We start from the raw sequence: 69358 nt of genomic DNA, 5'->3' as shown, positions 1-69358 counted from the left end.
CAGATTCTTTGAGCATTTGTTCAATGAGTTCGTCGCATTCCATAATGTAATACCTAAGGAGATATTTAAGTCTAACATAATATAATATGACATATCCAATACATCCCGTAATAATAAACTGTTGTGAAAGAATGAGGATTTCAAACCACATTATGTCATATTAACCGCTAATGTTCAATTTATCGTATTTTTGCTATATTTGCTATAATTTTGCTACATTTGCTATAATTTTGCCACATTTTGCCACATTTTTGCCACATTTTGCTATCTTTTTGCTATAATTTTGCTACATTTTGCCACATTTTTTGCCACATTTCGCTATAATTTTGCCATATTTTACTAAGCAATTGCATAAGCAGCTGGTTAATCGGTTTTTTAATATGCGTTTACAATGCTTCGTTGCTGCTAACAGTTTTCTGACTTTATCTCGTTCAAGCTTGGTATAAATATTATCATTTTTGCATAGACATTCCTCAAATGAATCTCGGTCTTTGCAATGAAACAGGGCTACCCATTTGGTTTACTCTCTGAGATCTTTCAGGACAGAGTTGTATTTTTGAGTAAGTACCCAAACGCTATGCTGAGTATGCCGACCAGAGAATGCTAAATACGAAAGCTTATCTTTCTTTTTGGTGAGTTCTTTACTCGCACTGCAATCATCTATTACGAAAACGGTTGATTCTCCTTTGTATTTTTCGTGACATATTCGTAAACAGTCTTGTAAATGATCGCCCGGATCGACTCAGTGTACCCCATCATCATTCATTACCCAATCTCTCGATAGGTATGTTTTATTAACTATATTAATATATAGTCGGGAACAGAATAATAATATGATCAAAAACGTCCCTATAATGACTTTCTAAAATATCTAGAATAAAAGCTGTTTTTCCACAACCCGTTTGCCTGTATATGATAGCGCAGTGCGGTTCTTTAGGTAAAAGATTATCAAAAGATTGCTTCCATTCTGTATATTAAGTTGCGCATCCATAATCACATACAAATATATGTTTAATTTACCAGCCGTTTCCTGGAGCTTCGTTATCTGTATAGTGACACCCTCGCTAGCATTTTCTATACTCCTCCCACTGCCGTGTAGTTGGTCATTGTCCGTTGTTCGCATGTCGAGCCATAGCGCATACTTCGTAGTGAGGTATTCACCCATCGATACACCCCCAAGAGACAGATCTTTCACGACCGCGTTATCTTCTGGGCTTCGTTTTATAGAAGGAAGTTTTTTAATCTCATCCCACTGTTGATACGCTAGCATTCCTTAACTATATAGTTGATTAGGAACGCCCTCGATAGTCAATTCTACTTTTGTAATCTTGGGATTGTAGAAATTCTCGGTATTTCTTTTAAATGCATCGGAGGGGTCCTCAAACAACATCAAAATACCCTTCAACGACCTCGTGGGGACGTTTATATTGATATTCCACGTCGTATCTTTTTTGTCTCCGTGATCTATCGATGTGGAAGCACGCGATCGTACAAAATGGCTAAACTTCCTGTATACTGGTTACGAATTAATCTGGCTAATTCAGGATCTGTTATCATATCATACTCCAGCGAGATATTGTCAATGGAATAGCTAGCCGTTTCATTCCCAGTGACTTTCATTACTCTGCTGAAGTCATTAAAAGTGAGTTCATATTCTTTCCTATCGCCTAGGAATGCTTGATAAAAGGGCATGTGGGAATCTAGTAATTCAAAGTCTAGCGGAATATAGAATCGGTTACCTAATGCGTCGGCAACGGCCTGATCTTTTACAATGGTACTATCACCATTAGAAGCATCTACACACAGTCTCAATGTGTTCCAATTACAAATAATTTTCTTAACGATAGCACGACCTATGCTCTGAACGGGCTCCCTGTTAACATCGGCAGGAGTCAAAATAATCGTAAATGCTAGTCGGACAGTTCCCGGAACTAACACATCATGTGCGCCGAGATTAGGAAAGCGAACCAGAAGCGTTCGATTCTGATAGATGGTACTCGGGTTATTAGTTATAGTTACAGACTGACGAATTGCTTTGACCCCTAATGGATCTCAAAGTCTACGTTGTGGGTTTAACTTGCGTCCGTATTGCGAAGACATTGTTATATTGAAATTATGTCACCTTATGTTTAATATAAAAATGGATGATTTTAATCTAGATAACATAACTGATACTAGTACAATCGGAGAGGGTACTGATGAAACCAGCTTTGGCGGCATGAATCTTAACGATGAACTTTTACAATCAACCGTTAATGATTATTACGATACCTTTAAAGATGTTACCCCAATTGGTCGTGACTTTTCAAAGTTTGAATTAGATAGTAAAGGAATATTGCGACGGCGTGGCAAACCTGATATTGATCTTATGAATTCTCGTACTCGTAAGTCCCTAGCCTTGCCTACGATAGCTGCTAAACACGGCATCATCACTGTTCGTGATGAATTAGGTTTTGTAGACTACTCACGAGGAGCAAAACTTTCCATGAAGACTACTAAGGTTCTTAGGACTGTGTGTACTTAACTCGGTAACATAGATAATTTGGAAGAAAGCTCGAAGGTGGCCTCGGACGGACTCGGAGAAATCTTGGATACCTACTACGATAATTCCACGTCCTCAGAGCTCAGTGTTAGGGAATTACGAGGTCTTGACAAGGCAATGCAAACAATGCGGGGAGAACTAATCAATAATATAGCCAAGATATCCGAAATCGACAAGCATATAGCTTATGAGAAAACAACACTTGAACAGGCAGGCGATAAATTCAGTAGACGTCGCTTGCAGAAAGATTGTGTAACTTAAAAGACGAAAGATCAGCCCGCCTCGAAGCTGCTTCGAGTAATAGAAATGCACTTTGTTCACAAATCAGTCGAATTTGAGAAACTATCGATCAAGTACTCAACGATGACACTACACTGGCCAACCAAATACGGTCATCAATTACCAAGAAGAGTATATAGTCTGGTCTACTTGTAAAATGAACGAAGAACTTAGTAAAAATGTTGAGTATATCATCATCGTTTTTGTACTAATGGTATCATTTATTGACTACAGGTGGTGGTGAGCTAGAGCCAATTTAACTTAATCTCAAGATGATCATTGAATCGCATAGTCATTTACATAAAACAAATGCCACCTGTAGTGGTGGTATAGGTATATAAATCTGGCTCCAGTGGAAGTGAGCCAGAATCACCATTACCTATACTACTCATAGAGTAACATATTGTATAAAAATTGCATAAAACACATTTTGCAATTCATATAGGGATAAGCAATTCCCACTGATGTAAGTAAATATTTAGTTGTTAATTTCATATCAAATCTCCCATGTCGCCACGGCAGAAGACTACATTCGTTTGCCTTCAGTGCGGACTTCTCGGGTTCGAATCCCGACAAACATTTTTCATTAAATTGTTCTATCATCAAGACAAAAGATAGAGAAAAAAGAAGTTCCGTCATTGCCAAGTGGTGTTCAGTTAGTTGGACCACGGTCAAAGACAAAGCAGCCATGGTTATACCCTCCGTGGACTTTAAAACTCCCAAACTTGACATTAACATCAGAGGTCAATAAAAAAGAAAACCCAACCCTACTACGACCAGTAGCTATCACTTAAATTCAAACTACCTGGGACAGCTGGACTCACAAATGGATCCAGGAATCCTATCAACAACACTGCTAGTTACCGTATCCAGACCTATAGCTCCAAACCCTAAGCACATACGATCAGCCTGCCTGGCAGCCAGTCAGTTTTCACGGTTTTATATTTTCAAATATAATTCTTCTTAATTTGAACATTATCTAGAGACCGTTCATTCACTATTGGGAGGGGGTGGGATCATGCAAAATAGTTACATGTAATTTATTCTTAAAATGATGTATTTGGGCTGATAGACTTCTAGTACAGGGGGATAAAGCGAGGGATTTAAATTAAATCAAATATTATTAATTATATAGAAGGGATATGACAAATGGGAGTTTATGACGAACAGAATACATACTTGCAAATGGATTATATACATTTTTAAGCAACCTACAATAATGCTAGCAGTATGTTGACAAGCAACAGCTGGTGCTCTTTTAACTGCTCGTACACAATACAATTAGTAGTAGTGCCTAACTGGTATTACACTTACTTTTGATAGCATTGAATATTAATATATTGTATACATAAGGTTATATTAGTAAGGGGGGGGGGGATGTTATATCAAACATTTGAAACGCTAGAATAGTCTGGGGGGGGGGATATTTAATAGAGCTTTCAAGTCAGCAGCTTTTGTGTCACTACCCTCTGTCAACATATGACAAGTGATTTGTCTCCTGGTATAGCTAGGACTGACACTACCCTCTGTCAACATATGACAAGTGATTTGTCTCCTGGTATAGCTAGGACTGTCACTACCCTCTGTCAACATATGACAAGTGATTTGTCTCCTGGAATAGCTAGGACTGTCACTACCCTCTGTCAACATATGACAAGTGATTTGTCTCCTGGTATAGCTAGGACTGTCACTACCCTCTGTCTACATATGACAAGTGAATTGTCTCCTGGTATAGGTAGGACTGTCACTACCCTCTGTCAACATATGACAAGTGATTTGTCTCCTGGTATAGGTAGGACTGTCACTACCCTCTGTCAACATATGACAAGTGAATTGTCTCCTGGTATAGCTAGGACTGTCACTACCCTCTGTCAACATATGACAAGTGAATTGTCTCCTGGTATAGGTAGGACTATCACTACCCTCTGTCAACATATGACAAGTGATTTGTCTCCTGGTATAGCTAGGACTGACACTACCCTCTGTCAACATATTACATGTGATTTGTCTCCTGGTATAGGTAGGACTGTCACTACCCTCTGTCAACATATGACAAGTGATTTGTCTCCTGGTATAGGTAGGACTGTCACTACCCTCTGTCAACATATGACAAGTGATTTGTCTCCTGGTATAGGTAGGACTGTCACTACCCTCTGTCAACATATGACAAGTGAATTGTCTCCTGGTATAGCTAGGACTGTCACTACCCTCTGTCAACATATGACAAGTGATTTGTCTCCTGGTATAGCTAGGACTGTCACTACCCTCTGTCAACATATGACAAGTGAATTGTCTCCTGGTATAGGTAGGACTGTCACTACCCTCTGTCAACATATGACAAGTGAATTGTCTCCTGGTATAGCTAGGACTGTCACTACCCTCTGTCAACATATGACAATTGATTTGTCTCCTGGTATAGCTAGGACTGTCACTACCCTCTGTCAACATATGACAAGTGAATTGTCTCCTGGTATAGCTAGGACTGACACTACCCTCTGTCAACATATGACAAGTGAATTGTCTCCTGGTATAGGTAGGACTGTCACTACCCTCTGTCAACATATGACAAGTGATTTGTCTCCTGGTATAGGTAGGACTGACACTACCCTCTGTCAACATATGACAAGTGATTTGTCTCCTGGTATAGGTAGGACTGTCACTACCCTCTGTCAACATATGACAAGTGATTTGTCTCCTGGTATAGGTAGGACTGTCACTACCCTCTGTCAACATATGACAAGTGATTTGTCTCCTGGTATAGCTAGGACTGTCACTACCCTCTGTCAACATATGACAAGTGATTTGTCTCCTGGTATAGGTAGGACTGTCACTACCCTCTGTCAACATATGACAAGTGAATTATCTCCTGGTATAGCTAGGACTGTCACTACCCTCTGTCAACATATGACAAGTGATTTGTCTCCTGGTATAGCTAGGACTGTCACTACCCTCTGTCAACATATGACAAGTGAATTGTCTCCTGGTATAGGTAGGACTGTCACTACCCTCTGTCAACATATGACAAGTGAATTGTCTCCTGGTATAGCTAGGACTGTCACTACCCTCTGTCAACATATGACAATTGATTTGTCTCCTGGTATAGCTAGGACTGTCACTACCCTCTGTCAACATATGACAAGTGAATTGTCTCCTGGTATAGGTAGGACTGTCACTACCCTCTGTCAACATATGACAAGTGATTTGTCTCCTGGTATAGGTAGGACTGTCACTACCCTCTGTCAACATATGACAAGTGATTTGTCTCCTGGTATAGCTAGGACTGTCACTACCCTCTGTCAACATATGACAAGTGATTTGTCTCCTGGTATAGGTAGGACTGTCACTACCCTCTGTCAACATATGACAAGTGATTTGTCTCCTGGTATAGGTAGGACTGTCACTACCCTCTGTCAACATATGACAAGTGATTTGTCTCCTGGTATAGCTAGGACTGTCACTACCCTCTGTCAACATATGACAAGTGATTTGTCTCCTGGTATAGGTAGGACTGTCACTACCCTCTGTCAACATATGACAAGTGATTTGTCTCCTGGTATAGGTAGGACTGTCACTACCCTCTGTCAACATATGACAAGTGATTTGTCTCCTGGTATAGGTAGGACTGTCACTACCCTCTGTCAACATATGACAAGTGATTTGTCTCCTGGTATAGCTAGGACTGACACTACCCTCTGTCAACATATGACAAGTGATTTGTCTCCTGGTATAGGTAGGACTGTCACTACCCTCTGTCAACATATGACAAGTGATTTGTCTCCTGGTATAGGTAGGACTGTCACTACCCTCTGTCAACATATGACAAGTGAATTGTCTCCTGGTATAGCTAGGACTGTCACTACCCTCTGTCAACATATGACAAGTGATTTGTCTCCTGGTATAGGTAGGACTGTCACTACCCTCTGTCAACATATGACAAGTGAATTGTCTCCTGGTATAGGTAGGACTGACACTACCCTCTGTCAACATATGACAAGTGATTTGTCTCCTGGTATAGGTAGGACTGACACTACCCTCTGTCAACATATGACAAGTGATTTGTCTCCTGGTATAGGTAGGACTGACACTACCCTCTGTCAACATATGACAAGTGAATTGTCTCCTGGTATAGCTAGGACTGACACTACCCTCTGTCAACATATGACAAGTGATTTGTCTCCTGGTATAGGTAGGACTGACACTACCCTCTGTCAACATATGACAAGTGATTTGTCTCCTGGTATAGGTAGGACTGTCACTACCCTCTGTCAACATATGACAAGTGAATTGTCTCCTGGTATAGCTAGGACTGACACTACCCTCTGTCAACATATGACAAGTGAATTGTCTCCTGGTATAGGTAGGACTGTCACTACCCTCTGTCAACATATGACAAGTGATTTGTCTCCTGGTATAGGTAGGACTGACACTACCCTCTGTCAACATATGACAAGTGATTTGTCTCCTGGTATAGCTAGGACTGTCACTACCCTCTGTCAACATATGACAAGTGATTTGTCTCCTGGTATAGGTAGGACTGTCACTACCCTCTGTCAACATATGACAAGTGAATTGTCTCCTGGTATAGGTAGGACTGTCACTACCCTCTGTCAACATATGACAAGTGATTTGTCTCCTGGTATAGGTAGGACTGTCACTACCCTCTGTCAACATATGACAAGTGAATTGTCTCCTGGTATAGGTAGGACTGACACTACCCTCTGTCAACATATGACAAGTGATTTGTCTCCTGGTATAGGTAGGACTGACACTACCCTCTGTCAACATATGACAAGTGATTTGTCTCCTGGTATAGGTAGGACTGACACTACCCTCTGTCAACATATGACAAGTGAATTGTCTCCTGGTATAGCTAGGACTGACACTACCCTCTGTCAACATATGACAAGTGATTTGTCTCCTGGTATAGGTAGGACTGACACTACCCTCTGTCAACATATGACAAGTGATTTGTCTCCTGGTATAGGTAGGACTGTCACTACCCTCTGTCAACATATGACAAGTGAATTGTCTCCTGGTATAGCTAGGACTGACACTACCCTCTGTCAACATATGACAAGTGAATTGTCTCCTGGTATAGGTAGGACTGTCACTACCCTCTGTCAACATATGACAAGTGATTTGTCTCCTGGTATAGGTAGGACTGACACTACCCTCTGTCAACATATGACAAGTGATTTGTCTCCTGGTATAGGTAGGACTGACACTACCCTCTGTCAACATATGACAAGTGAATTGTCTCCTGGTATAGGTAGGACTGTCACTACCCTCTGTCAACATATGACAAGTGAATTGTCTCCTGGTATAGCTAGGACTGACACTACCCTCTGTCAACATATGACAAGTGATTTGTCTCCTGGTATAGCTAGGACTGTCACTACCCTCTGTCAACATATGACAAGTGAATTGTCTCCTGGTATAGCTAGGACTGACACTACCCTCTGTCAACATATGACAAGTGAATTGTCTCCTGGTATAGGTAGGACTGACACTACCCTCTGTCAACATATGACAAGTGAATTGTCTCCTGGTATAGGTAGGACTGACACTACCCTCTGTCTACATATGACAAGTGATTTGTCTCCTGGTATAGCTAGGACTGACACTACCCTCTGTCAACATATGACAAGTGATTTGTCTCCTGGTATAGGTAGGACTGTCACTACCCTCTGTCAACATATGACAAGTGAATTGTCTCCTGGTATAGCTAGGACTGACACTACCCTCTGTCAACATATGACAAGTGAATTGTCTCCTGGTATAGCTAGGACTGACACTACCCTCTGTCTACATATGACAAGTGATTTGTCTCCTGGTATAGCTAGGACTGACACTACCCTCTGTCAACATATGACAAGTGATTTGTCTCCTGGTATAGGTAGGACTGTCACTACCCTCTGTCAACATATGACAAGTGAATTGTCTCCTGGTATAGCTAGGACTGACACTACCCTCTGTCAACATATGACAAGTGAATTGTCTCCTGGTATAGGTAGGACTGTCACTACCCTCTGTCAACATATGACAAGTGAATTGTCTCCTGGTATAGCTAGGACTGACACTACCCTCTGTCAACATATGACAAGTGATTTGTCTCCTGGTATAGGTAGGACTGACACTACCCTCTGTCAACATATGACAAGTGATTTGTCTCCTGGTATAGCTAGGACTGTCACTACCCTCTGTCAACATATGACAAGTGATTTGTCTCCTGGTATAGGTAGGACTGTCACTACCCTCTGTCAACATATGACAAGTGAATTGTCTCCTGGTATAGGTAGGACTGTCACTACCCTCTGTCAACATATGACAAGTGATTTGTCTCCTGGTATAGGTAGGACTGTCACTACCCTCTGTCAACATATGACAAGTGAATTGTCTCCTGGTATAGGTAGGACTGACACTACCCTCTGTCAACATATGACAAGTGATTTGTCTCCTGGTATAGGTAGGACTGACACTACCCTCTGTCAACATATGACAAGTGATTTGTCTCCTGGTATAGGTAGGACTGACACTACCCTCTGTCAACATATGACAAGTGAATTGTCTCCTGGTATAGCTAGGACTGACACTACCCTCTGTCAACATATGACAAGTGATTTGTCTCCTGGTATAGGTAGGACTGACACTACCCTCTGTCAACATATGACAAGTGATTTGTCTCCTGGTATAGGTAGGACTGTCACTACCCTCTGTCAACATATGACAAGTGAATTGTCTCCTGGTATAGCTAGGACTGACACTACCCTCTGTCAACATATGACAAGTGAATTGTCTCCTGGTATAGGTAGGACTGTCACTACCCTCTGTCAACATATGACAAGTGATTTGTCTCCTGGTATAGGTAGGACTGACACTACCCTCTGTCAACATATGACAAGTGATTTGTCTCCTGGTATAGGTAGGACTGACACTACCCTCTGTCAACATATGACAAGTGAATTGTCTCCTGGTATAGGTAGGACTGTCACTACCCTCTGTCAACATATGACAAGTGAATTGTCTCCTGGTATAGCTAGGACTGACACTACCCTCTGTCAACATATGACAAGTGATTTGTCTCCTGGTATAGCTAGGACTGTCACTACCCTCTGTCAACATATGACAAGTGAATTGTCTCCTGGTATAGCTAGGACTGACACTACCCTCTGTCAACATATGACAAGTGAATTGTCTCCTGGTATAGGTAGGACTGACACTACCCTCTGTCAACATATGACAAGTGAATTGTCTCCTGGTATAGGTAGGACTGACACTACCCTCTGTCTACATATGACAAGTGATTTGTCTCCTGGTATAGCTAGGACTGACACTACCCTCTGTCAACATATGACAAGTGATTTGTCTCCTGGTATAGGTAGGACTGTCACTACCCTCTGTCAACATATGACAAGTGAATTGTCTCCTGGTATAGCTAGGACTGACACTACCCTCTGTCAACATATGACAAGTGATTTGTCTCCTGGTATAGGTAGGACTGACACTACCCTCTGTCAACATATGACAAGTGAATTGTCTCCTGGTATAGCTAGGACTGACACTACCCTCTGTCTACATATGACAAGTGATTTGTCTCCTGGTATAGCTAGGACTGACACTACCCTCTGTCAACATATGACAAGTGATTTGTCTCCTGGTATAGGTAGGACTGTCACTACCCTCTGTCAACATATGACAAGTGAATTGTCTCCTGGTATAGCTAGGACTGACACTACCCTCTGTCAACATATGACAAGTGAATTGTCTCCTGGTATAGGTAGGACTGTCACTACCCTCTGTCAACATATGACAAGTGAATTGTCTCCTGGTATAGCTAGGACTGACACTACCCTCTGTCAACATATGACAAGTGATTTGTCTCCTGGTATAGGTAGGACTGACACTACCCTCTGTCAACATATGACAAGTGATTTGTCTCCTGGTATAGCTAGGACTGACACTACCCTCTGTCAACATATGACAAGTGATTTGTCTCCTGGTATAGGTAGGACTGTCACTACCCTCTGTCAACATATGACAAGTGATTTGTCTCCTGGTATAGGTAGGACTGACACTACCCTCTGTCAACATATGACAAGTGATTTGTCTCCTGGTATAGGTAGGACTGTCACTACCCTCTGTCAACATATGACAAGTGATTTGTCTCCTGGTATAGCTAGGACTGACACTACCCTCTGTCAACATATGACAAGTGATTTGTCTCCTGGTATAGGTAGGACTGACACTACCCTCTGTCAACATATGACAAGTGATTTGTCTCCTGGTATAGGTAGGACTGTCACTACCCTCTGTCAACATATGACAAGTAAATTGTCTCCTGGTATAGGTAGGACTGTCACTACCCTCTGTCAACATATGACAAGTGATTTGTCTCCTGGTATAGGTAGGACTGACACTACCCTCTGTCAACATATGACAAGTGATTTGTCTCCTGGTATAGGTAGGACTGTCACTACCCTCTGTCAACATATGACAAGTGATTTGTCTCCTGGTATAGGTAGGACTGACACTACCCTCTGTCAACATATGACAAGTGATTTGTCTCCTGGTATAGGTAGGACTGTCACTACCCTCTGTCAACATATGACAAGTGATTTGTCTCCTGGTATAGCTAGGACTGACACTACCCTCTGTCAACATATGACAAGTGATTTGTCTCCTGGTATAGGTAGGACTGACACTACCCTCTGTCAACATATGACAAGTGATTTGTCTCCTGGTATAGGTAGGACTGTCACTACCCTCTGTCAACATATGACAAGTAAATTGTCTCCTGGTATAGGTAGGACTGTCACTACCCTCTGTCAACATATGACAAGTGATTTGTCTCCTGGTATAGGTAGGACTGACACTACCCTCTGTCAACATATGACAAGTGATTTGTCTCCTGGTATAGGTAGGACTGACACTACCCTCTGTCAACATATGACAAGTGAATTGTCTCCTGGTATAGGTAGGACTGACACTACCCTCTGTCAACATATGACAAGTGAATTGTCTCCTGGTATAGGTAGGACTGACACTACCCTCTGTCAACATATGACAAGTGAATTGTCTCCTGGTATAGGTAGGACTGACACTACCCTCTGTCAACATATGACAAGTGATTTGTCTCCTGGTATAGGTAGGACTGTCACTACCCTCTGTCAACATATGACAAGTGAATTGTCTCCTGGTATAGCTAGGACTGACACTACCCTCTGTCAACATATGACAAGTGATTTGTCTCCTGGTATAGGTAGGACTGACACTACCCTCTGTCAACATATGACAAGTGATTTGTCTCCTGGTATAGGTAGGACTGTCACTACCCTCTGTCAACATATGACAAGTGATTTGTCTCCTGGTATAGGTAGGACTGTCACTACCCTCTGTCTACATATGACAAGTGATTTGTCTCCTGGTATAGGTAGGACTGTCACTACCCTCTGTCAACATATGACAAGTGAATTGTCTCCTGGTATAGGTAGGACTGTCACTACCCTCTGTCTACATATGACAAGTGATTTGTCTCCTGGTATAGGTAGGACTGTCACTACCCTCTGTCAACATATGACAAGTGAATTGTCTCCTGGTATAGGTAGGACTGACACTACCCTCTGTCAACATATGACAAGTGATTTGTCTCCTGGTATAGGTAGGACTGTCACTACCCTCTGTCAACATATGACAAGTGAATTGTCTCCTGGTATAGGTAGGACTGACACTACCCTCTGTCAACATATGACAAGTGATTTGTCTCCTGGTATAGGTAGGACTGACACTACCCTCTGTCAACATATGACAAGTGAACTGTCTCCTGGTATAGCTAGGACTGTCACTACCCTCTGTCAACATATGACAAGTGATTTGTCTCCTGGTATAGCTAGGACTGTCACTACCCTCTGTCAACATATGACAAGTGATTTGTCTCCTGGTATAGGTAGGACTGTCACTACCCTCTGTCAACATATGACAAGTGAATTGTCTCCTGGTATAGGTAGGACTGTCACTACCCTCTGTCTACATATGACAAGTGATTTGTCTCCTGGTATAGGTAGGACTGACACTACCCTCTGTCAACATATGACAAGTGATTTGTCTCCTGGTATAGGTAGGACTGACACTACCCTCTGTCAACATATGACAAGTGATTTGTCTCCTGGTATAGGTAGGACTGACACTACCCTCTGTCAACATATGACAAGTGATTTGTCTCCTGGTATAGCTAGGACTGTCACTACCCTCTGTCTACATATGACAAGTGATTTGTCTCCTGGTATAGCTAGGACTGTCACTACCCTCTGTCAACATATGACAAGTGATTTGTCTCCTGGTATAGCTAGGACTGTCACTACCCTCTGTCTACATATGACAAGTGATTTGTCTCCTGGTATAGCTAGGACTGTCACTACCCTCTGTCTACATATGACAAGTGATTTGTCTCCTGGTATAGCTAGGACTGTCACTACCCTCTGTCTACATATGACAAGTAAATTGTCTCCTGGTATAGGTAGGACTGTCACTACCCTCTGTCAACATATGACAAGTGAATTGTCTCCTGGTATAGGTAGGACTGTCACTACCCTCTGTCAACATATGACAAGTGAATTGTCTCCTGGTATAGGTAGGACTGTCACTACCCTCTGTCAACATATGACAAGTGATTTGTCTCCTGGTATAGCTAGAACACATACAGGCCAACAACACGTACCAATTTCACTCATAGGAATTCACTTTTGTGCTAAAAAACAAACACATGACATCTCTACACATAAATAAATGTTTTATTAAACACCCTACACAAGGGACAATAACATGGGCCAGTTATAAACATAGCTACAAACTGATTAACAGTCACAGGGCTTCTTAGTGCTGTTGCATAACCTCGTGTGATTCTGAAAATATTTTGTGATGCAAAATTGAGACCACGAACACATTCTTAACACCTCCATACAAATTTAAAAGAAGATGTTACAACTTGATGAATATTCATTGACAACATCTACCCAAATGCCCCTTAAACAATGAAAAACACTTATTTTTAAACATGTATTATAGATTAATCCTTTAAAAAGGAAATATAATTGCTTTGGTTTAACCGAATATGTCCATTTCAAGCAGTATTTGAATGTATTGCCATTTCCTCCTGAAGAAGTGTCAAATTAGTAATGTGCTTCATGATCTATCCATGGATGAATGAAACAAGAAAAAGATGTGACGGTGATGAGGATGAAGATTGGGAACAGCAGTAAACTGTACGTCCAACTGAGCTCTCAACAACATGAATTGACTTATCACAATTGCCTATAGGACATATGGTATAACATATAGGTATGCAGAAACCTTTTATATAAAGGAGTTAGCCACCAGTATAGAATTGTGCGTAGTACAGTCATTCGTTGGTTAACAAGAGGTAGACGTCCTTGACAAGCTATATGTTACCATGGTATTAAAAATATAATTAGTTGAATGGTTATCAGGCTAATGTAAGTTTTTTATCAATTGACTTCATCAATTTGCACTTATACAGAAAAGTACAGGAACAAATGTTTGGCACTAACATATCACATTTTGTAAAAAATCTGTAAAACCAAACATATCTAGAACATGTACATTCCACTACATAAATGATTCAAGAGTTAAGATGTTTATTGTGTTGAAAGCCATATAACCCATATTACAGGAAAACAAATAACTGTAACATGTGTGGGGTCACATATCACCTCTACATTGGAATATACTGAGTAAGTACTTAGCAAAAGGACAACTTGTTTCTTTATCTTTACAAACAGTTACTTTGTATATCCTTCATCAATTCATACTTTAACAGAAAAAATACAGGAACAAATATTTGGCACTAAAATACTATATTTTTGTAAAAATCTGTGAAACCAAGGACACCTAGAATATATACATTTCTCTACATCAATGTACATATAATTATCATCAGCTAATTCCTACTTTAGTGTGACTGGCTTTGTTTCCAACTTTCTGAACATACTGTAAAAATGCCTTGTGCAGAAAGATCATATGGTTAAGATATTACTTGACATATAAGTGCCATCTTGTCATAACCTTGTGTTACACAACACTGTTGTACATAAAAATACATACAGAACAAAAAATGTTTGGGATCATGAATAATTTATCATGATCAGTGAATATAGCACCCATAGCACTGGTATGTCACCTGACATCATTACCTTCAGTAAACAAAATAGCACTTTTTTGTAACCCTACCCAAACCCAAACCCATATTTTTCATGATACATTTACATTTTTAATACAAGAGATAAAAGCTGTGAATCAAAGGAATAACTGTAGCATTGATCATCTCAATTTAAAATTGATGTGAGATTTCACATGAACTGAGACATCAAAGAACTTCACTGAAGTACCTTATTCACATTAATTACAAGCAAATGGCAAACAAAGGCCTGATCTGGAACACAAGCCCAGCAACAATCAGTCATTCCATTCTTGCAAGTGAGGCTATCTGTTCAACCATGGCACTGCACAAAGATGTGGATTTCAAACATGAGTCAGCAAGACGAGACACATTTGACACAAAGTGTCAGTCAGGCAGTACATAATTGTGACTCTTTACAGTCATCAGTTTGATAACTCAATATACCATTTATATACACATATGAGCAGTAATTAAGCACCACCTAATTCACAATCCAATTTCGAAAAATAATAACAAAGCCTGATTTGAACTGAATACGTTTTGGATTACCTTGGCTGGCAAACGAGAGTTGAAACCGTCCAGTTTAAACCTGACTGAACTGACCCAAGCACTGCACCATGAATGGCAGAGGATCCCAATGTTGAAAATCAGACATCTGATCAGCTGCATCAAGAGAAGCCTTGCGAATGTCAGCCGTGAGAGGGCTGCATACACCAGATACTGATTACAGAGTCAGTGGTGATTCCTAAGTTGACAGTCATCATTTTTCACTGCATCATGTGACAGTCGGATTCGTTGTGAGGGCTGGGTACAGATACTTTTCAGTGATGTTGAAATGAATGTGCTTAGACTTCTTCTCATAACGCCAATAAATCAGTACCAATTGCTAGTGTCAGCTTCATTACATGTGTGATGGTAGTGCCAGGTGTTTTGACTGTCAGTTCACTACTCATGTTTCCAACAACCAATAGTCATTGATAATGAAGCACATATCCGAAAACATGGGTGTTGCTTAATTAATACTCATGTGTATATGTCACAGAAACATATTTTCATTCTATTTTCATGACAGGTCCAACTTCACCATTCCTTTCTTTATAATTAGCCATCTAATTTATGACAATTACCCAGACCTGTAATATGATCAAATATAGTGATGATGGCGTGAAACATACGCCCACAGTGAGGTAAACAGAATCACAGTTTTCTTCCCGATTCACCAGGAAAGGATGATTATCACAGTTGCATCATTGCATGAAAAGTCATGATGTCCACTCACAAAGCGAGACAAGTCAGATTTTGAGATTCACACAATTTTTCATGGCTTCACAGCATAGAAGAGCCCCCATCTCTGGTCCCCCAACCCCACACGGAACAGCTTGTCCTTCCAGCCAGACACGATGTCATCATAGTCCTTCTGGCTGAACTCCTGCAAAATCAGAGCAAGGAAATTAAGTCATATCCAGAGATAATCATGTGAGCATGTGTGTCATACTAATTTTATGAGTGTCAGAATTCTTGTATTTCCTGAGCGAGAACGAAGGTAATACATGAATTCTTACACAAGTTTCGTATAAAAAAGTATGACACACATGTGAGTGTAGTAATTTCTTTATTACCCATTATGTCTTGATCCTTTTGAGCTCCCCTTTAGAAAAATGTACTGATTACCACCGCTGTCCCAGAAAACCACAATTTGTCGAATCACACCAACAGCTAAGACGTCATTTCTAGTGTGATGTCATTCCAACCTTAAGTCACAATAAGATGTGAATGACATCAACTATGCCGTTCGAATGATGGAAACAATACACAGGTGCATGAGAAGTGATATTTGCACAAGTGCACATACGATTTTTATGAACTCAGTTATTTCTAACCCTACGGGTAATAAATCCCCTGATTATGCAAACCTCTAGCAACACCACTTTTGGATGAATATATAACACCAAGAACATTACAAAGAAACAATGGTTCCTTAATCTAGAATTTTCAATGAGAATGGTATTGTCTGGATTAAAGGTGTTTCACTGCATATTAACAAAGAGCTAGAATGTGTTTTTATTCAGAAAACAGATGTCTACCCTTCCTTTTTTGACATATCAGTTCAAATTGTTACTTAAATGTGTTTGCAAATCCAAAATACAATAATGGCAAAAGGTACTTATACAGATTCTGATTATTGAATTACTGAAACAGCATTACAGTTGATGCTATGTTTTCTCTTTGTGGCAGATGAGGCTACTGAATTTGTAACAGCCGTTCGGATGATGGAATTGTGCAAGTAGATGTACCCCCAATCAGTACCCTTATGCTCAGAAAAAAAGACTTTTTAAATTGTTTCCATGGAAAATACAAGAAATTTAAAAAAATATAAATTCAAAAGATGAAAAGGTGAAAGTTGAGCAAGTGGTCATTGCACATGTATAGTTTCATGCAAAAATATTCATTAGTTTGAGAGTTATGACTCGGAAACAAAGCCTAGAGTTGTTTGATACTAATTCCAAATTGTTTCCATGGAAAAGCAACAAATTAAATTTTAGAAAAATTTCAATATAGCAAAAGGCAACCAGTTAAGCTGATGAGCAATGCATATGCCAAGTTTCATTAAAAAACACTCAATGGTTTTCAAGTTATGGCTAAGAATAGGATGGGAACACCGACGCCAATACCAACACCAACGCCAACGGGAACAAAGCCAAAAACAATGTCTCCCCTCCCTTTAGAGGAGAGACATAATTCTTTCACATTACCATCCTAAAACATTTTATAATGATGTCTGCTGGTTTGCAATAAAAGTATTTTACTTTTCCTAAAGTAGTATTTATTTCAAATTAAACGATTCAATAGAACTGACTAAACTAAACAAAATTGAGCGTGGCTCACTAATACCCCCGACCCGCCTAGTGTGTCAGTAGTTTCAAATTAAAAAATGGATTAAAAATTCATAAAAATATGGAAAATTAATAAAAACATTTTTTTTCTTTTGGCTGCACCCCTCCATATGACAGAGATTACTTGTACTAAGTTTGAGATGAATCCACTGAATAGTTTAAGAGAAATCGTGTGGACAAAGTTTTCGGACGGACGGACAGACGGACGGACGGAACCTTGGTATAACTATATAACCCCGACCTGAAAGGTCAGGAGTATAATAAAAGGAAGGTGTCATTGTGAATGCCACAGACCAGGGTGCACTTGTTTACTACCATGCCAAATTCAAACTTTCTACTAGATCTACACACTTAGTCACCTTGGAATTCAATGTTATCCAGTCACATGCAAGTTGCAATCTTAGGTTGTGTTACAATACAAACATGAAGTCTCCCTATCATACTTCAATACTTTCTTAACTAAACTATTTACAGTTCATTTCATAAGAGAATGATCTCCAAAGTAACATTGACATTTGACAACCATGATATATGACACAACCTTGATAAATGACACAACCTTGATATATAATATGACACAACCTTGACATGACACAACCTTGATATATGATGTAACCTTGACATTTGACACAACCTTGACATTTGACACAACCTTGATATATGGTATTGAGTCAGTTACTTTGAGCATATCATAAATGATTGGTGTTTCATGAATTTATCTGAAGTTTCAAAAAACAAAAGCTACAATTTGACTTCCAGTGACCTTCACATCTTACAGAGGTCACCCTAAAGCTGATGCTGTTAGGACCCACTTTTAGAGGTCATGTGCCTAGTTTCATTAAATTCCCCACAAAACATCATGTACACAAACTTTTTCATGCCTAGTTCATAATGAGTGTCCTTGATCTTCAGTGTCCTTGAATCATATGTCAGAATAATTCCCCAGGGACACAGAGGAAGTACTTCAAAAATGAAGTCCCTAATATTTGTCCAATACTTACACAAATGCTTAAAGTAATTCCGTCATAACACTATTATTAATAAAAATCAGTTTCACCCACCTTAATGAAGACATCCTTGATTTGCTCAGTGCGAGCCAGCTCTGCCTTAAGAACCTCTGTGAACAGATCAGTCTTGTCCTCCGCTCTCACATCAACAAAGCCAGCCTGTTCCAGCAACTGAAGACGAATACAGTATATAGGTAGGGGGATACTTCCACTTTATCATCTTCATGACTAATGCCACTGTAGGCACGGTGGCCTGTAAATAATCTAGCCTTGACTAGACAAACCAGTGACTGATTGCAAGACTGCAACAATCTCAATGTATAATCAGGATGACCCGCAATCTGCAAAGCAACTAAACCCCTACTTATGATCTTCCCTAGTTGTCTGTCTCTTAGGTCAAAAACAACAATTCCTAGTGGGTCATCTTCAGAGTGTCTGCCTAAGTGGTCTAGTGGTACAGCATCCACCCCGGACAGCAGAAGGTAGGGGTTCTATCCCTGGCCGCGCCATACCAAAAGATGTTATGAGATGGTACTTGTTGTTACCCTGCCTGGCACTCCGCATAACACAAGGACTGGTCGGCTCGGAGTCAGCATACTGTGTCTGAGTGGGCTATTCAAGTTAAACTGTGGCATGGTATCTCAGTGTGCTTGCACTATAAAATTGGCATAACTCTGGACTAGTACAAGCAGCCACACACAGACACACACATTCTTGGACACGAGGTTGGACATAAATATTAAACATGTTGCACACGCCACATTCCTATTGATACACAAAAAATGAACAGAATCAATAACATTGACAGAAAAAATGGTCCAGAGAGATCCATTGACTTTCCTTGAAAGAGTTAAAATAAGGAATGACACCCTACACATGTGTGTGGCTACCTCGTGCAGCATGTGCAAACTATCATGAACTGTAGGATGTGTTTTTGTGTTAACTTTTACAGACATAAACGCTCTTGCATGGGATGTTTGTCGTCAACATATATGCTTGGTCTGATACTTGGAATTAACATTTATATTTCATGATCTCATACATTTGTTTAAGAGTATATAAGCAGGGACACATACAGTCTTCCTCAGGCTTACAGCTTGGGTGACAATCAAATATTCTGCCTTGTCCTAGCACTGTAACCAGCGACAAACATGGCCACTTGTCCGTTGGTCCAAGACTAATGAAAATCAAGTGAGACAAGTTGATTTCTGCAACATCTAGTTATCTTACATAAGCCACTATTCCAAAATGATCTGCCGACTTGTGGATTTGACCAACAGTGTCTACCTCTCTGGAACCCTACCTCTAATAAAGGTCTGTCTGTATTGTCTTCTCCTAAGCATCAAACTGGTCAAGGCTGACCATAACCTTCATTTTACAGTGTTCGTTTTCAATGTTTTAATGATTTGTAAATCAGTAGGAGTACAACTAAATACACATGGAGGCACACCTTCCCATACTGTGCTGGACTGTACAAGATATAGCCCCTCTGTTTGACGTATGACTTGAAGACGTCAGAGTGCTCCTCGGCACTGCAGCAGTAGTCGGAGATCAAGATCTTCCCACCTGGTTTCAGCCATTTCTACAGAATATTGAAAACACCGACATTAATTGTTTTCTAGAACAGATCATGCTGATATTCTCATCCTGTACATATTAATGAAGGAAATTTAACTCATAATTTATTTGTTTCATATCCTGCAACAAACAAATTGTTTTGTATAAAACGTTTTTTAAGTATTATTTGTAGTATTTAACCTTTTTCAAATAGTTTATTTAATATGAATAATTGTCTATCCATACGAAGGTCTCTCAATTTCTACACTTTAGTGTGCTACTTTGTAGCGGCCTTGTCCACATGACCAAAGAGGTTAACCCCGTCAGCAAGCTGACAAGGTGAGGATGTCATCTGTGGGATGACTCCATGTCCTGCTACAACTCTCTTAGTAGATATACAGAAATGTGAGCATGTATGTCCCTCAGGACCCAACATGCAGTTTCATTCCACACATGCTGTAAATTGGATAGAAAGTTTGATGGAAAAATCAGTTGCACAGCTGATATACTAGGAATATGAAACTAAGTACAAGGATGGACATCAACCACCAATCATGACTACTAAAGGCAGCTTATGTGATATTTCCAACTTACATAGAACCTCTTGAAGAGTGCCAGTTTGTCAGCAATGTGGAGGATGGTGTCCCTGCTGTAGATGATGTCGAAGGACTCAGGGCAGTAGGATCGTTTTGTGACATCAGCAATCTCAAAGGTGACTTGGTCCTGATCTACACCTCCCTCCGCTGCTCTCTGGATCCCCAGCTTGATCATGTTGGCTGACAGATCCATGGCGACAACCCGTGACCCAAACTCCTGGAATTACCAATACAGCCAGGAGATAAACAAGCATTAAATACTCTCCCAACAAGGGTGGTGGGGTAGCCTAGTGGTTCAAGTGTTCGCTCATAACACTGAAGACCCGGGTTCATTTCTCCACATGGGCACAATGTGTGAAGCCCTTCAGGGGTCCCCCGCCACAATATTTCTGTAATATTGCTAAAAGCGTTGTAAAACCCATCTTCCCGAGGCAAGAGAGTTAACTGACTATAGAAGTCCAGTTTCCACCCTTGCCGAACTAGACTGGTATTATAGAGTTACATTTTGACTGGAGTAATGAATCTTTGCATAGTCCAATCCAAATTGCGAAACAAAATCGAAATCCGGTTCGTCAACTGACGAACAGCCAGTCCTGGCACAGTTGGGGAATGCTATCATACTGTATGACAATACACTAGATACTCATCATAGATTCTGTATTCTAGAATTTATTCACATCTGTAAGTATGCAAAGATTGATTTATCAAACTATAATATGCAAAGTTCTTGTTTCACAACGGTCATACAAATATTTATAGACATCATTCACGCCCCTAAGATCAGAGTGACTGACACATAGGTTTGTAATCCATGGAGTAAAAATAAAAATAGTGCTTATCTTTCTTTCTTTTTTCCTTCTTTCTTTCTTTCTTTCTTTCTTTTGCAATGACAGGGCATAGAAGTTGGTGGCAAGTGTTTCTGGATGTGCCCAGTTCTTTAAAGCACTTAAGCTTACAAAGAATCTTGATATACATCACAAACTACTTACCAAAGAATGAGTTTAGGTGGGTAATGATATAATTGAAAAAGAGAATTGCACCTAATTATAATCTATTTGGCATGATAATTTGTGGGTTTGTAGGTTAGACATTGAAACAATAGAGTCTACTAAATCTGATAAAGGTGGAGGATGTGACCTTTCTTTACAGTCCAGTGAAACCACATTAATCAAGAAGGTCCCATCTTCAGGGTGATTGTCTCACAGGAACAAACAAACAGCATATGAAAATCCCATTAGTAATCTCCCAAAAGGTTGTGATTCCCGTCAAATAGGGTATACATAAACGAACAAGGTGTCACTGTCTGAGAGAAGGCCTACCTACCTTGGCCATGTAGAAAGCACTGCCACCAATTCCACAGCCAACATCCAGCACATAAGCACCCTCGGTCAGGTTCAACATGTCTACAAACAGCTGCAAAGGGAATCAGTATAACAGTTATAAAGGTCCATGAAGATGTTACTTTACAGTCTCACAGAATCTTTATTGACACTGTGGTCTAATATCAGCATTAGTTTAACTGTCTCCATACATGGATACCTTGATATTTCAATGGTCCCCAGAACCAACAAGAAAACAGCGTTATCACTATCCCCTGCCATGGTTCACATTAGAATTTTGTTTGTCCCTATAGTAGTGAATATAAACTATAAAAAAAGAGTCCTGTAAAGCCTTAAGAAGAGATAGGCTCTTGGGTTGCCTTACATCATCACAAAACACTGATTAAATGTGAAATTAATACACACAAAAGGCCCCTTCCCTGGAAAAACTAATTTATGGCACCAATTCTCGAACTCAGTGTTGACTAGTATCTCTGAGCTAACTTCAGTAGTTTCAAGAAACTTGTTCCCATTGCACACACCATGCACGAAGTAAAATAACATGGATCAAGGGACAAAAGTCTTAAAAAAATAAATTTAAGACACCTATTTTCGAACTCATTTATGATCATGACATAGTCTGTCTTACAGACCCTGATACATTTATATCAACTACAGCCCATGCAAGTCTATAATGTTTGGCAAGTCTAGATTACTGCAGTGAAAATGAAGAGAATCACTGGGCTCCCTTTTTATTAGATTTTTATTTTCTGTATGATATGTTCATTTCAGAGACCATATGTTAGTCTAGATCATGACAGTGTAAACTTCACTGTGCAAAATTTCATTTCTCTAACTTAAATAGTTTTTGAGAAAATTTGAAAGTTTGAAAAGCGAACAGATGGAAGGAAAGACAGAAAGAAGGACAGAAGGATGGATGGACTCCGTTCCTATATACCCCGCCCCACTTTGTCAGGGGATACAAATTGAAGTTATTGATTATTGGAGCTCTGTACATAAGGTGTAACCTTTACAACCCAACATTCTGATTTATGTCAAACTCTCATTTTGAGTAGTTGTTGTTTTCCTACTTATGGCAAGATATATTATGAGTGAGTGAGTGAGTTTGGTATCATGCTGCTTTTAACAGTATTCCAGTTATATCACATCCCCGTCAGCTTGATGTGGGAGCAGAGCTTGAAATGCTGCAGGTCTTAGATATTTACTACGTGGTGAAACCCATAGGTATGGGTATGGTATTGACAAACCTAGACATGTAATCAGGGTGATCCCTGATTCAAGCCAACGGTCATAGGTTTCTTGCACACCCAAGGGACACAACTCCACACAGCAAATTGCAGCACCCCAGATGACTGGGCCAACCATGCCCCAGAAAGAGTAAGGGAAGCTGCTGATAGGAGATGGGGGTGTCACATCCCTAATGGAGCTTTGATAGTGAATGGGCCAGACATTTATTGTATTAGAATGGAGACAACATACACTCTCTAAAGAGTGACTATACTCCACTATTTGTTGTCCACTTTCAGCCTAGGTTAAGACATTGACATTAGTGTTCTGTGTTAAACTGAGACATTGTTAAGTCTTTGAATGGCATTTAGAAGTGATACACATGAGGACAAGAAGTTGACATCCATAAATTCTCGTCCTTATGAGAAATTGTTTCTGTGAGATTCATTTACTGATTGACGTACATGATAAACTGTGACTTTGCTGGCACTGCTTAATTGCTATCTACTGGAAAGGGAACAGGAACATAAAAAGTGAAAAGTGATGCCTACTTTTGTCGTTGCCAGTCCACCAGTACTGATAAATGTCCGGCCAAATATCTTCTCATAACGGAGGATGCCGTTGATGGAGTACTGCTGAGAGTCAAGGAACTCCTGGAAGGTCTGGAAGCCCTGGTTGGCGGACACGTCCCGCTTCACCTTCTGCCACAACCACACCACCTGGTTCCCGTTACCTTTACGCTGCAGACACAACACAGACACTTTGTATCTCATCTTACAGTGCTGCAGACACAACACAGACACTTTGTATCTCATCTTACAGTGCTGCAGACACAACACAGACACTAGCTCATCTTACAGTGCTGCAGACACAACACAGACACTTTGTATCTCATCTTACAGTGCTGCAGACACAACACAGACACTAGCTCATCTTACAGTGCTGCAGACACAACACACACACTTTGTATCTCATCTTACAGTGCTGCAGACACAACACAGACACTTTGTATCTCATCTTACAGTGCTGCAGACACAACACAGACACTTTGTATCTCATCTTACAGTGCTGCAGATACAACACAGACACTTTGTATCTCATCTTACAGTGCTGCAGACACAACACAGACACTAGCTCATCTTACAGTGCTGCAGACACAACACAGACACTAGCTCATCTTACAGTGCTGCAGACACAACACACACACAACGATCAACTAGTCCTCCACCTTTGGGCACAGAAGTATAAAATATTTTTCACCTTCACAGAAAGTAAAAGGAGTATAAATGGTGACAATTTAAAGTTAATTATTATAAACTCTGTTTTAGTTCTGATTTATTTCAGTCTAAAGTCATGTTAAAAGTTACGAGATACCTACTTTAATATATGTGGCAACCGCCTTTGAAAACACGAGATCCAAGCCGTAGGACTGACTCTCCCCACAAGGGACCACGGTGGAGGCCGCGAAGGCATCATACATCTGGGGATCTCGGTAGTGGGTGGGATTGTTTGTACGTGGCTTGTTACCTGTCATGTCACAAAATAAAAAGTTATCTCCAAATTGAGTCAGCAAAGTATATAAGCAGCTCAAAACAACATTACAGCACCTTCACCAGTGCCATGTTGTAGAATGCCTTAGAAATTATAACAGACCACTTCACATTTCCAGTTTGATACCATATGGTAAAATACATCACATCATATCAAACTTAAGGATCTCGACTCTAACGAATACAATCAGAAACCTAAAGGCTGTGCCACTCTAATGACATCACTTCCTGTCTATTGACATCATTTCAGGTCTGAGAGCCAAAGCAGTACAATTATAATATCACTTGTCATTAGACAGAATGCCACATGCCTCTAACCACCTTAATAAGAAAGACATAACCCCTTCCGGTAGAATAATATCACTTGTCATTAGACAGAACGCCACAGGCCTCTAACCACCTTAATAAGAAAGACATAACCACTTCCGGTGGAATAATATCACTTGTCATTAGACAGAACGCCACAGGCCTCTAACCACCTTAATAAGAAAGACATAACCCCTTCCAGTGGAATAATATCACTTGGCATTAGACAGAACGCCACAGGCCTCTAACCACCTTGATAAGAAAGACATAACCACTTCCGGTGGAATAATATCACTTGTCATTAGACAGAACGCCACAGGCCTCTAACCACCTTAATAAGAAAGACATAACCACTTCCGGTGGAATAATATCACTTGTCATTAGACAGAACGCCACAGGCCTCTAACCACCTTAATAAGAAAAGTAATATGCACTTCCAGTTACACTCCAGTTTGAGAAACACATGTCCAATGAAAGACAGCTGTGAAACTGAAAGTCCTATGTCTCTAGCTACCTTAATAAGTAACTTTTATGTACTTCCAGTTTAACAATATCAACTCCAGTTTGATAAACTCATTTCCATTGCAAGACAGTTTTAAAACTGAAAGTCCCAGAACTCTAGATATGTCAATAAGAAAGTTACATATGCACTTGTTTTAATGACCTTGACCCTATTTTCCACCAATTACATGTTTGATTATTTCTAGCTGAAAAAAACCTGGGTGTTTACTCCTACAAATATGTCGCACAAACACAGGTTCAGTACATTAAGAAGCAGAACTATCTTACAAATGACCATTCCAGTGACCTTGGTTTCAGTGACCTTGGTTTCAGTGAAGGTCGCTGATGACCTTACCTCTTCAGTGATCCACCCTAAGAATGATTTATACCAAATTTCATCCTACCACAGTAAACACTTCTCTCATTATCATGAACATAATACAATGTTTCATGTGTGACCTAAACAGTGATTTTGTCTTTCCATCAGCTGCAAAGACTTCAAGGACATTCCTACGGGCTATCCAGTATTTAATCAAATAGGATGTCCCCAGGTGGAATAGAATATAACACTAAAACGTTAGCATATGTTACTAATTGTCACCTATTGCTATCATAAGTTTGTCATCAATGTCAAATATTCAAGTATTCAAATAATATAACCACAACATGCATAAATCCTCAAAACAATATGCAGAAAAAGGCATTTTACTTAAAATTGCAAACATACTTAAAGTGATCTAACTCTGACTTTGACCTGTGATCTTGGCCCTACCCTATTATGACGACATACCAGGTTTAATTGATCTAAAGTAAATCTTCTTGAGTGGTAAGAAAACGAACATGCTCATAACGAACTGACGGATATAACACACTATTTCTTGGTCACGTCCATTTGCTGTATATATGCCTTACATAGGCTTATAACAAACAACGGTTAAAACAAATCAAAATTAGTGGTATCTTGAGTTTGTCATAACCATAGTTTACTGTACTTAACTTGAGACACTGTTGCATGAATTTTGAGTTGAACAAATATTATGTTAATGATGATGGATTTGGCACTACACGGTGGCCCAAATGATGACCTGATCACACAAAACCTACCTGAAGCATGAAAGCAAGACTCTCTGATGAACAGGTAGCCATCCTCGTCCAGCCATTCCAGCAGCTTCTGTAGCAGTTCCTGCACCTCGGTGTCCGACAGATACATCAACAACCAGTTGGAGAACACAATGTCAGCACTGCAACAGGAACAGATCAGTGACTAGAGCAGTCACAGCAACACACCAGTGACTAGAGCAGTCACAGCAACACACCAGTGACTAGATGTAGTCACAGCAACACACCAGTGACTAGAGCAGTCACAGCAACACACCAGTGACTAGATGTAGTCACAGCAACACACCAGTGACTAGAGCAGTCACAGCAACACACCAGTGACTAGATGTAGTCACAGCAACACACCAGTGACTAGAGCAGTCACAACAACACACCAGTGACTAGATGTAGTCACAGCAACACACCAGTGACTAGATGTAGTCACAGCAACACACCAGTGACTAGAGCAGTCACAGCAACACACCAGTGACTAGAGCAGTCACAGCAACACACCAGTAACTAGATGAAGTCACAGCAACACACCAGTGACTAGATGTAGTCACAGCAACACACCAGTGACTAGAGCAGTCACAGCAACACACCAGTGACTAGAGCAGTCACAGCAACACACCAGTGACTAGAGCAGTCACAGCAACACACCAGTGACTAGATGTAGTCACAGCAACACACCAGTGACTAGAGCAGTCACAGCAACACACCAGTGACTAGAGCAGTCACAGCAACACACCAGTGACTAGAGCAGTCACAGCAACACACCAGTGACTAGAGCAGTCACAGCAACACACCAGTGACTAGAGCAGTCACAGCAACACACCAGTGACTAGAGCAGTCACAGCAACACACCAGTGACCAGTTGTAGTCACAGCAACACACCAGTGACTAGAGCAGTCACAGCAACACACCAGTGACTAGAGCAGTCACAGCAACACACCAGTGACTAGAGCAGTCACAGCAACACACCAGTGACTAGAGCAGTCACAGCAACACACCAGTGACTAGAGCAGTCACAGCAACACACCAGTGACTAGAGCAGTCACAGCAACACACCAGTGACCAGATGTAGTCACAGCAACACACCAGTGACTAGAGCAGTCACAGCAACACACCAGTGACTAGAGCAGTCACAGCAACACACCAGTGACTAGAGCAGTCACAGCAACACACCAGTGACCAGATGCAGTCACAGCAACACACCAGTGACCAGATGAAGTCACAGCAACACACCAGTGACTAGATGCAGTCACAGCAACACACCAGTGACCAGATGAAGTCACAGCAACACACCAGTGACCAGATGTAGTCACAGCAACACACCAGTGACCAGATGTAGTCACAGGAACACACCAGTGACTAGATGTAGTCACAGGAACACACCAGTGACCAGATGCAGTCACAGCAACACACCAGTGACCAGATGAAGTCACAGCAACACACCAGTGACTAGATGTAGTCACAGGAACACACCAGTGACCAGATGTAGTCACAGCAATACACCAGTGACTAGATGCAGTCACAGGAACACACCAGTGACTAGATGCAGTCACAGCAACACACCAGTGACCAGATGTAGTCACAGCAACACACCAGTGACTAGATGTAGTCACAGCAACACACCAGTGACTAGATGCAGTCACAGCAATACACCAGTGACTAGATGCAGTCACAGGAACACACCGGTGACTAGATGTAGTCACAGCAACACACCAGTGACTAGATGTAGTCACAGCAACACACCAGTGACTAGATGCAGTCACAGTAATACACCAGTGACCAGATGTAGTCACAGCAACACACCAGTGACTAGATGAAGTCACAGCAACACACCAGTGACTAGATGCAGTCACAGCAATACACCAGTGACTAGATGCAGTAACAGGAATACACCAGTGACCAGATGTAGTCACGGGAACACACCAGTGACCAGATGCAGTCACAGCAACACACCAGTGACAAGAGGCAGTAACAGGAACACACCGTCGACTAGATGTAGTCACAGGAACACACCAGTGGCCAGATGTAGTCACAGGAACACACCGGTGACTAGATGCAGTCACAGCAACACACCAGTGACCAGATGTAGTCACAGCAACACACCAGTGACCAGATGTAGTCACAGGAACACACCAGTGACAAGATGCAGTCACAGGAACACACCAGTGACCAGATGTAGTCACAGCAACACATCAGTGACTAGATGAAGTCACAGTAACACATCAGTGACCAGATGTAGTCACAGCAACACACCAGTGACCAGATGAAGTCACAGCAACACACCAGTGACTAGAGCAGTCACAGCAACACACTGGTGACTAGATGTAGTCACAGCAACACACCAGTGACCAGATGTAGTCACAGCAACACACCAGTGACTAGATGCAGTCACAGCAACACACCAGTGACTAGATGTAGTCACAGCAACACACCAGTGACTAGATGCAGTCACAGCAACACACCAGTGACTAGATGTAGTCACAGCAACACACCGGTGACTAGATGTAGTCACAGCAACACACCAGTGACAGGATGCAGTCACAGCAACACACCAGTGACTAGATGTAGTCACAGGAACACACCAGTGACTAGATGTAGTCACAGGAACACACCAGTGACCAGATGTAGTCACAGGAACACACCAGTGACCAGATGCAGTCACAAGATCACATCAACGTTAAAAAACACAAGTATGGTTTCACTATTCAAGCATTTAACAATCTTCTTACTGTCTCTAACTTTCTAATTCATTAATAAACAGAAATGATATAAATTGTTTGAGAAAGTAGATCCTTGCCTGTTACTGTCTCTCTGTAGACGGGTGACATCAGCACACTGGAACTCCACGTTACCATAGCAACTGTTGGCTACTTTGTTCTTATTGATAAAGTCCTGCACGAAATCGACAGCTACAACATTTGAGGCTGACTCAGCAAAAACACTTGTAAATCTCCTGAAAAACAAATTGACATGCATGACTTATGGGCAAATATATTTGTTTCAGGTAGCCAAGACAATGATGCTGAAACAGTAATGTTCCGACAAAACATTTGCTGCACTGCCACCATTACATAACTCATGCACAAAGTATCATGTATCTGCAAATATTTGTTTCAACCTAACAAAGAAAACAAGATAAAAAAACAAGTAGACTGATATTTCAAATTTGCCATGAGTCTGAAAACCTCCATATTTGTGAAGCCCTGCCTAAAGTGGCATGTGTCTAGACTGATGCATCATAATGTGTATCAAGACCTTTCTATCAACAAGGGTAAAAAACATCAACAATGTAGTCACTCACAGGACTTGACTTGAGAAAGAAGAGGAAACTACCAAAGACAAAGGACACCTTTAAGCGTGAGAATGAAGAGGAAAACATCCGTTATCAGTTATCATTTATTTCTTTGACACAAAGTGCTTCCTCAGATTTCTAGAGCCTCATCCATATATACTTCGAGTTAGTGAGTGATTTTGGTTTAACGCTGCATGCTTTCTACATTATTTCAGTTATATATACTACTCAAAAGAAGTTAAAGAACACCAATTTTTTCCTAACCTGTAATGGCTATTGCAACACACAGCCTTCCAGTCATGGATGTTCTTTAATATTGAGCAGTATATGTGTCAGCTTAGAGCCCAGAAAAGCAAATTGTAGACATTTGTCACTTGTGTAGCTAACGATAAAACACAAAGAACAAAGAAGAACAAAGCATGGTTCATTTCATGATAAGACCTTGTTCTATCATTATGCCATTTGCGAAGATTCGAACATGCGCTCGCAACTTGATGATGTAAATTGGACGTTATTTTTAGGGGGAAGTGTCTAGTGAGTTGTTCCCCATAGATGTAGCTAGGCAGCATAGATAAATGCAATGGCCAAACGATCACATCCAAAAGTGGGAGAGATATGACAATCAGTATTGGGAGAAAAGAAACAGATAATCGACATGCAAATTGTGAGAATATGTGGGAAATACCAAAGTTAACCCCTCAGTTAAAAACATGGTCTTGTCCCACTTTGCCAAGGATAGAATCTATTGAGGGATCATCATTATTTAAATACAGATAACTATTTTTAAAGTCTGTACATTTTATTAACACCCTTAAAGAGGCTGTACATAATACTGATATCTCATATAAGAAATAAACAACTTCTGTTCGCTGTTTATCATACAATAAAACACTGCAGGGAGAATAAACCACTCGAGGTAGCAGTGTTTTATTGTACAATAAACCACGACCACGAGTCATTTATTTCTTAATATATAAGCACTACAAAGTGACTAGACACACTTGCAGTAGGTCTTGTTTTCTCCATCTCCATACTTGTAGCCATCAAAACACATCTTTCGCCCACAACATACATTCTCAATGAAAGTAATTCGGACTTGCGTAGCTGCCATCTTGCAATGAGGTTAATGAACACTAAACTGATGTTGGATTACGTTTTGAACAGTGTTAGAAGTTATATCACGGCATATCAACTTAATGTGGGAGGAAGGCCCGAAGTGATGGAGGTCTTAGACGTTTATCACTTTGGTGAAACCTACAAGCACGGGTATGATGCTGACAAACCTAGAGACATAATCGGGCCAAAAGGGATTCAAACCCTGGTGTGCCAAAGGGACACAACTCTGCAAACTAAATTGTGACTAGAGGCAGAGTAAAGAAATTATAGAAACAAAACGCTAGGGATTTCTACTGATATATATGGTTATTTGTTAAGTTTAGTTTGTAAAAACAATGAAGGACCTTTAAAAGACGAATTAATCAATTGATTTACTAACATGACTAACAGAGTAGAGAAATTATGGAAACAAATGTTTGTATAGTGTAAAGGAAGCTTAAGGATTACCTACTGATTGTTTTAATTTACTGACACCATGAACAGAGTAGAGAAAGTAAAGGCTTCAAGATACACACACGCCTTAGAATTATCATCAGAGACACCAGCATAACTGAAGTGACTGTACTTAATAGAGCGGTGATTAAAATTGGTAAGCTTGGGTAATTTTAATCCGTCTACACTCTGGTACTACATGTGCTTCTGTGTCTACTGTTCATCACTACCTAAAATCAGTTTGTGAACATATGGGCCTGATGGACAAATGATCAGGGCAAATCCTGGATTCTAACCTTGAGCAGCAGATCCAGGAACACACCTAGAAAATTCTAGCACTGGGCCATCCCATATGACACTTACAGAGTCACATCTGTGAATTGATATTTGATATAGTCATACCCTATGCCTGCTCCGAGTTCTATCACCCTTTTGCCATCGAACTCTGGGAGGTAGGAGAGTATTTCCGGCATCTCCTCCTTGTGCAACTCCTCTGCATCATTGTCCAACATCATCTCTTTTAGCGATGCCGATGTCGAGTGTTCCTTCCAGTAGTCAGCCATGGCACTTCTCACACCTGCAAGTGAAATTTTCAAAACTTTTGAATGTCAAAGTGAGTGAGTTTATCTTCCTTTCCTCAGGATTACAGTTGTGTTGGACTGTGCGAGACAAACAACATGATGCATTTGGTTGAACCCAACCAGCATGTTCGTGGTACCGGGACTTCCCTAAAATAATAACTTAGTCCTTTCAAGTGAGTGAATATTGTTTTACATTGATTTTAGCAATATTCCAGTAAGATCACGTCTGGGGACACCAGAAAAGGGCTTCACACATTCTATCTATGTGGGGAATCAAAACCAGTATGAAGAGTTTCAAGTAAGAGACAACTCAGACTCAAGTACCCAGTTTTTGTTGATGTCATGTCAAATAATGTCATTGCAGTGTGGGGCAATACAGTGTGGGGCAATACAGTGTGGAGCAATACAGTGTGGGGCAATACAGTGTGGAGCAATACAGTGTGGGGCAATACAGTGTGGAGCAATACAGTGTGGGGCAATACAGTGTGGAGCAATACAGTGTGGAGCAATACAGTGAGGGGCAATACAGTGTGGGGCAATACAGAATGGGACAATACAGTGTGGGGCAATACAGAGTGGGGCAATACAGTGTGGTACAATACAGTGTGGAGCAATACAGTGAGGGGCAATACAGTGTGGGGCAATACAGAGTGGGGCAATACAGTGTGGAGCAATACAGTGTGGGGCAATACAGTATGGGGCAATACAGTATGGGACAATACAGTGAGGGGCAATACAGTGTGGGGCAATACAGAGTGGGGCAATACAGTGAGGGGCAATACAGTGTGGGGCAATACAGTATGGGACAATACACTAAGGGGCAATACAGTATGGGACAATACAGTAAGGGGCAATACAGTGTGGGGCAATACACTGTGGGGCAATACACTGTGGGGCAATACAGTGTGGAGCAAGACAGAGTGGGGCAATACAGTGAGGGGCAATACGTAGTCGAGCAATACAGTGTGGGGCAATACAGTGTGGTACAATACAGTGTGGGGCAATACAGTATGGGGCAATACAGTAAGGGGCAATACAGTGTGGAGCAATACAGTGTGGGGCAATACAGTATGGGACAATACAATAAGGGGCAATACAGTATGGGACAATACAGTAAGGGGCAATAAACTGTGGGGCAATACAGTGTGGGGCAATACAGTGCAGAGCAATACAGAGTGGGGCAATACAGAATGGGGCAATACACTGTGGGGCAATACAGTGTGGGGCAATACAGTGTGGAGCAATACACTGTGGGGCAATACAGTGTGGGGCAATACAGTGTGGGGCAATACAGAATGGGACAATACAGTGTGGGGCAATACAGTGTGGTACAATACAGTGTGGGGCAATACAGTTTGGGACAATACAGTAAGGGGCAATACAGTGTGGGGTAATACAGCATGGGCCAATACAGTATGGGGCAATACAACATAGGACAATACAGCACAGGACAATACAGTATGGGCAGTACAATGTGGGGCAATACACAAACTGGGAAAATGATTTTATTAACTTTATTATCATTGGGTAAATTGGCACAAAACGACATGGTTACTGAAGTCTGGGTACAGTTTAATATATCAATTTGTGCCCTGGGTACATTTCGATGCTACCCAGATCGAGAGTGACCCTATAGGCAAAAGAATCCATGAAGTAGTTTTTAAATCATAGGTCGCACAAATGTTGAAGTAAAAAAAATATTCTAAGTTCAAACCATGAAAAAAGCAATATTTCTCAGAAAATCTACTATTCAAAATCAAACTTTGCACTGCACCTCCCCTATTAGTATAGAAACTCTACCCTCAATTGAAAAAAAATCCATGAAATAGTTTTTGAATTATAGGTCGCACAAATGTTGAAATAAAAAAATATATAATATAAGTTCAAAACATGAGAAAAATCATATTTATTTCAGAAAATACACTTATCAAATTTAACTTTTCCCTGTTAGTCTTATATTAGTATGGAAACTATTCCCTAAATCTGAAAATAATCCATGCAGTAGTTTTCAAGTTGTAGGTCGCACAAATTCTTCAGTAATAAAATTTTAAGTAAAGACATGAAAAAAGCTGCTTTTTTTTCAGAAAATCCAAATATTGAAATCAAACTTCGCACTGCACCTCTGCTACAGGTATAAAAATTGTTCACCAAGAATCTATGCAGTAGTTTTCAAGTAGATCTGGAATCTAATAGGTCAAACACAAAAATGTCCTCGAAAGAAAGAACGGACGGACGGTCGAGAGGAATCCCTTAGTATAACTATATATCTCCGCCCTTTAAGGTCGGGGATATAAGAGAAATTCACTTAACAATCAGTGTCGACCTGCTGTTAAACCTGGTATACAGCTTTAAACCCCACTCACTCACATTAAGACACCATCATGGTGACCAACTCAAAAAACAAACAAAAATTGCATCTTCTTATCATGTATCGTGGTCCAACTTTGCAAATGTACCCTGGTCGTTCTGCAGCTGACCCAGCTGAGCATGACTGAGTCTGGCCTAGTTTATCTTACAGTAACGCGTAGATCAACTTACCTCATGCGACCCAATCGCCTTGAGTACGTGTCGATGGATACATACGTCTTATCTATGGAGGCCGCCGCGCAAGCGCTGGCAATGGCCAAAGTAGTATACTGGAGTTATTCCCCTTGGACTATTGAAGGGGAAAATTCCGCTCATCGGGTGTTCTGCGTGGATTATCTTGACATTCCACTTGTGATTTGGAGAATCAGAATGTTTTGGTTTGGTAAACACTTTATGTAATTAAAGTATTGAGTTAAGATGTAACTAATAATAACCTATACCTAAATAACCTAAATGAATATATACATTTAACCTCTTTAACTCGGAAGACATGGGGTGCTCTGAAAGTATTTCGAGATACGCGATGCGTCGATATTTGACTTCTCACCAAGATAATGACCGTCTCTGATATTTGACAGCCTGCGTGGTCAAGTGGATGGAATGTCTTCCCGGAGAGCGGAAGGCCGGTGTTCCGATCCCGCGTGACACCAAAGAAAGTTAAAGATAGTTATTGTTATTACCCTGCCTGACGCTCGCGAGTAAGGCCATGAAACAAGGACTGGTCGGCTGGGTGTCAGTATACTGTGTCTGAGTGGGGTATCCATATTAAACTACGACATGGAATCTCAGTGAGCTACCACAATAGATCTAGAACCGGCAGAACATGCATAGCTCTCGGCATTCAGGGGATAAAGTGTGTGAGTTGGCTTTCAGGCCGCTTTTAACAATATTCGAGTTATATCAAGGACTGTCAGCTTAAAGTGTTGGGGGGGGGGGGGGGGGGGGGTTGATGGCTGTCTGGGTCGTATATACGTTTAAAATTATCACTTTGTTGAAAGCCACGAGAACGGGTATGCTGCTGCCAAACCTATAAACATAATCGGGTCGATCCGGAATTCGAACCCACAATCATAGGTTTCATGGCATGCCCAAGGGAAGCAACTCTACTCAGCAAAATGCGGCATCTTAGACGACTGGGCCACTCGTGCCCCCATTAAGGGTCTAAAACAAGGACTGGTCGGCTGGGAGTCAGTATACTTTGTCTGAGTGTGGTATCCATAGTAAACTGCGACATGGTACCTAGTGGTCTAGCACTATAAAATCGTCATTAGTCCGGACAAGTACAAGTAGCCACTGACACACGCACGCACACAGGTGCTTTCGCGTCGCTACACTTATAAGCGCAATAATCTTGAACGCACTGTTAAACGTCATTTCACCTCATCTTGCCTCACCTCGTCTCTGAAATATTTACAGACCTCCAATTACTTTCTTTCATCTAAACGTATTAGTGCTAGCCTTGAAAAGGGTTAAATAATATTGTTAGCTTTACATATAGTACCCCCCGTGGTAGACGAACATCTCGGCTCTAAAATTAAAATATTTTACAGAAAAAAACAGCTGTTAAGTTATCTTAATGAAATATACTACTCAAAATTTGATAAGGATCGTAGATATTTTTCTTAATAAAAAAACAAAATAACTGCATAACTGGCAATATTGTGTTCAAGTGAAATCAAAAACGTCTCCAACACACTTGCACGTGCATTTCATGCCATGGGAAATGCGTTTCACATCACAGTTCATGCTTTTGCTACCATTGCACGATTTCCAATCAGGCAACGGTGTCTGATTCATTCTGAAACTGTAAACTCAATTGAGTGTTTACACTACGTTTATCTACGCAATGCCCCCTCAACGTGTAAGGCGTCGCCTGACGACAGAACAACTGGGCAGATGTATTGGAATGCTTGATGCTGGCTATTCACAACGTGACGTTGCCAATGCACTAAACGTCAGCCAGAGCGTTGTAAGCAAAATTTTGGCACAGCAGCACACCGACATGGGGGTGGTCGTCGGAGGTCGACAACCCAACGCCAAGATCATTTTGTGGCTCTTCAGGCACGACGTCATCCCTTCTGGACAGCAACCAGCCTACGTAACGACCTCCTGAACGCCTCGGGGGTGAATGTGTCCACTCAGACGATACGGAATCGTCTTCACAATGCAGGTCTCTACTCGAGAAGGGCATGTGTCCGAATCCCCCTGACTGTTCGACACCGGCGGGAGCGATTGGAATGGGCTGAAGATCATGTCACTTGGACACGGAACGATTGGGTTCACCGATGAGGCCAGGTATTGTTTGGACTTTACAGACAGGAGGCAGCGGGTGTGGCGACGACAACGTGAACGTTTCCATGATGCCAACATCAGTGAACATGACCGTTATGGTGGTGGTTCCATCATGGTCTGGGGTCGAATCAACAGAGCTGGAAGGACAGATCTTCATGTCCTGGAGAGAGGAACAATGACGGGGGTGAGGTACCGGGATGAGATCCTCGATGTGTACGTCAGACCCTACGCTGGTGCTGTTGGCCCTGAGTTCATCCTGATGGATGATAACGCCCGTCCTCATCGCGCCCGGGTGGTTGAGCAGTACCTTGAGCAGGAGACAATTGTCCGCATGGATTGTCCAGCGCGCTCGCCGGACTTGAACCAGATGGAACATGCTGCAGGTTGCCCTTTCACGCCGTAGAGCACAACCCACGACTTTGGCAGAGCTCGGATATTCCCTCGTGGAAGAGTGGAACAACCTTCCCATTGGGAACATCCGGGTGCTTATTGACAGCATATCTCGACGTTGTCAGGCCGTCATTGATGCAAGGGCAGGTCATACTCGATATTGACACTTCATCGACTAAGTGTAATGATGGACTATCCCTCATATAACTGTGTAATTCTTTCTCTTGTTTGCTGTTAACATTTTTTAATGAAATGCCTTTTGGTGTTTGCAGATTTCAAACATTCCATATTGATACAAGTTCATGCCGTTCATGAATTTTCATTCATAACATGATTAACACGTTTCTGAGTCAGAGTCATGTCTTTTGTTATGTTTGTGGTAACTTGCACACATATCACCTAGTGATCCTTATCAAATTTTGAGTAGCATATAATAAAAAGGAGCCCGGAGACTCTTCATTTTCAGAAACTGCAGTAATCTAGACTTGCATGGGCGGTGTTGGATATATTTGTTTCAGGGTCTGCATGACAGCCTTCCCCGCGGGGACCCGGGTTTGAATGTACCCCCTTGCCACTTTTTCAGTGTACGAGAAGTGATAAACATGTTACTGGACAAACTGAAAATATTGTGTTTATTATGTATTTTCTCACTGAGCTTACATGTCTTAATCTGAAAACCACAGTATCAATCAAAAATAGTATTTCACCCGACAATATGTGAACGGGTGAATATAGCATCTCTCTCTAGTTAATCGCGTCACCTGCAGTATAGTCACGTCGGTTACAGTTAGTCACGTCAGATTGTTAATCACGTCATGTAGTTACGTCAGATTTATATTTATGACATATCACTGTACATTGTCGAAAATAAACAAGTGTGTATTGACTTAGTATATTTTCAGCTTGATTTTCTCCAATGCGAAATAAATACTGAATATTTTTATTATTATCGTCACCAGTAAGTAAAGTACATGTGCTTTTCTCTGAAAAAGATATAATCGGACAAGCCGTTATGCAATCAAGCGAGTTTTCCATCGCTTGTTACATCACACTGACGACTTTCTGTTAGCCCCTGTGGGTAAGCGAGCCTGCTCAGCTGATTTGAAGTTAATATCATGAAGGAGAGTGATAACACAATATTTGATCAATAGAAATCAATAAAACATGTACGTACCAACTTTACTTGACATGTTTTCTCTTTCTTTATAACAAAATCTCTCGACGCCAAATAAATTAAATACAAATATTCACTCAAATGGTGTTTTAATGACATTCTGGATATGAAGCAGGCCTTTTATGCCAGCTGGACGTGTGTGTCAGACGATACGAAAGGTGAAGGTCAGCCTATCTTCACACTCATGTCAGGGGAAGTTTCCGACCATGCCCTGCCGGTGGGGATTTGTGGTTGCGTTTGTGCGATATGATCAGATATATACAAACGTATTTTGTAGATATTATACTCGATTGATGCGTAATTATTCAATTAATTAGTACATTTCTTTTCTAATGTGCGTATATAGGGACCTGTCATTGATTGGTGGATTGGGTTATTGTCGTGTGTGTCACGATGCAAATTGAGGATTCGGCATGTGAAATACATGTTAAGCGCCATTTATGCAACAAAATTCACTCGTGGAAGTTGAATCGCTGTTGAGATTCTTTCCAATTCTTTCACAATGCTTACAAAAATTACTGACAGTGTTAAAGCGTTTCGATTCAGTAATAAACATAATGTTACGACATTGCATTGTTTTCTTTGATCATATACTGTAAATCCTGACATTAATGCTTCACCAAATTAGCCTAAATTGCGACATGAAATAAGTAGGAGTAGCCTATCTTTGGAGTTCAAAAACGTGTTGAGTCAGCAGTATGATTTTAAACAGCGGTCTGTTCAATATCGTCGAAACGCAACCGCAAGTCATCGATCAGACAGACGCCCTGCCCTGCGATAATACACACAGCAGGATCGTGCGAGGCTTTCCATATACATAGAATAGTTTTCCACACGAAGGAAGATCTACTTCGTGACCTCTAAAACAAATTCTTCTCGAAACATAACTTAAAATTTCATTTGGTGCCATTGAACGTAAAACATACGAAAGATTGCCCGCGCCTGATATACCTGCAAAGATCTGTCACACCTGTTACAGCTAGGTGATAGCGTTTTTGTAGCCGTTCATGCCGAGCCTCACTTCTCTTATTGTGCCGCCTGAGTACTGTAAGTCTGTCCACACCATGCATACCCTATCTCTTGCCACTTACCATGTTCTTTTAATTTAATTTCGAGCGAATAGTTTTCCTCTGAAAGTCTATGTCAGACCCTCCTTTACGCCTAGCTTATATGCAGCATATCACACGTGTGGAGTGGCTTCAATTCTATGGAGTTTTAAGACCGCCAGTCGCATATATGTTTAATCAACGATTAATTATAGACGTACGTCAAAATCTCTTGTTATTTAATAATTCACGGTTTTCCACTGCAAGTTTGTATACAAGATCCCATCTCTATGAGCAAGGCTAGTTCGTGGACGACGCATGTATGTTGTTATCACGTGATAACAAGTAACTCATGTTTTGTTATGGGTCGATACCGAAAAGAATTAAAGTAAAAATAATTCGTGATTTTATTATGGTATTTTTTATTAAAGTAGATCTGTCGAAAATCGAATATGATTTTCCTTCTGTGCTTAGTTGATGATAATTACACGCCCACGTGCATCAGGGGCTGTATATCGGATACTAAGCTATTTATTGAAAATTAATAATTCAGTCATCGTCATGGATACATCCGACCCCGGTGAGGCACACAGCTGTTTGAAACAAGCTGTAATATCTTATCACCATGTGGCGTCACAAACGTAGGCACTGGGTGAATAGACGATGGCCACGTCTAATTTCTTTAGATTCACCTAAACCACCTTCATGGGCGTGGTCAGAGACGTGTCAATGAACGTAACGTCGACGTCAAGAGACGATGGGCATGAGTCAATTTCTTACATTCACCCAAACCTTATTCACTGGCGTAGTTGGAGATGTGTCATCGAACGTAACGCCAAGTGACGATGGGCACATTGTTATCTTATTGCATTCTCCTAAACCCCCTCCATAAGCGTGGTTGGAGACGTGTCAATGAACGTAACGTCAAGTGTCGTGCTACTCATGACTCTGGTCGACATTTCGTCTTGGTATCAATGCCTGGCGGGAATACATACACCTTCATGTTGATTATAAAGTTGGGATGATCCTGATTGTTTGTTGTTCATCAATATTCCAGGTGGTATGTCAGTGGGATACGGTAAAATGCATCAACAAACTCAGCCAGCCTGACCACCCGATCCCGTAATTTGGAAATTACACCCATAATCATTGCAAACAGAATTTATTGTTATTCTGCCATACTAACTTGTGTTCTATTTACATAAACAAGTGGTGGTGAGGTAGCCTAATAGTTAAAGAATTAGCTCGTCACGCGTTAGATCCGGGTTCGATTCCCTGCATGGGCATTGTGAAGCCATTTGGTTTTATTCCCCGCCGCATTGTTGCTGAAATATTGCTTACAAAATCGTTCACAAACAACCTACACGTGTAACGTGCTTGATATATCTGATATATATTACTCAAAACATGTTAAAGAACACCCACATGTGTTGCAATACTCACCAGCCATGACAGATTAACTATAGTCATGTGATGAAATTGTGAGTTCTTACCTTCTTTTGACAAGTATATAACATGCATGTATCCACCGTCTGTATGTGGTATCAGGGCAAACAGTTGCATTCTGAAGACCAGTTACAGCCTATTTCCAATATACTCGTGACAGGTGATGTGTAGCCAAATGACTTGCAAAATCTACTGCAAACGTCATCATTGAAATGCAGGCCTATTATAGAAAAACACTTCAAAGGTCGTGGGTTTAGTGAGTAGATCAATCTGTATACACCCATCCATGTCCGAGGTTTGCGAAACAAATGAAATATGTCTCACCTGCCAGACCCCGGGCGCCCTCCATTGCACCTGAACGAGAGAACTGGATGTGCCTGTATGTACTGATGCGTATATATATGATGCAACCATCCATGGCTGCAAAGTTGAATTATAGGTCACACACTTGTAAGTTTCAATAAGCAGCAGGTAAAAAAAGATTTCAAGATAGGTTCATTGATAATACCAGGGAAAAGAGAGTTCTACCATGCAGAATCGCAAACCGCAGCATGAAACGGTATGAATCACACTTTACATACAGTGAACTACTTGTAACTGTGCTGAACTATGCACATCAAGCAGCATTTAATTACTAATTTCACATATCAAACCCGTTGTTTTTCTTGTGTTGTTTATTGAACAAAGTCATTCTTTAAAGAAGCCTGGTATAATCGTGTTGAACAATAAGTTGCATCAGCAGTGTAAAGATTGAGTGCGCGTTACACGCTCGACCTGAATTCCTCCCTGGAACCTTTCTCGCTGGCTGCCTGAATAACATACGACACATTGCAAAGATAGTGCGAAAAAGAGCTATAATATGGTGGCCGAGAGGGGACATCGCCTTCTCACTCTATCGCTTTCTCGCTTTCTCGCTCTATCTCTTTCTCGCTTTATCGCTTTCTCGCTTTCTCGTATATACGTGAAACAACATTAATGAATTGTTAAACCTGACCTCAGTGGGCGGAGGCTGAGGTGGGTTTTAAGCATAAAAGAGAGCTGAGATTTTTTCCAGTCACATTTCAAATTACACATCGTGTCGCTGTATAGAGACGTTAAATGCTGTGTACGACTAAATGGACAATACACTCCATGGTTCGAAGTGAAATGTGGCCTCAAACAAGGTTGTCTTTTATCACCACTTTTATTTAACCTCTATGTGAACGATCTGATTGACAAGGTAAATGCTATGTCTCTAGTCGTTGAAGTCGAGGGCGAAAACATCAGTATCCTCGCCTATGCAGATGACATCATACTCATTACAAAAAAAGAGGAGAATATGAATCTGTTGTTGGACGTTCTCCATAAGTGGTGCGTTGAAAATAAAATGAACATAAATGCAGGAAAGTCCAAGTTAATCCACTTCAGGAATCCATCGGTATGTCAAACTACACAGTGCTTCGAGTGTGGGACGAATGTTATTGAAATTGTCGACAGTTGTAATTATCTGGGTTTACTCCTCTCTGAACACTTGGACTATAGGGGAATGGGACAAGCTATAGCAAGTTCGGCTAACAGAGCGTTAGGGCTGCTGATATCAACATTCAAGGTTCTCGTAGGGATGTAGTACAATACATACACTAAGCTTTATGACTCCATGGTGTGGGCGACAATGCAGTATGGATCAGCTATCTGGGGAACATACAATTTCAGCTGTATCAACGCAGTCCAGAACAAGGCTATGCGATTTTTCGTGGGATTGAGAAAGTTTGCTCCGAATAATGCTGTATCTGGTGACATGGGGTGGATTCCCCCAATAGTAAGACAATGGGAAACTATCTCAAAGTTCTACAAACGTTGCAGCTCCCTTCTACAACATAGATTAACAAGAAAAGTATTTGTGTGGGCCAATAAACTCGCAATAAACAACAAGATGAACTGGAACTTCAGAGTACACACGAAGTATAAACAATTAGGTCTATCTGTTTTTACCTCCACAAATAACATGTATAACTATCGTCAAATTGGAGGTAAAGTGAGAGATACATAACTGTATTTCAACGCTTCAAGGAGGAATGGGAAATTTCAGTGAGTAAAGTGAACAGTCGAAGCGGTAACGAAGGCAACAAGCTACGACTATGTAATCAGCTGAAGAACGAACATAATGTTGCTTATTTTAACCAGATTCCTTGGTCAAAGCCTAACAGACGCTCTCTAGCTGTATTCAGATGTGGTGTAGCCCCAATACGAGTCGAGACCGGGCGATATACAAACCTACTTATCAACGAGAGAGTGTGCTTTTATTGTGATACGTGTGTGGAAGACGAAGTCCATGTTCTATTGCACTGCCCAACTTATAATGACGTTCGACAGGTTTTAGTAGATAAATGTAATGACGTGTGGTGTGGTTTTAAAGATGAATGTGATATTGTGAAAGTTTGTTTTATCCTGGCCAGTCCCAGTGTTGTAACGCTTAGTGCCAAAACCTGCAAGGCAATTTTACAGCTGCGTAGTAATATTTTATATAAAGCCTAATATATTTTTTAATTTGCATATATGTTGTACAGAATTTTATCTTCGATAATGTTTTTAAACTATGGTTATACTAATTCTAGTAGTTTGTCTCTCATAACTCCAATATGAGTGGCTCATTTTATTTTATTTGTATAGCATTTTACATGTAAATTGAGGCGAGACATAAATAAACTATCTGTCTGTCTGTCTGTCTGTCTGCCTGCAAAGGTAGTGCGAAAAAGAGCTATTATATGGTGGCCGAGAGGGGACATCGCTTTCTCGCTTTCTCGCTTTCTCGCTCTATCTCTTTCTCGCTTTCTCGCTTTCTCGCTCTATCGCTTTCTCGCGGTATAGCAATATTCCCTCTTGGCCACTATATGGGTCGCATGTGTTATGTGTTTCTATACGATAAAAAGTATATACGTAAAACATTAATGAATTGTTAAACCTGACCTCAGTGGGCGGAGGCTGAGGTGGGTTTTAAGCATAAAACAGAGCTGAGATTTTTCCAGTCACATTTCAAATTATACATATGGATGGAATTTTCTCACTATCTACTTGAACATAATTTAACAATACAGACGTAGGTGCTTTTATAACAATCCACTGATTTCTGCGTAAAAAAAGAATTTGATTGATTTATGGCCCTATTTAGGAGATTTATTGGATCCCCCGCCCCCCAGGCCAGGATATAAAAACAAACAGCATATAACACCGCTCATTAGCGTAGTGCGTACTTCCTACAAAACAATAGTGTATTCCTAAAAACAACACTCAGGTTATATCAATGTTTTTTTCAGTTTGCGGAGTAGAAGTCATCAAAGTGGAAGTCCTCACCCAAGTAATGGTAATACTACCGGATGTCTATATGTAATTTCTAGTTTTTGGATGACATATTTTTTCTCAGTAACCGTAATGTGGAAATAGATAGTTGATTGGTTTTATATTCAAGTTGGTATTTCCGCTATTCAAAGTGTGCAGTGAGGCCGTCTTATCAACAGTCATTTCTGAGACATAAATGCAAAGTTTAATTAATAAAATCTACTCTCAATTTTTGCATTTATAATTAACTCTAACGTTAATTTCAAGATTTACAGTACATACTATTCAAAAGAAGTTATAGAACACCCGATTCTTTCATATGACTATGGCTAGTCATTAAAGAAAGCGATAGAGCGAGAAAACGATAAAGCAATGGAACGAGAAAACGATAGAGCGATAGAGCGAGAAAGCGATATTTCCCTTAATGCCGTACATTAAAACAGTTTTTGCTTATATTTGGTGATCCATTCCTGTAATTCTCACCGCTATTTTGCCTCTTATAATTAGATTTTTTTAACAGCTTGTAGTAGATAAATATATGTTACAAATCGTACATGCATAATTTTTTCTCCTTTAGCTTGTATATACACACATGTTTATTTTCCTGTAGTGTAGTAAATAAGTGATTCAGTTTCTTCCTCAGTTCGATCTTGCACAACATCTTCAATCAAGATTAAATCAAATTTCTCCGTTTCGTCATTTCTTCATTTCAACATTTAGTCATCTGAATAAAACCGATCACAACCCCTCAGCAAGTCATGTCTTGGCGTCTAACCAGCTGTAACATTTGGTTATTTTGTCAGTTTCATCTACTCCTCATATTGATTCTGTCTCTTCAGCCAGTGATACATCCACAGGTAACATGGTTGGTGCTGAAGTTCAACTGACGGAAATGAAGCAACAGGATGAAGGCGATTTAATCTTTGTTGAAGATGTTGTACAAGATCGAACTGATGAAGAAACTGAATCAGTGGAAGTTGACCTACTGGTGATTCTCAATCAGAATCAGAGTCCACATCGGTCACTGAAGATCAAGATGCCATGGATGTTAAGGTCGTTTCGGATCTTGCCAATATCACCCATGTCTCCGATGCTGCCAATGACATTGCAACGGATGGCGCTCATGTCACAGATCTTGCCAATGTCCCGGATGTTGCTGACGTAGAGGTCAAATGTGAGGGTGACCGGAAGTTGACTTGTTTACATCCTGTGATCTGCCTTTCTGTGAGTTACATGTCCTTGCCTTGTGATATCTATTTTGCCTGTTTTGATTAGCGTGCTGTGTTAATGCTACTTTGCTGAACTCAGTACACCATGAACGCTGGATCAATAGATTGTTTATACAGTCATGTGAACATTTTACAGCATTGAACTTTTAGTGTACAGCAGGGATCCAGTGAACATTACAGATTGACATGGTGTATTGGACATTTACTGATTCTGTGATATTTGATATTGTCTGACTTTTATCTATACTTACATGTATCTGAACACTGTGATATTTGTCTATCTACGGGTTGTGAAACAAAACTGAATTTAGTAGTTGCCCTGATTGACCTCTTATTGCCCATGTTTATTTTATAGGTTCATTTTTTGCCTTTGTTATTTGTGGTATGCGTATGGTTACATTGTGACATGTGTGATTGCATGATGAATTTGGTCACTGGTATGTAGTCCCTGTGTTGTGTCAGGTCTTAGTCAGTTATTTAGTTACAGATAGGAACACTTTAATTACACTTTAATTAGTATATCAAAACAAACTTGGTTTTATTTTAACTAAATTGACTAAATAGTACTTAGTCAATTTAATTATTTATTCAATCTCAACTAGGTAATAATACAGTTTAGTTTCAAGGCACCCAATATTATACTTGTTGTTGCCCGTTTACTCTTCTTGTTTAGGCACTCATCACTCAACTAACCCTTTAGTTGGTACAGTACATCTACTAAGTTTTAAGTTAACTCCCCTGCACATTTGTTTTGCTTTGTAGACGGCTTTTAGTGGTGTTTGGATAAGTGTACTGGTACTTAGTTTTGTAGTTGGGCAGTTAGGTCTATAAGCCATGGAGGGATTTGCAGGTATCAAGGAGGAGGATCCAGAACAGACGGAGCAATCAGGGTCTGATATCATGCCAGCCTTAGAGTCAGATGTAGGCGATCTTAGTCTCACTGGACTTAGTGATACTTTGAAGCAGATGGGTGTAGTACCTGTGGTAGATAGCCCTGAGCATTTTCAGGGTTAGATGGTTTCCTATTTGCAGTCGGTAGGGAAGTTGCCAGGTGGTTAAGACATTAAAATACCCTCAAAATATCACTGCTACACACATATCAACTGTGGTAAGGCCACAGCGATGGGGGCAGTGGGGTAGCCTAGTGGTTAAAGCGTTAGTTCATCAAGCCGAAGACCCAGTTCGATTTCCCACATGGGTATAACGTGTGAAGCCCATTTCTGGTGTTCCCCGCCGTGATATTACTGGATTTTTGTTAAAAGCCACGTGAAACCATTCTCACTCACTCACAGCAGCTTGAATAAGATACGATGAACAGCGCTGCAAGGTCAAGCCTGATAAAACTCTATCCTACGCCTATAGCTAAAGGAGATAATCGCTCAATAGTTTATTTCTTACAAAATATAGACCGGTTAACTTTAGCGAAAGGGGGTATATTTCCCCTAAACATATTTAGCACTTTTAAAAACAAAATGAACAAATTGCATGGATTATCTACATTACGAAACGTGACTACGTCACAGAATGGGACAGGCGATTGGTTAAAACATGTCCAGATTAAGTCACTCTCATTTCATTTTAAAAACTCCAATTTTTTCAGAGAAACCAATATGGCGCTCTCCTTCAGTCAGAAAAACCAATACTATGGCGCCCTTCTTCAGTCAAAAACAAACTAACCCTTATACGTCCCCGCCTTCAGGGCGAGGAAGAACAGGAAAGGTGCCATTCAGTTTATATCCAACCACCAATGTGTCATCATGTGTATTTGCTCCAAATTGATTTCAACGAGGTCTTTAATTGACGGTTTTACGAGCAAGCAAGAGCTTCAAAAAGTAAACAAAGATTTAGACCACGTATATATGGAATACTGCAAAAGTGAGAAAAGGGAAAAGAGAATAACTTGGTGCTTTGAAATGGGTAACCATCCAGTTTTAATTCGTTGGTGGATAAAGTCAACTACAAATTCAGCGAACATTGCTTGTCTTTATAGATACGTATGTTGTCTTTAAAAGCTCAGATTCCAACATCACCTACCTCTTCCGTGTCAAGTTAATTTCTTATCACATAGTCGATTCGAAGTTGTGGATGGTAGCCTTTGCTGAATTAAGGTTTGGTGAACTGTATCCGATAAATATTGTTATCATACCTCCATGTCGGAATAATGAGATCTGATTGGTTCACGTGATCTTGATATAATAATTTAGCACGCCTCCATTTCAGAATGGTTGGGGAAGAGCTGAGACCCTGACTGAGACTATTGAGATGCTAATCCATTTCTGGATCCATAGATCCCACATTATCATAAAAAAGGAAGGTTTCTCGGCAGGATAAAGCCAACCGATAAAAACGGTGTATGTTGTGGACATATACAGTGTGTGTCCTTTTCCCCAATATAAAACCGTTGGATTTGACCGGAATGTATTTGAATTGTTACCTTGTTTAATTTTGTCGTTGTGTGTACATCTGACTGCACTTTGTAACTTTATGAGCTGATAACAATTTTAGCCGCGCAGACTCTAAAACAAATGTGACGTCTCATCGACAAGGGTTCGAGTAATTAACTTCCCTCTGATAAAGGGCAGTTACTCCAGCGGGCGGACCGATGGATTGTAGCGAAAGGCCAATAGACACATTATGCGTAGGCAATTGGTATTTGCATACACGTCGTTACGCCACTGTCTAAGAAATAGTTTTCAGTCGGAACTAAACTAGTGTCCAAAAGAAACGTTACCAGCCGTTTGCAACGACATAAAAGAAAAACTAAACAATGCAGAAGTTTAGGATTGGTGTTATGCTTTTGAGAAATCATTTCACAACATCTGTACAAGAATTTCATTTCAATAAAATCTGTACAACCAATATGACAAGCCTTTAAAGATGGGTGGGGTCGAAAAATGAACATTTCGTTAGAGCACTGATCACAGAAACAACGGGAAATGACACACCACATGTCTCAAAGTCAAGTCAGTAGCGGGTATGTCCATCGTGAGCATCAATACATGCCAGAACACGCCTACGGACTGATGACGTCAAATGTCTGATGACGTTGGGAGTGATGCGTTGCCATTCCTCGAGGAGACATCGTTCCAAGTCCTGGACGTTGACTGGAGGCACACGGCGACGTCGGATTTGCCGATCGAGGTGGTCCCATAAGTGCTCGATGGGATTCATGTCCGGTGAACATGCGGGCCATGGCAAAACCTGTACGTTGGCGTTGGCAAGGAAGTTCTGTGTCAATCTTGCTGTGTGTGGCCTTGAATGTTGGAAAAGGAGTCCACGAGGCTGTTGCTGAATAAAGGGCACCACAACAGGCCGTAGGATGTCATCAAGATAACGCTGTGCATTCAGGTTTCCACGAATTACGACAAGCATCGTTTTGACGTCACCACATATGCCACCCCAAACCATTAACCTTCCACCTTCAAACGGCCGGACCTGTTGGATACAGTTAGGCGCCAAACGTTCACCAAATCGTCGGTATACAAGCTGCCGTCCATCGTTTCTGAAGATGAGGAATCTGCTCTCATCAGAGAACAGAACACGTGCCCAGTCCCGCCGTTGCCAACGTCGAACTCGCCTGGCCCAGATCAGTCTGTTGTTCCGGTGTCGAGGCGTCAGGAGCGGTCCGCGGTAGGGATGACGTGGCCGGATACCATACTGCCGTAGTCTCCTGTAGACGGTCTGTCGACTGATCCTGTGTCCCAGTGCTGTAGCCGCCGTGGACGTCGCTGTTACGGTGCGGTTCCTCAGGTGTAATACCCGGATGTAACGATCTTCGCGGGGCGTGGTTACTCGTGGTCTTCCACTCCTGGGCCTGTCTGACGTCTGACCTGTCTGACGTAACCGCTGCATCAACCTGGTGATAGTGATGCGTGTGCAGCCCAACCTTCTGGCGACGTCGACGTGTGACTCTCCTTGTTGGACCATTCCAACGGCTCTCTCTCTCTCTCGATGGCTGTCAAACGTGGCATATCTTGTGTTCTTTTTGTTGCTGTGATATCAACGTGTCTGATCAGCCGTTTTATACAGTTTTTATGCACGTGCAGAACATGCTAGAGAGGGAAATGTCACTTTCACGAAATTTACGTTTTTTCCCGGAAGTGATCACGTGTTCCCGGTATTTTTTATCGACTATGCTGTGTTTGGGATGTGCAATACGAATTGGCATGTTTTCATACTAGACAATTCACTTAGTAAAAAACAATTTTGAAAATAAGTTGGTATCGTTTCTTTTGGACACTAGTTTATATTGACTGTTGTCACTGTTCGACTGACTTATGTCGGTTTTACAGTGCTGGCCCACTGAGATACCATACCACACTTTTACATTGATGCTCCAATCAGAGACAGTATAGTGACTCCGGGCAGACCAATCCTTGTTTCATCCCCGTAATGCCGAGCTCCAGGCATGGTAACAACAAGTACCATATTTTACGTCTTTTGGTATGACGCGGAAGAGGATCGTACAAGCGACCTTCCGCCTTGACCATGGATTGGCATCAATATTGAACTAGGTACATTTGTTTTAACGATATTATGCAAAGGCAACAAGGAAAAGGTATGTAATGGATCATTTTTATTAAGAAAATACACATACAAAAAAATATAATAACTCACATTTACTCGTTCATACAGTGTTCCTTGCTTATGACACATCAATCTAAGATGTGTAACATTCGTTCAACTTCACGATCACTCTCACTTCTGATGTCAAATGGACACAAAACTGACTGAATTCTTAAATGTTTCAGTTAAAAATTTCTTTACTTACAGTTGTTATCAAATATAAACAATGAAGCATTTTTTCATAATAACCATTTGTTCGAAACGTTAAGCAAGTGCCCCATTGACTGGATTTATTTCTTGTCTTGAATTAGCAAATGCCAACTCGATCATACATATTTATTCGTTGTATCTGAACTTCCGGACGGTAGAGCCGCCGTTTGCGTTGGGGGAACGGATTTCCAGAGTGGGTCTGCCGTTGCTGCTTGTGTTGCGTACAGTAACACGGTGTCGGCCCATCGTGCCAGTGATACCCTGCAGGTTCTTGTTGCCAGTGATGGGACGAGTACCGCTAGGGCTAAGTCTGTTGAAGTCGCGAACAGCATCACCATAATTCCCTGAAAACATATTCAAAATGTAATGACTGAGATATATGGGTTCAAGTGCATTTGTCAAGAAAATCTACTGGGTGTGATAATGCTTATGAAAATGAACAAACACTAATTCGATTTGTATGCATCAATGTCGACCTTATCCTGAACCTGTTATACTGTAAACAATAGTGATAATGATATTTCTATTGCTACCAGGTTTCTCGATGCTACCAAGTTACTAAGACCGTGTGGGATGTTGCTCATAATATCAATCACTTTCCTATCTCGTCCAAACACGATTGCTTTACAGGCCGCCGTCATTCAGTTGGAGTATTGCTAACTGTGGCGTTAAACAACAAGCAACACTACATCTGTGCTTTGGTGGTAAACGGCTACAGGAGCTTACTCCCCCAATATCTAAAACACTGTGAAGTTCAAACAACTGAAGTACTGCTGTACGCCGCGTTCAGCCTCTGTTCCTGCTAACGATTCAGCTGTTTCTGCTGTTGTTACAGTATTAACTCTTGCACCGACAATTTATTAGATTCTAATCCCACATAAGAATGTTAAAACAGAAAAACCGCAACATTTCCAGAATGTGGACATCTATGATATATGGTAGTGATATGAATCTCACCTTGACGATTATATTGCCGGGTGAGTCTCGACCCGCTCCGTGAGACCCGACCCCGGGAGAAGCTACGGAACAGAGAACGCCCCACAGAGAAGGCAGCACGCGCCAGTGGGATCCATCGCTTGTGGAGGCGGGGTTTGTCGGCAACGGCATTGAGGTAGGCCTTGATATCTGAAATGGTCAAATGATACATATAAATAGATACATATAAAAATCTCAGTCGCAATCGTGCACACAATATAAGCCATGATTTGACTTTTTATATCTTAAAACTGTACACGGCTATCCAAACACATCACACGGTCCAGTATCAACGTGAACTGAATCTAGAAGAGCGCGCGTAAAATCCCCACACTAGACCCACACAAATGTGGTTAGCCGCTTCGAGTTGTATGCTTTCACACACACAAAAACTCGTGGTAAGTAATTAGATAGGTAATTTATTAGTCTATTTATGAGTCCTCATGATTCCCTATAACCGAATCGTGTTAACGGCTGAGGAAGTATAAACTGTTAATGATGACAAGTTACAGTAATATTGCTTTTATAATGAAGTGACATTCCTTGAAACGAAATAATTCACATGATAACTGTGTTTCACATATTCTTGACATTCTTATGACGAGGCAGTGCATGTTTCTCAGTCGCTCTCTCGTTAGAAAGTGACTTCAGTAAACGTGGCTATGAAGACAGATAACTGACAATTATCAGTTCCTCCCGGCAAAAAGTATAGAAATGGCTACCACATGAATTATGAACGCAATTTCTTTACTTGTATATTCCCCATATTTAAAGATTGTTATAAAAAAATATCACCTATACCATGTACTGTTAAAAATTCCAGTCCAACTTTATCTGCGCCTGTTTTAGATTCTGTAAACATTTATCAGGTTTGACACAGAGACGACACGGCGCTATATAAACCGCCACAATACAATCCGTAACAATGCCACAGAAGGATGGCGGGACTACATCAAACAAAACATGCCAAAACGCGATCTGAGGCCATCGAATATCATAATTAGAACTCAGTACATATATTCCAATATTAGGTGTCTATATATATATTCCTCGATTATCCAGTTTACATTGCATCTCCATACGAATGTGATAACTAATGCATTGGGGATATAATACATAGGAAAATCGAGGATGTGGAGAAGATAATTAATCAATTACTCCGGGGGTGAATATTTCCAGTTTGAAACAATAATGCGGTTTATTTCAATATGTAGTGCCTCTATCGCGATGCGTACACCGATGTGCATTCGATATTTCCAAACATGACGATCAATGGACTCGTATCGATACGCTTTGCAATTACCTGGTGCATCAGTATATCGTTACATCAATTCAATCGTATTGTCAGTTTAGTTCGAATTTAAACCCTACAAATCAGCATATAACCAGGTGAGAACACATTTTGCAGTTTCATGTTAAATACACTAGAACTCACCTAGCTCTCCTTTCAGTATTTCGTCCTCGGCGTCAACGAGGGCGTTAAGTTCATCATCCGACAAAGTGTTCAGGTCGACACCATCATAATATGCAGGGGCGACGGCGTTTGTGTCGGGGGTGACGACATCGGGAGCTTTAGTTGTGAGAACGCTGACACCGGACGACAAGGCAAGTACAGCACACGACACAAACAGGAGCAAGAGCTTGGCGTCCATCTTCTTAATGTTTCCCAACTTTGTCTCTCACTCTAGCAATGGTGGGGCCGGAATAAAATCCAACAACACCAACTACCATTATATACAATACTCGAACCGGATATTCCATCTTCAGCTGTCGTCTGCTCTTAGTAAGTCATTTCTTCTGATTGGTTAAAAATGGCTACCCACTTTTGATTGGTTGGTCCCGGCAGAAGATGGAATGAGCGATTTGTGACTCATAACTGATTCTCGGAAATCCCCGTTTCTTGCCCAAGCTGTAACCTTTGACCTCTCGGAAAAATACATAAGTAAACATACTTTGTCTCGGTAAATCACGTGACACAAAAATATATCACTTAAACGTTTATCAGGAACTTTCGCTGAGTCGCAAAAAAGGAAACTTCCCAGGGCCAGAAACCGTCCATTAAACCTTGCACCGCACTGTTGTTTGCAAAATGTATGCCAACAATGCATATCTACAACGTATATTTGCAAAGTGTAATTTCTTTATTGAAGGTTTATAACATATCTTGGCATTTTCATCCCATAGTAGACTTAATATGTTATATGTGCTAAATTATAAATGGGGAACAATGATTAATAATAAAAAAACGTAATTGTAATTATTATATTTATACAGATATTAAACGACAAGAAGCAATTTTATTCATCTGTAGAAAAATATTGGCCTTGAAAGAAAGTATATGTTCCTAAAAACAGGGTCTATCCTTTTCCTTACCTATTACAAAACATTTTCAAATATGGACAATTACTGAATATTATATTTTGTATTTGACATAATGTCACTATTCCAATAAGTGTTACTAACCAACTTGCAATATATGCATTTTTCGTAATTGCTAATGAAACTGGGACGATAAGGCTTTATCTTAATTCTAATATTAAATAAATAAGAATTATTTGTTCCTAAGTTTGATACACTATATCCAGCACACAAGACCCGGTCTTCTAATAAAGCCTATAAAGTCTTACACTGATATGTAAATGAGCTGTATGATGATGCTCACAACCAGCACAATGGGGTTAAACACAAAACAAAATAATATGGTTCACGGGTGTTGTCTCACTACATCAACAGCAAAATGCGTTGTTGTTGACTCGACATGACGCACTCTGTCTGTCAGTCCTGACAATCTTCTTGGAGAAATGTGTCATAAACACGTTACACATCGTAGTCTGGGGTTGTGCGGCCGTCCACTGCCAAGGCCTGTATCAATCATTGTCACATCTAGCAGGCAAGACGTCACTCGTGGGCATAAACACATACGTCACTAGATGCGTGTTAATTTCAGGAAGGGTATTTATAATACGCACAATAGATGACCACATTAATTTACTGGGATAACTGAAAATTGATAATTAGGAGATAAATATTTCGTTTTGTAAGATTTGCGTGATGTTATGCTGAATGGATGTACGGAAATTTCATTTGAACACGACGCCTTAAGGCGGAGTGTTCAAATGAAAAATTTCCGTACATCCATTCAGCATAACATCACGCAAATCTTACAAAACGAAATATTTATCGACATTGTAACATGAACGTTAATTAAATCGATATTTAGGAGGAACTAATTTACTGAGCGCATGACACAACAAAACTGTCGTTAGTAATACGTCTCCTCGTGCTCACCTTCGAAAAGATGCATGATATGGGGTGCCGCGAAACCGATCAATGGTTTCGAGGTACTCCAATAATGAGGGTCCATTTTACGAAAGGGGTGGTCACATGTTCAAGCTCATTTCTCAGTAAATAAACAAACAACAGGAAATATCACAAATTCAATTCTTTATCACAGTTCCTCATTTTACTCCTAATTTGTAGTTATGCGTAACTATGAAATACAAATAATCAAAATTAGAAAAGACGTACATACTGTTTGGCCCCTGTACAAGATAGTGTCAACTCGCCTGAAACTGAGGTGGTGACAAGAGACGTCAAACGTGCGAAATTTCAGACATGCAGCTTAGCTGGGATTGAAAAAGTTGTTTACTGTTACAGTGGAATAACATATGTGAGAGAGGCCGTGGAAATTAGCAGAAGAATTAACCTGGAAATTACTCACGGGAGCAGTGGACAGTGGCAGGATATTTGTATCTATGACAGGTACCAAATTACGTTCGTTAGCGAGCTGCTGTCTCTGAAAAATGTTCGAATAATGTCGTTTTTGAGACGAGCTCGAGTCAATGGAATACGACTTCAACGATTCATCGGATTTGTGGCCGGTAATTCTGCAAATCTCGCGATTCAATACCTGCGTTTGACAGTAAAGTGACGGCAGTTTGCAGTGTGAAATTCCCGGTCTTGGATAATGTTTATGCTGCGCTCAAATGGCGGCCCCCTGATGTGCCTGTGTATGGCAGCACGCAACCCAACAAAACTCGATTTTGAGTAAAGTTCTCCCTCAGCATTTCTGACTTCGGCATAAAAGAACCTCAGTCTCTCATTCAGTTGAAAAGCAGGAAGCTCTTCGAACGTGGGTTCAAAACCTCGGAAACCAAGCCATTCTGGAAGTGAAAAGATTGCCTTGTTCAGGGTACAAATGTGACGGTAAGTGGGAGTATTTCGTTATTATTACGGTGTCGTGTTTAAATGAAATTTCCGTATATCCATTTAGTATAACATATCTCAAATCTTACAAAACGAAATATTTAATTTATGTTAAGATTTTGGTCAATCTCGTTATATTATTGCCAATTTTTGCGATGACACATTGGTCACGCTTTACATTGCTATTATGGCAATGGTGTAAGGGAGGTAACTCTCGCTGATGTTGATCGAATCTGCGTAGGAATTTTTTTTTATTTGTTTATGTATTCTTTTATGTTTCAATGGCTTACGTCGAAATATTTTAACTCCCAGTAGATTTGGAGAGGTTCCTATCCACGATGTCCTGTACTGCTTTTGTATCAAGGGACGCGAAGCGGTGACTGGACGCTTGAACTTTGGGCTCTACGGAAACGCTGGCTGTATTTCCTAGTTCGGGGGCCATCTCAGAACGGTTTTCAGCTTCAACAGCTTTTTGTGGGTTATAATAAGAACAAAATTAGGTGGATGTATGAAAGTCATTATAGAGTTGCAATAAATGTTTTTTACTCTGTTAAAAATTGATTTTGTTTTGTTTTTTCCTTTGGCCAAGCCCAAGAAAATTACATTATTTATGATTATGATTTTGTAATTAATGGAAAAAGGTAAATTTCATTTACCTTCAAATTCTTGTATTATCTCAGAAAATGTCTCGTCGCCCCATTCACTCAATATTTCATCGAAATCTCCGATGTGGAAGTCAGGGTAAATTTCCATCTGTTCCTCCATGTTGATGATTTCAAAAATAGTTCCATTAATTAATGTATACATACACGGTGATGAGACCCCAAAAATTCAGCGATGTTATGCTCATTCGACAACACTTTTTAACCAATCAGATCAGGGAACATACCTACATTTATGTTACAATTAGGAGATAAATATTTCGTTTTGTAAGATTTGCGTGATGTTATGCTGAATGGATGTACGGAAATTTCATTTGAACACGACGCCTTAAGGCGGAGTGTTCAAATGAAAAATTTCCGTACATCCATTCAGCATAACATCACGCAAATCTTACAAAACGAAATATTTATCGACATTGTAACATGAACGTTAATTAAATCGATATTTAGGAGGAACTAATTTACTGAGCGCATGACACAACAAAACTGTCGTTAGTAATACGTCTCCTCGTGCTCACCTTCGAAAAGATGCATGATATGGGGTGCCGCGAAACCGATCAATGGTTTCGAGGTACTCCAATAATGAGGGTCCATTTTACGAAAGGGGTGGTCACATGTTCAAGCTCATTTCTCAGTAAATAAACAAACAACAGGAAATATCACAAATTCAATTCTTTATCACAGTTCCTCATTTTACTCCTAATTTGTAGTTATGCGTAACTATGAAATACAAATAATCAAAATTAGAAAAGACGTACATACTGTTTGGCCCCTGTACAAGATAGTGTCAACTCGCCTGAAACTGAGGTGGTGACAAGAGACGTCAAACGTGCGAAATTTCAGACATGCAGCTTAGCTGGGATTGAAAAAGTTGTTTACTGTTACAGTGGAATAACATATGTGAGAGAGGCCGTGGAAATTAGCAGAAGAATTAACCTGGAAATTACTCACGGGAGCAGTGGACAGTGGCAGGATATTTGTATCTATGACAGGTACCAAATTACGTTCGTTAGCGAGCTGCTGTCTCTGAAAAATGTTCGAATAATGTCGTTTTTGAGACGAGCTCGAGTCAATGGAATACGACTTCAACGATTCATCGGATTTGTGGCCGGTAATTCTGCAAATCTCGCGATTCAATACCTGCGTTTGACAGTAAAGTGACGGCAGTTTGCAGTGTGAAATTCCCGGTCTTGGATAATGTTTATGCTGCGCTCAAATGGCGGCCCCCTGATGTGCCTGTGTATGGCAGCACGCAACCCAACAAAACTCGATTTTGAGTAAAGTTCTCCCTCAGCATTTCTGACTTCGGCATAAAAGAACCTCAGTCTCTCATTCAGTTGAAAAGCAGGAAGCTCTTCGAACGTGGGTTCAAAACCTCGGAAACCAAGCCATTCTGGAAGTGAAAAGATTGCCGTGTTCAGGGTACAAATGTGACGGTAAGTGGGAGTATTTCGTTATTATTACGGTGTCGTGTTTAAATGAAATTTCCGTATATCCATTTAGTATAACATATCTCAAATCTTACAAAACGAAATATTTAATTTATGTTAAGATTTTGGTCAATCTCGTTATATTATTGCCAATTTTTGCGATGACACATTGGTCACGCTTTACATTGCTATTATGGCAATGGTGTAAGGGAGGTAACTCTCGCTGATGTTGATCGAATCTGCGTAGGAATTTTTTTTTATTTGTTTATGTATTCTTTTATGTTTCAATGGCTTACGTCGAAATATTTTAACTCCCAGTAGATTTGGAGAGGTTCCTATCCACGATGTCCTGTACTGCTTTTGTATCAAGGGACGCGAAGCGGTGACTGGACGCTTGAACTTTGGGCTCTACGGAAACGCTGGCTGTATTTCCTAGTTCGGGGGCCATCTCAGAACGGTTTTCAGCTTCAACAGCTTTTTGTGGGTTATAATAAGAACAAAATTAGGTGGATGTATGAAAGTCATTATAGAGTTGCAATAAATGTTTTTTACTCTGTTAAAAATTGATTTTGTTTTGTTTTTTCCTTTGGCCAAGCCCAAGAAAATTACATTATTTATGATTATGATTTTGTAATTAATGGAAAAAGGTAAATTTCATTTACCTTCAAATTCTTGTATTATCTCAGAAAATGTCTCGTCGCCCCATTCACTCAATATTTCATCGAAATCTCCGATGTGGAAATCAGGGTAAATTTCCATCTGTTCCTCCATGTTGATGATTTCAAAAATAGTTCCATTAATTAATGTATACATACACGGTGATGAGACCCCAAAAACTCAGCGATGTTATGCTCATTCGACAACACTTTTTAACCAATCAGATCAGGGAACATACCTACATTTATGTTACAATTGTAATTAAATTACAGTTCGTACAGTCATACACTTGAATTCTTGAGCTAAATGCTTCGTACATATCATGATATGATACAAAGGACGATCACTTATATTTCGCTTTGAGTGCACTTTACATTTATTAACATGGGAAATTGAACACAGTTTGACAAATATTTGATCACATTAAATGCCACATATGAAGAATTGGAAATTGTGAAATAAGGGAATCTTACAACTAACGACCACGTTCTTTAGACTGCCAATGGTCAACGGGATAACGCATATGGACAGGACCCGCATCTCTCATGGTGCTGGTCTGGTAGAGTGAGGCAAATACCCATAAGACGTTAATATCTTCATCATCCACCCTTAACAAATAACGCGTACCACGTATACATTCGTAGCATACCAGGAACTTCACTCAGAAACACCTTTATCATTAATGCCTCGATCAAACTCAATTACATGTATATAATGCTGTCTATAGATAGCGCCACTAAAGTTCGCAATAACAACTTTAATCACTTGTTTGATAGGCATTACTTAGAAGTTGGCGGTTGACAAGATAGACACAATTTTTATGGATAACAACTTCTTTAATACTGTAAAAAGCGACGTTTCGGTATAGATCCTTATACCGTTGTCAGGTATAAAGATCTATACCGAAACGTCGCTTTTTACAGTATTAAAGAAGTTGTTATCCATAAAAATTGTGTCTATCTTAACAACTTTAATCAGTAAGTGAGATTATCTGTAGTGGCTAGAATAGGTATAAAGACGGACGACAGACAGTCACAATTCATCTGTGGCTGTCTATTTAACTGACTGTTTATTCACTCACGTTACTTTATTGAAATATGTTAAATCTCAACTATATGATATTACCCTTGGCAATACTTCAAGTCTGTTTTGTAACGGAAAATGTCATACCTGTGTATCCCATTGTACTACTTCTGTGTATAGATAATGCCATTTCTGTTAATTTAATTACGTTGTTTACCGTTTGGGATATGTATTGTGGCTGAACTGAATGTATCTTGTGTGAATGCCCACTCGGGTAATGTATTAGTTAAAGATTCAAACAAACTGTGACTAATGTTGTATGTATCTTGTGTTCATCATGATCTTCGCATATATGTACTTCTATTACTGATTGTAAACATTCTATAATAATTGATTGTAAACATTTCTAATTGACTGATAATATATAAGATTATGTGGCTGTCTAATAAACTGACTGTTTTTTCACTCAGGTCTTGTGTTGTGTGCGTTGGTCGTGTACAGCGGTACCTCTGCTAAGCAAACTGATTCCCAAACTCTCATTTTAATACATTGTTGTGTTGTTTGTCGGAGGTATAGAGAGACAAAGCGAGTGAACGAGTTGTGTATAAAGGTTACTGCAGACATCAGTCAAACCGAATTCATATCTATAATGAGGGGGGTTCTTAAATACAATATATAATTCTGAAAGATGTGCAATGATTATATCTGAATACCCCATGAATACCAAAGTAATGAAGTATTGGACATGACAAAAACACTGGCAATCCTGCACAAGCGTGTCAGTCTTAGATACATTGAGAAGTGTCTATGCTTAATGTTTATTTCTGAGGAATATAGAGCATCCTGGTTCCAGGTTCAAGGAATAACCTCACTCCCACGTTATCTGTAATACCTTTGTTGCTCCTCGGCCATAAATCTTAATCAATGTCAGAAATAAAGGGGGCTTTGGGTTGTGAATCAGTTTAGTTTATGAATCAGTATTTCATTTATATGACGCCTTGTCAACTTAATGTGTAATACAATCTCAAAGTGACTCCGGTCTTTTAAACAGTTTCCACCTGCAGTGACACCAACCAGCATGGTATCATAATTAGACACTGGGATTCAACTCAACTCCTGACTCGGCTGTGAATGATACAGCAACATATGTGAATGTGTATGCGGGAAAATACACCCACGGCGTTCCCAGTTGCCATTCTGTTTGAGACGACACCTTTAACTGAACTGCAGTGCAAAAGTACACACCCATGTTTGATGGTGTCTAAAATGTATTATGTATACGTATTTTGTAGGGATATCACAGGCGATATAACATACATCATATCAATGAGTATTTCACAACGCGAGACGTGCCCGTGGCGTCTCAAGGAACATGAGGATCGCAATTTCAAATCCAACTCTTAGTGCAAAGAACTGCAAGGTTCATGAGTTTGAATCCTAGTTTAAACCGATTAAGATCCTCTGACGAACTCGCATACAATGTTACAGGTTTTTACTAGGCCGATCTCTTTAAACAGGCCGCTGAAAGCGTATACTACTTACTATCCAGACAAGATGCATTCTCGGAAGACTTTGAGTTATTCGAGGTTCGACACAACGGAAATGCTGAATAAAGATGGAATACACAGAGACGAAGCTTTTACTTCGAGTCAGCCCTTAATTCGACACATGAAAGTTCGACACAACGGTGTTTGACTGTATACGCTTATCCGTATGGTATATTCGTAAAGCAGAGGGTCTTATAAACTCTCCGTTGAAAGAGAAATAGTGTATAGATAGGAAAACGTGTTTGTCGTTGTATTTATGTTTTTTATTATTCATTTTCTTCTCCTCTTTGAGGAAGAAACAGGCCTATATAGAGTCAAAAGATGTTACCAAGGGTAACGTGTGCTCGATTAAAAGTTTAACTACCAGTAAACCTTCTTAAAAAATAAATATGATGATGATGATGATGATGAAACACTGTGTAAACTGGTTTGTAACAAAATGGTATGTGTACATCAATCACATGCTTCACGTCCCCGCGTGCTGCTTGGTTACCCATATCTTATTACCATGGCAACTGACCACAATTTCACCATTAATAACAGCCCAGTGTTACGTCAGCTGTTTACATCACCAAGAGACCGTGTGTGTATATACTGAGGGGAAAGGTAGACACTCTTTGTTCAGCTGCGTAACGTCATCAGTTGTCCACACCGCGACTTTTCTACAAACGTCGAGTTGCGTGACATAGTTGTCACAAACCGAGGCACACTTTCTGTAACACTGCACAATATATTTGAAGGCATGAGACGGTTGTATTAGTAGAATGGTATTGTTTAGGTCACAACAAGGTAATGTTTGTTTTTATGTTATTGTTGTTGTTTGGCTTTCTTTAGCATCTTCACATCCTTTTTAGCTAGTCATTTTATTATCAGGACGAGATTACTATGTTTCCAACGCTACCTATAATGGCTATAATTAAAAGGCTATATGTCTATAATAAGAAGCAAACACCGTCTCTAAACATCTGAATACATGTTGTTGTTGCTGATGTTGTTGTCAGATACACATAATAAATAGGTTTATGATATGCATGACTACCATTATCAACATAGTAATAAATGAATACAGATGTTAAAATATTAGCTGATTGCAGAAATGTCCTTTTCTTTATTGATCAATTCTAAAATAGCACAGCTGGCTCATTTCAGTTAGGCCCGCCGTGATGTTGCTGGAATATTGCTAAAAGCGGCGTAAAACCATACTCACTCACTCATTTCAGTTAGAATTGATCTAAGGATCTCAGTGTTGTATAATTTTAATTATATAGTTTCACCTTAAACAAGAAGAACACATTTCAATACATCAATCAGAACAATTGCCGTGTGGGGAGAGAGAGAGAGTCATTTAGGGATTAGATTCCATGACTTAAAATTACAGGCACCTAATATACAAGCAGTCACTTACACGTGTACCTGCATATAATATGCTTGTTTTTATATGTCAAATAGATTTCGTTTGGATAGTCTATTTGATCAAATTGTAAAACAACGACTCCATGTCGGGCTACATCGCAGAGATTAATACAGAGTGTTCAGCCGGACTTTGTGGCAAAGCGGACGAAAAAGACTAACTTGCATGGGAAGAGCAAATATTCTAACGATGTAACCGGTATTGGACTTATTTTCATTCCTTCCTTCTGCTCATTAAACTTGGCACACAAATGATGTGTGTGCTGTTAGGCACTCCCCATTCTCCATCAAAATACATGCCGACTGTGCATTATTACATCACAAACAAATGCAACACACGAAAGGTCTCCTAGGCCGCTCTTAGACTTCAATTCAACAAATGCCCATATCGAGATAGTAAAACGATATGTAATTACTGCGTCAACTAATAATTAATAAACACATTATCAGGAGAATAGGAACATATATTGTATAACCATACAACCATATAAATATGGAGGCATATAGCTAGACGAACATCTGATCTCTAAGATGAACACATATAACGGAAAAAGAATTATCTTAATTATCTTACTAAAATATAATAAAAATTAGCCCAGAGACTCTTCACTTTCAGATACTGCAGAAATCTAGACTTGCCGACTATTATAGACTTGCAAAGGCTGTTTAGATATATTTGTGTCAGGGTCTGAATCACAGACTAGCCTTTAGCCTTTGTGAATGTGTGAGAAAGTACCAAAGTGACACAGATCAAGAAGCTCGAACACTTGGCGATTTCAAGGTTCGAACCCACAACCTGCACATTCTGCAACCTGGACAGCGATTGAGCTGACCGCTTGACCCCCGACTTGTTGCATGCTGCTCCGGTATATGACGCAGCTGCGTAATTCCTATACAGCCGTGTCCTGGCTGGCACTCTGACCTACATGTTGTCGGGACGGAGGATGTGTTCCTGGTGCAGCTATAATCAAAAACATCGGCAGGCAGGTTTCTTGGTATCGGACGGTATTCCCGTTTTCAGTTTACCCGCGTTCTACGAAACCACTTCTTCTTGAAACTATAGCACGTCTGTTGAAGTCTCTACAACTGTTTATATACAGTCACGAAAAGGTTACGAGCGCCTTAATTAATTTGTTGACAGTTTCTGTGTATTGTCCGTTCTGTAAAACGTAGAGATTATCTGCATGGTTTTCGCACGGTATATTATTAATATTGTCCATGCAACTGTCTACATTGATGAAGATAGTATGCTTTTTGTTTTTACTGCATATTTTCCAAGGATAGGATCAATTCTCTAAATTTGTCTCATGTGCTTTCGACATTAAAACAATAATTATTTCAACAGGGACGTGTTCCCAATTTTAACGCCAATACCATCGATGAATGCATACATTTATATCGCTTAACACCTGTAAACAAACACATTTGAAGCAACAGATTCATAGTTAATTACTCACACCCAAACGCACGTAATTGTAAATCACTCTAAACATACATTGATGACGTCACCGAGCGCCTCTAATTCATGAAAAATTAACACAATGCATGATGCGTACAATGCATGGTCAAAAATAATTAAAGAATTGACTTTAAAGTTTCATTTTGTGTGAGTTAAATGGAGTTTGATCGTTTGTTTGTTTGTTGTTTAACGCAACGCTCAGCAATATTCCAGCTATATGAGGGCGGTCTGTAAATAATCAAGTCTGGACCAGACAATCCAGCGATTGCGATCCACGCAATTTGGATACAGTGACATGCATCAACCGAGTCAGCAAGCCTGACCACCCGATCCCGTTATTCGCCTCTTACGACAGGACTAGTTGCCTTTTACGGCAAGCATTGGATGCTGAAGACCAATTCTAACCCGGATCTTCACGGGTCTTCAAAGGAGCACGGACCTTCTATGAGTGAGGGTTAAACTATAATGAATGTCATATGTTAATACGACGTCCCCAATGGTGTCCCAACGATAATGGAAGTCGTCCGTAAGTGCACGTCACGTCTATAATACAGTCCGATAAACGTCAAAATGTGTCATAGACCATATACTTCAGATGGAAAACCTGCATGTTTGCCCTAGTTAACGATCTTCACATAAGTCCACTGTCAAATTGAAGTAGTTAAGCCCATGTACTGTGCTACAGCTTGTACCAATGAGCCTAAATACCAAAAAACAATCAACGTACACTCACGTGTAGACGTGTATAGTCATCAGGTATATATACAATTATCGCCTTATGAAAAGATTAATCTGCGAAAATGTTTCCAAACTTCTTTCTGATCCGCATTTTGTAATGGAGTAAATATTGGTTTACATCGTTTTTAGCAATAAACAATATTCCAGCAATATCATACATTGTACCCATTTGGGGAATCGAACCCGGTCTTCGGCGTGACGAGCGAACGCTTCAACTAACAGGTTACCCCAACGCCCCTGCTGTGCAGAGTTGCGTCCCTAGGGCAAGCCAGAAGCCTTTGATTGTAGGTTCGAATGCCGGTTCGCCCCGATTATGTTTCTAGGAATGTCAGCACCATACCCGTGCTCGTGGGTTTCACCGAAGTGGTAAAGTAAACGTCTAAGACCTGCATCACTTCGGGCTTTCCTCCCACATTAAGCTGACACGCCGCCATATAACTGGAATACTGTTAAAAGCGGCGTTAAACTCAACACACTCACACAAACCTTAGACACTAACCAACGAACGACGAGGAATTACGGATTATCTGTCCCGAGTGAATGAAGGGTGTTAATCCCGAGCATTTGGCAAGAGACTTGCAGCATTTATTCACGAGGGACAGATAATCCGAGGTGCGAGGTTATGTTACTCGTTGAAATTGAAAAAAACCTTACGGAGAACTTTTGGTTTCGTCCGGTTAATACCTGGTGCGTAGATCTAGGTGGATTTTAGAGATCCAATATGGCAGCTTTCTAACTCACGTGTGATTTGTTTTGATCACGTTGATTTGTAAACAGCTGTGGAAAATGTGATTTGGGAGAACGTGACAGCTGTTTTCTACAATGGAATTTGAGACAAAAGTAGAGGAAAGTATGGAGAGATTACAAGTGACGGATTTAGAAGAAAAGTTGAAGAGATTGCAACTGATTGAGAAGTCTGCTTTATCGGTAGCCAAAGTTGAACCAGATTATGTACTGGACTTTGCTGTTCAGAAAAGGTATTTAAATCAAAGGAACAAATACTCGCACATCTTAATCACAGAGAACGTTTATCAAAATTACAGTTCATGACCCAATTAGGAGATAAATATTTCGTTTTGTAAGATTTGCGTGATGTTATGCTGAATGGATGTACGGAAATTTCATTTGAACACGACGCCGTAAGGCGGAGTGTTCAAATGAAAAATTTCCGTACATCCATTCAGCATAACATCACGCAAATCTTACAAAACGAAATATTTATCGACATTGTAACATGAACGTTAATTAAATCGATATTTAGGAGGAACTAATTTACTGAGCGCATGACACAACAAAACTGTCGTTAGTAATACGTCTCCTCGTGCTCACCTTCGAAAGGATGCATGATATGGGGTGCCGCGAAACCGATCAATGGTTTCGAGGTACTCCAATAATGAGGGTCCATTTTACGAAAGGGGTGGTCACATGTTCAAGCTCATTTCTCAGAAAATAAACAAACAACAGGAAATATCACAAATTCAATTCTTTATCACAGTTCCTCATCTTACTTGTAATTTGTAGTTATGCGTAACTATGAAATACAAATAATCAAAATTAGAAAAGACGTACATACTGTTTGGCCCCTGTACAAGATAGTGTCAACTCGCCTGAAACTGAGGTGGTGACAAGAGACGTCAAATTTCAGACATGCAGCTTAGCTGGGATTGAAAAAGTTGTTTACTGTTTCAGTAGAATAACATATGTGAGAGAGGCCGTGGAAATTAGCAGAAGAATTAACCTGGAAATTACTCACGGGAGCAGTGGACAGTGGCAGGATATTTGTATCTATGACAGGTACCAAATTACGTTCGTTAGCGAGCTGCTCCTGTCTCTGAAAAATGTTCGAATAATGTCGTTTTTGAGACGAGCACGAGTCAGTGGAATACGACTTCAACGATTCATCGGATTTGTGGCCGGTAATTCTGCAAATCTCGCGATTCAATACCTGCGTTTGACAGTAAAGTGACGGCAGTTTGCAGTGTGAAATTCCCGGTCTTGGATAATGTTTATGCTGCGCTCAAATGGCGGCCCCCTGATGTGCCTGTGTATGGCAGCACGCAACCCAACAAAACTCGATTTTGAGTAAAGTTCTCCCTCAGCATTTCTGACTTCGGAATAAAAGAACCTCAGTCTCTCATTCAGTTGAAAAGCAGGAAGCTCTTCGAACGTGGGTTCAAAACCTCGGAAACCAAGCCATTCTGGAAGTGAAAAGATTGCCGTGTTCAGGGTACAAATGTGACGGTAAGTGGGAGTATTTCGTTATTATTACGGTGTCGTGTTTAAATGAAATTTCCGTATATCCATTTAGTATAACATATCTCAAATCTTACAAAACGAAATATTTAATTTATGTTAAGATTTTGGTCAATCTCGTTATATTATTGCCAATTTTTGCGATGACACATTGGTCACGCTTTACATTGCTATTATGGCAATGGTGTAAGGGAGGTAACTCTCGCTGATGTTGATCGAATCTGCGTAGGAATTTTTTTTTATTTGTTTATGTATTCTTTTATGTTTCAATGGCTTACGTCGAAATATTTTAACTCCCAGTAGATTTGGAGAGGTTCCTATCCACGATGTCCTGTACTGCTTTTGTATCAAGGGACGCGAAGCGGTGACTGGACGCTTGAACTTTGGGCTCTACGGAAACGCTGGCTGTATTTCCTAGTTCGGGGGCCATCTCAGAACGGTTTTCAGCTTCAACAGCTTTTTGTGGGTTATAATAAGAACAAAATTAGGTGGATGTATGAAAGTCATTATAGAGTTGCAATAAATGTTTTTTACTCTGTTAAAAATTGATTTTGTTTTGTTTTTTCCTTTGGCCAAGCCCAAGAAAATTACATTATTTATGATTATGATTTTGTAATTAATGGAAAAAGGTAAATTTCATTTACCTTCAAATTCTTGTATTATCTCAGAAAATGTCTCGTCGCCCCATTCACTCAATATTTCATCGAAATCTCCGATGTGGAAGTCAGGGTAAATTTCCATCTGTTCCTCCATGTTGATGATTTCAAAAATAGTTCCATTAATTAATGTATACATACACGGTGATGAGACCCCAAAAATTCAGCGATGTTATGCTCATTCGACAACACTTTTTAACCAATCAGATCAGGGAACATACCTACATTTATGTTACAATCACCAATGTCCTCATGATTTCGCCCATAATCAGCTGATAACAGCCCATGAGTATGAGTAATGTTTGTGTGTTCAAGGGCGGATCCAGCATTTTTAAAAGGGGGGGGGGGGGGGGGGGGTCCAAAGGTTGGTTGGCTGCTTGGTTTGTTGTTTAACGCCACACTCAGCAATATTCCAGTTATATGACATCAGTCTGTAAATAATTGGGTCTGGACCAGACAATCCAGTGATCGATATCATGATCATCAATCCACGCAATTAGGTTACAATGACATGCATCAACCAAGTCAGCGAGCATGACCACCTGATCCCGTTAGTCACCTCTTCCGACAAGCATGTGTTGCTGAGACCTATTCTAAGAGGGTCGAGTATGAGTAATATTTCACTTTATCAGTGTACATGAAGTTACAAAATATTTCGGCATTTCACAAGCTGTATGTTCAGTGAACGACATCTCATATAAACTTTATTTTGGTGACTGAACTTCTCTCACTGTCAGCATTGATCAGGAAGACAAAATAATCACAGACCTGGGTTAAATTAATATACCAAACAAAACATTCATTAATCAATGCAAAGGAGTACATACATCTATATACGTTTTGATCAATGTAAGTACATCAAACAAACATCAACTGCATCAATTACAGTATACTTTGTTGCCCATCGGAGTAACAGCTAATTTGCAATATCTGGTAAAAATAATGATTTTAGTGATTATTTCCCCTAAATATCTCTTGCTCTTTTAAAAACAAAATGAACAAGTGCATGGAATATCTACACTACGAAACATGACTAAGTCACAGAATGGGACAGGCGATTGGTTAAAACATGTCCGGAGTTAGTCACTCTCATTTCATTTTAAAAACTTTCAGAGAAACCAATGTGGCGCTCTCCACCAGTCAAAAACAAACTAACCCTTGTACGTCCCCGCCTTCAGGGCAGGTGCCATTCAGTTTATATCCAACCACCATTGTGTCATCATGTGTATTTGCTCCAAATTGATTTCCACGATGAGGTCTTTAATTGGCGGTTTTACGAGCAAGCAAGAGCTTCAAAGGGTAAACAAAGACTTAGACCAAGTATATATGGAATACTGAAAAAGCGAGAAAAGGGAAAAGAGAATAACTTGGTGCTTTGAAATGGGTAACCATCCAGTTTTAATTTGTTGGTGGATAAAGTCAACTACAAATTCAGCGAACATTCCTTGTCTTTATAGATACGTGTATGGTCTTTAAAAGTTCAGATTCCAAATTCTATTTTAAAAACACACCCTACCTCTTCCGTGTCAAGTTAATTTCTCGTCACATAGTCGATTCGAAGTTGTGGGTGGTAGCCTTGCCTGAATTAAGATTTGGTAAACTGGATCCGATAAATATTGTTATCATACCTCCATGTCAGACTAATGAGATTTGATTGGTTCACGTGATCTTGATATAATACTTTAGCATGCCTCCATTTCAGAATGACGAGATCTGATTGGTTCACGTGATCTTGATATAATACTTTATCATACCTCCATTTCAGAATAATGAGATCTGATTGG

At 40.3% G+C, this 69358-nt stretch overlaps 2 protein-coding genes across 2 annotated transcripts; both read right to left on the bottom strand.

The window, feature by feature from the left end:
- Positions 1-13594: 13594 nt before the first annotated feature.
- Positions 13595-41587, bottom strand: LOC139453407 (uncharacterized). The gene is made up of 11 exons (XM_071235096.1): positions 41563-41587; positions 32345-32519; positions 29900-30055; positions 27097-27233; positions 25014-25162; positions 24187-24375; positions 22392-22481; positions 21067-21285; positions 20366-20497; positions 18970-19086; positions 13595-16443 (listed from the first exon to the last, which is right to left on the bottom strand). Exons 1-11 carry the CDS (start codon positions 41585-41587, stop codon positions 16333-16335), a joined length of 1500 nt encoding a protein of 499 aa, XP_071091197.1. The 3' UTR covers positions 13595-16332.
- A 9008-nt stretch (positions 41588-50595) lies between these two features.
- LOC139447747 (uncharacterized) lies at positions 50596-53283 on the bottom strand. The gene is made up of 3 exons (XM_071229226.1): positions 52969-53283; positions 51516-51683; positions 50596-50902 (listed from the first exon to the last, which is right to left on the bottom strand). The coding sequence occupies exons 1-3, from the start codon at positions 53183-53185 to the stop codon at positions 50685-50687; spliced, it is 603 nt and encodes a 200-aa protein (XP_071085327.1). The 5' UTR covers positions 53186-53283; the 3' UTR covers positions 50596-50684.
- Positions 53284-69358: the final 16075 nt, after the last annotated feature.

This window comes from Haliotis cracherodii, unplaced genomic scaffold, assembly GCF_022045235.1.
Source record: "Haliotis cracherodii isolate W230 unplaced genomic scaffold, xgHalCrac1.p SCAF_10, whole genome shotgun sequence".
NCBI lineage: Eukaryota > Metazoa > Mollusca > Gastropoda > Lepetellida > Haliotidae > Haliotis > Haliotis cracherodii.
Note: the sequence above shows the minus strand (reverse complement) of the source record. Positions and strands in the feature narration are given on the sequence as shown.

What these genes read in the sequence shown, in the direction of transcription:
- LOC139453407 (XM_071235096.1), bottom strand. Translation starts at nt 41,587, where the DNA reads ATGGAGGGCGCCCGGGGTCTGGCAG. An exon ending in GGGCGCCCGGGGTCTGGCAG is followed by an intron (nt 32,520 to 41,562) that starts GTGAGACATATT and finishes TTTCACTTGCAG; the next exon opens with GTGTGAGAAGTGCCATGGCT. An exon ending in GTGCTTTCTACATGGCCAAG is followed by an intron (nt 21,286 to 22,391) that starts GTAGGTAGGCCT and finishes TGGTAATTCCAG; the next exon opens with GAGTTTGGGTCACGGGTTGT.
- LOC139447747 (XM_071229226.1), bottom strand. Translation starts at nt 53,185, where the DNA reads ATGGACGCCAAGCTCTTGCTCCTGTTTGTGTCGTGTGCTGTACTTGCC. An exon ending in AATACTGAAAGGAGAGCTAG is followed by an intron (nt 51,684 to 52,968) that starts GTGAGTTCTAGT and finishes TGACCATTTCAG; the next exon opens with ATATCAAGGCCTACCTCAAT. An exon ending in CCGGCAATATAATCGTCAAG is followed by an intron (nt 50,903 to 51,515) that starts GTGAGATTCATA and finishes ATATGTTTTCAG; the next exon opens with GGAATTATGGTGATGCTGTT.